Genomic DNA, 69,401 nt, shown 5'->3' on the forward strand with positions numbered 1-69,401 from the left:
GAAGAATCTGAGCTGGCTACGTCCTTAAAGTATGCATCAAAAGTAATCTTTCAAACCTCTTCTTCAGGTCTCCATTGGCACCCCCAGAGGAAATAATTTCAAACTGTTCAGAGAGCAGCAATCCTGTTCTGGTCCTTGAAATCCTTCGAGCAACACACACCCACACACCAGCATTATTTTCTCACCTCCTCCGTATAAAAACAAAACAGAAACGTGAGAACAGTGGGCTGGAGATGGAGCTGCGGAAAGTGAAGTTGGAAGGATTAATTATGTAATACGCCCCCTCTCCCGCCCTTACCCACAGCAACACGAGTGAGGTAAACCCAATCCTCCCAGCTGACAACTCAGAACTAGAAAGTGCCCGGAGGAGTGAAAGCAAAATAAACGTGTGGGGAAGGTGGCGATGCACTCCTACAGAGGAAGATGTCATTAGGAAAAGGCTAAAAACAAGTTCAAATCACCTTTAGCCTCTTCCCTTCCCTCCCCAGCGAGACCTCTCCCTCCGCCTCTTCCCCTCTCCTCCCCCCAGCTCCTCCTCCCCCCTTTTCAGCAGGAGCTGCAGCCGGATTGGGACTGTATCCCTACAGTTCACGGCTCTCTGACGGAGCGTGGATCCTCCTGAAAAACTTCAAGTAAAACAGGAGCTGGGAGAACACACACACCAGAAGATATATTAAGAAAGCAGGTTTGCTACTTAACTCGGAGGAAAGAAGCTGGAGCAGACTTCTTCGGTTGCTCTCTAAGAGCCTTGCCGAGAGTCCTTGCAAAGAAAAGTGTTGCTGATTCAAAAGAAGAGGAGGGATGGGGAAGAGAAAAAAAATTGTGCATGTCTGTGTGAGAGGGAGACAACGCGTGTGTGCGTACGTGTGAATGCGTGCTTGTGTGTGAGAGGGTGTAGGCGACTGGTGGGTGGAGCTTGAAATTTTATTTTTTTTTTTTTTCCCTACGAAAGACACGTGAATGCAATTCCCCGTGAGGGGCACCAAGCTCTGCCCAAGAGCAGAAGGGGTAGGGAGAGGGAAAGGGAGAAGAGAAGGAAGGGAAGAGGAGAGGGAAGGGAAAAGGAGAGGGAAGGAGAGAGGGGGGAGGAGGGAGGGAGAAGGAGAAGGAGGAGGAGAAGGGATTTCTATTTCAGAAGACATTCATAGAAAGAGGGTGGCAATTCTGTGACCATCTTTAAAGGAAGTGTCCTGGGACATAGAGAGAAAGAAAGAAGCCCAAAGAAGGAAAATAAAGGGCTATGATTTCCTTGTCCTGTTGCTTTGTCTCTGGCTCCCTCTGCCTCTGGAAGAGTAGCCACAGGACACAAAGATGCCCAGCTGGTCACTGCACGCCCAAGTTCAGCTTAGCTGGTGCTTCTCTCCTGTTTAGCCTGACTGCTTTCTCTGAAGGGGAGGACTCATAGCCCGACAGCCTTTTAGTTTAACCTGAAGAGTGTGTGCCGCCTCTCTCTGCCCACCCCAAGAACTCGCTGGAGGTGGAGGAGAGGGGAGAAAGAGGAGGACTTGAAAGTGCCTGAGGAGCTCCCGATGCTAAGAGGAGACAAACATTCCTGTGGACGACGCAGAAAAGACAAAGCTGACTGATTTATTGCTGTTTTCCATATTTTTTTTTTTTTATCTCCCTGTCCTTTGGCGCACACCAGTGTTTGGAGATCTTTGAAAACACAAACCAAAACACCAGCCCCGAAGCCCCAACCCCTTGGCTAGCTCTTATGGGAATGAAACACTCCTCCCGCTGCCTGCTCCTAAGGAGGAAAATGGCGGAGAACGCTGCCGACAGCACCGAGGTGAGTACGGATGCGAGCCGGAGCCGGCGCCGCGCTCCCCCAGAGCCGAGCACTGATCCCTGGGCACAAGCAGCAGGAAGTGCAGAACAACTTTCCCGGCCGCTCCGGCCAGCTCCTGCCTGCCGTGCTGCTGTGGTTTCCTGCATTCGCCCCCGCTCTCCCCCCCACTTCCCTCTCCTCCCCACTTCCCTCTCCTCCGGATCCCTCCGTTCCCCGTAGGCACAGAAGTTTGCCCGGGCCGAGCCCTCCAGGCGCTGGGGGCTGCCCGGGGCCGGCGCTCCGCGGCCGCTTCCCGGGAAGTTGGGTGTCCGTGCGGAGCGGAGGCTCCGCGGGGTGTCGGCTCGGGGGGCAGCGGGGGGCGGACGCCGGGAATTCGGGTGTTGGACGCGCCGAAAAGGGACGGACCGTCTCTTGCGGCAGCACCTTGGCCAGCTCCCCGTGCTTTCCGCCGGCAGCCTTGGCTGGGATCGTTTCGAGCCACTTTAGGGGCATCCGTGTCTCTGCAGCATCCTGGATATTAGCAGAGCGGAGCTGCCCGAGGTGGGGGCTGTCCGGCTGGCCTGGGCAGTGCCGAAAATAGCTTTGCACTGCCTTCGGGCCGGGAGGGTACCCTGCGAGGGCTCAGGTTTTCTGCAAGAAATCCACCCCCTCCCGCCGCTCCCCCACCCGTTACCTTCTGCTTCCTCAACATTGGGGTTGAGCAGCCCCTGTTTACTTGTCTGGGGCTGTCTTGACCTCACTGAGACTTCTCAGGGGATACAGCAGTGTGCGAAGTCTCAGGTCTGGAAAAGCAGAAGGATGCAGGATGCAGTCCCAGCATCTCTGCGAGCATGTGAGAAGGAGACAGGCGAAAGTGTGAGCGTGTGCCAAACTCGCTGTTTCTATTAATAGACTGTGCCTAGCACTCTGACTGAACACTTAACACATGCTTTAGCAAGATGCAGCACAGTCATGTACAGACCCCATGGACACTGCACCCCAAACAACTTCACAGCTTTGCCCTTGCAGGGGCAGCACTGAACCTTCTCCCCAGTTACCCCGCAGAGGGAATAAAGAGCAAAACCTACTGTGAACACATGACCATTCCATTCTTTATTATTTCCACATCTCAGCCTAATGTCTCCTTCTTTCAGTTAGTCCTCCCAGTAGGTGTCCTGCTCGCTCATGAATTCCATCCACATTTCTCTTCACAATAGTGTTCCCTCTGCTTGACCTTCATATATCTGCCTCCTTTGCCATGCCAGGTGAAGAGCCAAATTTTCTTAAATGAATGTGATGTAAGCACTAAATCAAAGAACATGCCTGCTACTGCGCTACAACCCCATAGAGTACTGCTTGCAGAAGAGGCATCTATAAATAGCAAGAAGTCTGGCTGCACATCTGTAAACTGTCGTAGTCCTGACAGCACATATTGCATTATAGGTCCCAGGATCCCAGGACAGGATTGCAACAAGAAATGTACAAGCACAGACAGTTCCTTTCAAAGCCATTTTTGTCAATGGAAATTGCTTTTAGACAGGGAAAATAGGTGAAAAGAGCTCTTTACAGATTCCTCTTCTATTTCATTCACACTTAGCACATTTTTATTGTTTAATCATGTTTTCCTGCTTGTGCAATACTGCACACACTGCAATGTCATTTTATGGAGAAGGATTTTTTTAACAAAAACAGATTCTTTCCAGTGCTGCATACAGGTTAGGAGAATATTAGAATGCTGTGCTTCGTCTCCTCAGAGTATCCATCAGTGACAGACTTGTGAAATGAGAGTGAAAATATTGCAGATTAGGCATATCCTGCTCCACTTCTGCCTTCAGAAAATCAGAAGGGATACATTTGTAACTCCTGCCTAGATATTTTTTATTTTATTAATGTTCATCTTTCTGATATGGTCTGAGAGAAGTTGTCTGCCTGCATATGTGCAGAGGTAGAAGTGCACCAAGCAAAATATGCCAAGACCCGTGAAGCTCTTTTACTCGTCAAACATCTATATTTAGCAAAGCCATATGATACCAGTTTGACCTTCAAACCTTATTTCTCTAACTTTCTCCTGAAGTTAACAAGTATGTTTGACAGAAGGAACACAGGACAAAATATCTCACTTTTGGACTTAGCACAGTGTCAGAGAAAGTCAGGAATTGGTATAAATTTGCTTCATTTGAAACAAACGGGGTACCAGTAATACTAATTATTTGATATTAAATTTCTGAAGAATTTTGACGTCACAGTCATATAGGCATGATATAAACAAAATCAGCAGTAATGAGAAATGAAGAATTAAAACATTTAACAACTTGTCAGAATGCCCTACTACCAAATTATTCCAAAGACCTTCTGGTTCTTGCTTAGATTGATTTGACCCAATTTACTTGTGTTACGGCTTCATAGTTTATTTTTCATGTTGCAGGGTTGGTTTGTTTGTTTGTTTTAAATCTACCACAACTAAGAACATTTATCAAACTTTTGGTCAAATATGGCAAGTATACTCTTTCAGTTGTAGGGCAGTTTACAACAATACATTAAGTCAAGGAACATGGACACTGCATGAAAAACTTTTTATTCCCTTGACTACACTCTGTTGCCCATGCTACCTCTTCAGCTTAAAGAGCTTAAAGAAATGATGAGAACAGGCACAGACAAGGAAAAAACAAAGATACAGTAAGACAGCACTCACTGTTTCCTCAAGCAAAAATACAGAGTAGAAAAGCAATTGCTCACTAGAATTACTTTCCATTCAAGGAAGACACTTTGTGTTACCAGGAAACCTAGAGGAGTGTACTCCCATGGTTCCAGCTGTACAGACATTAACATCTCTGGTGTCCCAACAGCCTCATATTTTGATGCAGAACACGGTCAAATGAGTGCAAGTGTTGCCACAGGTGCTGTTGAGCCTTGGATCAGAATATCAGAACTATCAGAATGGTTTTGCAATTTATTTCATTGGTAACAGCCTGATATCAGTCTATTTGCCAGGGTTTATGTAGGACCAGTGGTTTGTTGTATGTGTTTGTAGTGTCCTGACAATACACCAGGTTTTGTATAAAAATAAAAGTCAAGGGGGAGAAAAACCCTAAGATTTTTCTATGTAGACCCTCAGTAAATGTCATGGGGTCCCACTAATAGGAAACTTGCCAGAATGGTTTCAGATCTGTGTCTGCAGCACACAAGGAAAAAAGATGCAGAAAATCTTTATTGCTCATGGCCATCACATGAATATTAAGAGATGTTCCACTGGAACAAAAGCTTGAGAATGTTTCCTCAAGATGCAAGAATGAACCTCTGTGTCTTTAGTCACGAAAGGAGGCTTGTCTAAATAAAACAGGACTGTTTGCATAAATAACAGATGTAGAATTGCATTCTCTGCAAATAATTAAAGACACTCTGACAGAAAACAAAGTAAAAGAGAAATTGTTCTTTGTAGAACATACACACAAAGGTTCTGCAAAAGTCATGGTGCTGACCTGCTGCAGATTTTGGGTTCTGGGTTTTTTAAATTTTGAATGCATTATTTGGAATCCTAATCAATAGTAGGCCTGATATCAGTGATGGAGAAAAAATCTGAAAGTGTGATTTCACAAGAAGTGTCCCTGACCATAACTTGTGAACCTGTGCCAGGTGAAGGGAACACAACCATAAAATCATAGAATAATTTGAGTTGGAAGGAAAATTTAAGGTCATCTAGTCCCCCCACTTGGCATGGGCAGGACGTCTTCAACTTGACCAGGTTGCTCAGAGCCCCATCCAAACTGGCACTGAATGTTTTCATGGATGGGGTGTTAATCACCTCTCTGGGCACCCTGTGCCAGTGCTTCACCATCCTCGTTGTAGAAATATTCTTCCTTATGTCTTGTCTATATATAAGTCTAGTCTAAATCGACCCTCTTTTAGTTTAAAACCATTATGCCTTGTCCTGTCACTACAGGTCCTGCTACAGAGTTTGTCCCCATCTTTCTTGTAGGCCTCCTTTAAAAACTGAGAAGGTGCAATAACCACAAAGTGCTGCAATAGCACAAAGTGCCAGGGTTTAGGTGAACATCCAAAAGATACCTACCTGTGACTGGCTAGTGTCTGACTGAAACAACCCTAGAACTTGAAACTGATCTAGTTTTGTACAACCTAATTGCTCAGTAACTTCATAAAAAGCTATTCTTGTGCTGAAGACTTCACAGTCTATAGAGAGAAAAGATTCTTGTCTCATTGCTAAGAATAGAGAGATCCCTTAATTTATTTATGGTAGCATAATGGAGTCCTGTCAGAATGACCTATTATGCAAACCTTGGGCTTTGGTTAGATTTGGGATAACATGCCTAATAGATGTTCTTCCCTAAACAGATGAATAAAATGGATTCAGGATTATGTGATCTGGGTCAGCAAAGGTAGCTGACTGTTCTGTTGTCAGAAGTGGAGAGGTTAAAGTGTTCTATCTGCATGAAATCCAGACATACCACTGCTGAGGGGGAAAAAAAGATAGAATCTATTGAAACCATGAGATTCTACTTGTGATTTATGAGTAGGAAGAGGGATTTCTCCTTAATAAGCGACCGAGGTAGAAATTAACAGAAGCAGAACAGGAGTGTGTGTAACAGAGAAAATTGGACTGAATTTATTCAGTAAAACAAAGTTTTGCTCCTGGTTATTGTGCTGGGTGATCTTGCAGATAGAATTAATTCTCTCAAAGCTTTTCCATTTATTCTGTTGGATTCTGTGGTTCATTAGTCAGAGGTGTTGTAGAAACTTCTTATTTGGTGTTACTAAATTGCTTAGACCAGCATATATGAATGAACATTAATGAGTGGGTGATGTTTACCCAAGAGAGAAATGGCACTGCTGTATGGGGTGCATCTTGGACTAACGGAAGTCACAAGAGGTCTGGCCTGGTGTCCCAGAGCCAGCTGAAGAGGCAGTTTGTAACACAAATTTCAGCCTTAATGAGTGGCCACATGCTTGTGTCACATAACTTTGAACGGGAAAATTTGTGTGTGTGTGCAAGTGGTGTGGGTGAGCTGCAGGGACCAGACCACTGGCTCATGATCCAGAGGTGTTGCTCTGCTGACAAGGCAGTCAGAAAGCTGACTCAGCATGTCAGGGCTTCACTGAGGGTGCAGCCAAATTCCCAAGGGCTATAGAGGCAGCTCTGAGTTAAAGCAGGGAATATTCCACCTCCAACACATTTTGGTTCTTTCCAATGCTCCTACGAGAACTGAGTTGCCCATGCTATTAGATTAGTACAAGGTACTAGTACAAGGTAGTTCTAACATAGTCATAGGGGCTTTTTTTGGTTTCTAGCCAATTCAAGAGTGGGGGAGCAGAAATATGGCTCTGAGCCACCTTCTACAACTTCAGCTGTGCAGAACATTAATTTAGCTCAGCTGAAGATAGAGCTAAATGCATTCCACTCCTTTCTCAAATTTAATAGTAAAAGTTCAAGGTATTGACCATGATATTTTGGCCCCATTGAAGAAATAGATTTTAGTTGGCATTAATAATAGAGATAGGATGAAGAAACACTTATGCTTAAGTAAAGAGTAACAGCAATCACTCAAAGCAGAGTTTCAAGATAAAGATGTCATGGTTCATCCTCTGCCAGCATAGGGTTGTTTTAGTGAGTAATGTTTTAGTGTCAAGAAGACGGGGGTTTTTAGAAAGGGTCTGGTTCATATTGGTGACATCGTGGGCCAAATGACATTGTGACCTTGTGCCAATGTTAAAAAACTATTTCCATACTAGTGAGCAGGCTTTAATGACACTTTTTCCCCCAACCTCAGTTTGTGAAAAGCACAAAATTCTTCGGAGAAGAGCACAAGATATTCTGTAGATGGTAAATTTTGTAATTGTTTATATCCATGCAAAAAGAGAGCTTAGCAAGACTGATTCACATGCCTTCCAGAGCTCTATCCTGGTTGTGAAAGATGAAGGCTTGTGCCTTTACTGGTAAAGAGAGAGCAGAGAAATACTTAAAGGCAAAAAAAGCATTTAACCTATTATTTTCATAAGATTTTGTCTCAGCCTTTCTGAGTTTGCAACAAAGTTCAGTCCCTTGAGGTGAGATAATGAACAGCTGAAGGGGGTGAATGATGAAACTTGTTGCTCCTACCTCTGATTCCACAGAGAATTCTGTGTACCTGCTGCCCTAATCACACTACCTTTGATTCTGTCTTTATTTTGATCTACAAGTTTTGGATAAAATTTTCCATAATGTTCTGTTTTCTTTGGGAGTAACCTCTAACTAACAGAAACAAACACTCGATCTCAAGGAAGCAAAGAGGAGATTACCAGTAAGTGGCTGAGTTGATGACCACAAGGGTGTCTTCCCCATGCCAGAGTGGAGCAATTGTTGATTAATCACAGCCTACCTGGCTCTTTGCTGTGTTCTTGAACAGGTCTGGCTGGCTTCATGAAATCTTTTGGCATGTTGTTTCTTTCAGGGTCTTGCATGGGAGCTGAGTTACTTCATGGAGACGGTGAGAGGATGGGCACTATTTAATTCTTACTGTTTCACTTCTAAGCTGAGATTAAACTTTTGGAGGGGCAGGTACTGATCTCTTCACTCTTGTGACCAGTGACAGGACTTGAAGGGACAGCATGAAGCTGAGTCAGGAAAGGCTTAGGCTGGATATCAGGAAAAGTTTTCTGCCCAAAGGGTGGTTGGGCACTGGGACAGGCTCTCCAGGGCAGTGGTCACAGCACCAAGCCCGACAGAGTTCAAGAAGTGTTTGAACAACACTCTTAGGCACACAGTGTGGTTTTTGGGGATGTCCCATCCAGGGCCAGGAGCTGGACTCAGTGATCCTCATGGGTCCCTTCCAACTCCGCTTCTTCTATGATGCTATGACTCTACAATTCTGTGATTGATTCTATGATTCCATGATTTAAGAGGTACAGTAAGGTCAAGGATGATAGCTTTACCTATTGCTTATATGCTAGATTTGCTAAGTCAGTTCTGAAAAATAAAGAACCCCAAAATTTTAAAAGGCATGTAAAATGCTGCCTTTTCCAAGATCTACATAATTACAAAGATGGAAACTCACTTTAAAAATCTGGAATAGAAAATCTATTTATCTTCGTTTTATTGCATCAACAATTCAGAGATTTAAAGACCAGAATTGGAAATAAGGCAGACTCATTTTTAGAAATACTCACTGCCAAGTTCACTTTTCTGAAAATTCTGTTAAGTGCAGAAATGAAAGATAATTTTCCTTTGTATTTTGAGTGTGAAGTGCTGGGTGAGCACAAATAAAATCTCAATGTTTTTCTTTCCAAAATGAACAGAATATTTTAGTAATAAAACATTTGAAGGGATATTAAGGTGAGAAAAATTGTTTAGCTGAAATTTTTGACAGAGAAACAGTAAAGGTGAAGGTGAATACCATTCCCCCTCAGTTAAAATATCCTGTCCTGCAGTACATGCTTTTGGAAGTTTGTGAGTATTGAGGACTGTACCTGGGTCCTTTCCTCACAGATTGAATTCTTGTTTAAAAAGAGGCATTACCACTTTTTCTAACCATTGCTCACAAAAAAAGAAGTTCCTTGAGCTCTTAAGCTTTTCCTTTTTTTTTTTTTTTTTTTTTTTTTTGAGTGGGAGCCCACCTTGGAAGAAGGACATGGAGGTGGGTATTTTCTAAGACACTGTTTGATACCACTGTCCTCCTCAGCTTTTCCTGGTGCCAAAATCTTCACCATAGTGCAGCTGGCAAGCTTCCCATTCAGCATTCTGTTTGGTCTAGAGCACACATTTCAGTTCCTAATGCTCTCCTTGTCCTGTCCCAAGGCACCAAGTATATCTGAGTTATTCTGCCACAGTTCCCCCAGGTCCCCCTTTTTAAAAGAAAAAGTAGCACTTCCATCTCTCGTGTCAGTAGGCTGAAAGTCATCATCTGCTGGCTGGGAAGCAGTAGTATGTCGTGGTCTCCAAGGTGTAGTGTTGCAGTGTTCCCTCAGTGGCCACAATGGGGTCATGTGTGGCCTCACAGTTCTCCTGTCCTGCTTGTCCTTTTTTGGCCAGACAGCTTATGGTTTATTGCTTCCAATAGGACCAGGAAGGCTCAGACCTGCTCTCAGAGCCCAGAGTAATATGTGACCTAGACAGGGCCTTCCAACAGCAATCCAGCAGTTCAAACTTATTTCTGCTTTGGACCTTAATTTCTCATTTAGATAGGAAGAGAGTTGTTGCCATATGTTTCAGTTTTTACTTGTGTCCATGTGCTATTCTTCAATCCACTGTGAAATTTGACCCCAGCTTGGGAGAAAGACCAGCTACTGATATTCTTTTCCTTAGTCACAAACAGTGAAGTAATTTACTCTTCCTGTAACTCATTCTGAACTACTTCTATTTGGGGACCAAAAATCTCATTATTATGCCCCATGGTAGACATTAACCTTTCTGAAGTACAGGATTTTTACTTTTTTATTTTACTCTGATGTGATTTACATTAGGATATATCAGGAGTAACACCTCTGAGTCCTATATAAATAGGGATCCCAGTGGTGTGGCAGAAACACAGACACGTTGATTTGAACAAACCTGTGTAGAGCATCTCATGCAACCTCACAGCCAGGGTGGAACAGTCACCAGCATTAGATCATGTTGGCCATTGCTGTCTCTGGCCAAGTCTTGAAAATCTGTGAGCACAGAGATTCCCAGAGCACAGAGGTTACCCAGAGAGGCAGAGATTCCACTGCCTCTCTGGGTAACTTCTTCCAGGGTTGCACCCTCAGCAGATCTCTCAGAGGACAAGTTTTTATTACTGTCCTATCTGAACCTCAGTAATTGCAGGTTGTGACCTTTTCACCTCATTATCTCATCTGCTGCTATTTAGAAGACTTCTTTTCCATATTCTTTGCAATTATCTTTCAAGTACTTGCAGGCTGCTATTAGATTGTCTCTTAAGTCTCCTCTTTCACAAATCAAGTTCAGCACACTGTAATCTCTTCTTACAGGTCATCTTCTCAGGCCCATGACCATTGCATTATATGGTATCTTGCTTACCTCTTTTTAACTAAAGGCTGTTCAGAAATTGTTATGAGAATGGAAAGGAAGAATATTTTCCTAAGTGAAAGAACATAGTAGAAGACTAACTGATTAATGCACATGGCCAAGTAGAGTCAGCAAAGTGTATTTTGCAGAAATCCCCTGTGACAGAGCCCAGCTGTATATCTGGCATGTTTTACTTCAGTATTTTGGGTCAGTAATTTCATATTTTCTCTAGAAAGAGAGGTCAAATCTAAAAAGTAGCACTGCTTCTTACCCGCAGTTTGCATCTTGTCTAAGTGTACATCTGGAACAGCTGTTTCAGGAGGAAATAAAATGAGATGGAGTTAACCACACCACAACATAGTTGTCTCCTTGGGAGGCACGGTGTTTTAAACCTAATTAGGATTAGCCCAATTTAGTAGGAGCAGGGGGTGCTCCACAGTTGCTAGGGATGCTTGCCTGTTGTTGAGCCTCAAAAAAAATGTTGGGGCCATCATTACCCTTTTGGTTTTGTTGGCTTTGGTGAAACCCAGTAAACCCTCTGCGAGACTGAAGCAGACCAAGGATGCAAAATAACAAAACTGAGATATAAAACAGTTATTGGACAGAGAGGACAAAGAAAGGGAACAGATTTTAGTGTGCAAGAAAGTATGTTGCAGACAGATATTTCAGCTGAATCCTTTTCAGCTCTGTGTAAGTTTGCTGATCTCTTAGATCATTTGGATTAGAGGAGGCAAATATAAAGTTACCCTAAAGTAAAAGCCCTGTTCTGGAAAATATTGAATTTATATAGTACTATATTTAGCCATGTAACAGAACGTTTTGCAAATTTACTGGAGGTCAAACTCTATAACGAAATTATTTTGTGAAGTTGGAAAAGAAAAGGCAGGAGAGACAAAAGGCAGTCAGGAAAGTGGGTGGGCAGGTGGATGGAGGGAAAAAAGAAGGAAGGGTGAAAACGAAATGGAAGGAGGGAGGGAGGAAGGAGGGAAGGGAGGAGGGAAGGGAGGGAGGGAAGGAGGGAGGAAGGAAGGAAGGAAGGAAGGAAGGAAGGAAGGAAGGAAGGAAGGAAGGAAGGGGGAAATAGAGTCAAAATACAGAGAAGCAACACAGGAACAGTAGAAATACTTAAATTCATTATAAAAAAGTCACAGAATCACTCTGTGGCTCCTTGGAGACTGTTCTTACCAGTAAAGGCCAAGGTGAAGAAAGCACTGAGTACCTTGGCCTTTTCCTCATCCATTGTCCCCAGGGCCCCTGCTCCATTTAGCCACAGGCCCACATTTTCCTTAGCCTCCCTTTTGGTGCCTGTGTACTTGCAGATCATTATTCCATTGTCAGGATTAACAAATGTCAGGATCAAGGAGCTGTAGGCAGAGGTAGCAGGAGGCCTTCAGAGGAGTGAATCAATTTACCCTTTTACAGCCCGTCAATAAGGAAATAGCAGGGGGGGTTGCAGTGGCCTGTAAGGTCTAATGCAAATCTCAATTTCTCTGTCAAAGTGAATAAGCCTAACATTCACTGCTCTTTGACAGATTAGTCAGTTATGAAATAAGAAGAGACAATATGTAGTTCTAGGCCTGTGATTCACCCCCACCAACCATGTAAAAAGAAAGAACATAACGTCGAAAAAAAACAAGGCTCTTTTAAATTAGTAATCAAGGTGTGTGTTTTAAAGCTTCCTTGAAATTCTCCATTAAAATTTGCCTTTATCAGCATTGTCTCACAAATGATTAATTGGTAATCTCACAAATAAGGGATTTACAATAGAGAGAGGCTCTGCCAGTGGAAACTTATCCCCAACTCTTACAGCTTTGCACACACACCTGAAACCCACCCCAGTCTCCACTCCAACGAGTAGAACCAGGACAACGTGCAATATTCCTCACTTGTCTCCATGTCAGGATTCTAAGCAGCAGCTCAGCTCCAGCTCACCTCATCTCACCTCACAGGCACATTGTCATCGCTGAACTTAACATATTACTGTAAAGATCATTTTCCTAGCTCGCTGCTTCAACTATATTACCTTCTATTAATATCTAAATTGCTGAATCTTTATGTTCTAGTAAATCCAAAAGCTGATTGCACTTTCCAGGGCTGTTCAAAGCACGTGTCCTGCTACCTATCTGAATTTCTTATTCAGCACCAAGAGATTAATTCAAGCCTCCAGTGCCAAACTGCATCTCACACTTCTTAGATTTTTCAAATGTACTTTAATGAATAATAATACTAGCACCATGACAGTGTGTATACTGCTTAATGAAGTATATTTTGCCTAACAAAATTGTAAAACTAGGCCAATGGGTTTATATTTCTGTTTTCTCCATATTTGACATTCAATTTTTGTCCTGCTTTTCTAAGAGACATTTTTCATCAGATAAACTTAATGGGAGGCAAGGATCTATTAGGATTTTAAGTAAAAAATGTGCTTGCACTTATTACTGTGAGATTTTCATGAAAATGTGAAACTATTCTCATAGCCTAAATAGTATTGTTTTATTGATGAAAAAAATCTCTATGCCATCTTTCTATCTTTTTAGGTCTGTTCCTTTCTCAACAGAAAACCAATAATGCTTCTCAGTGCTCATAAAATATTGTTGCTTTGCAAAAGGGAAGGCAAAAGTATTTGTGTTTGCAAGACCTATCTCCAGCTGGTGAAACTGAGTATTCTAACCGTGCCTACTAGAAAACAAAAGTATTCTCAGCTCAAGACAGGTTTACCCTCATGTAAATCCATCAGTTTCAGCAGAATTATTTTTTATTTATACAGATTCAAAACCAGATCATATCTGTATATAAAATTGTATTTAAAAGGATGAATCACCAGTGGTTTTGCTCAAGAAGAGAGTTTTCATTATTCTGTTTCATGATTGTATAGAAATGTTAGGTGCATACTTTTTTGAATTGCTTTCTTAACCATATTTAAAAGATGGGTGTAAGATACCAAAAGCTTATTTGATCATTAACACAAAGCTACAAAAGCCTGATTTATATCAACGTGGTTATTAATTGCTGCTTTTGAAATACACAGTGTAGATACCTTTTTAACAGGTGTGGTTCAGAACCCACTGTAGTTAACATAAATCACTGAAGATCTCTGAACATTTCAGTGAATGTTTGATTAATAATGCAAGAAAGGCTGAACAGACTGGTTTGCTCATGTGTGTCAGTAGCACTCAGCATGATTATTTATTGTAGAATCAAGTCCATATCAGCAGGGTATTTAAAAACACTCCTCATCTACCTGTATAATATGGAGCAAGAGTAATTCTGCTGAAACTAGAGGTATTACCTTTGTTCTGCATGTTAGATACATATCCATTTTCTTAAATGACTGCTGAAAACACATTGAAGTCAATTATGGCATTTGCAGCTCTCCTGGGAAAAAATGTATTACCAAGGCTGGAACTGACAGGTTTTTAATCTCAGTCTCTTCCAATGAAATTTTTTGTAGGTAAACTAACACCAAATAACACTTAATGGCCAAATATGAGGAAGTGTAGTTCATTAAGCTAAATTTACAGCATGGTTAGGAACATATATGTTGTCCTTGCTATAAATGGGACTAGTCTCACAAATACACACCATTGCCTTTGTAGTCTGCAGAAAGATTAGTATTTCTTTGTCCATTACTAAGCAGACTGTCATGGTTTAACCCCAGTTGGCAACTGAGGACCATGCAGCTGCTCCTTCACTCCTTTTCTTCCCCAGGGAGATAGGGAGGAAAATCAGGAGGAAAAAAAAAAAAAAAAAAAGGAAGCAAAACTCCTCAGCAAAAACTGAGTTTAATAATTGAAAGAATGTAAAATACAATAATAACAACAGTGGTATTAATACTACTACTAGTACTACTTAATAATAATAATAATAATAATAATAATAATAATAATAATAATAATAATAATAAAAAATGGAGAGGGAGAGACAAACAAGTGATGCACAATATAGTTTCTCACCACAGACTGATGCCCAGCCCATCCCTGAGCAGCAGTCATCAGCTCCCAGCCATCTCACCCCACTGTATGCACTGAGCTGATGTTCAATGGAATATCCCTTCAGCCACCTGGGGTCAGCTGTCCTGGCCATGCTTCCTCCCACTTTCTTTTGCACCTGCTCACTGACAGGGCATGAGACACTGAAAATCCTTGGCTTAGAGCAAGCAACAACCAAAACATCAGTATGGTTCGCACACTAAACCCAAAACACAGCACTGTGCCAGCTACTAAGAAAAGGTACTCTGTCCCAGCTGAAATCAGGAGGAAGACTTACAAGTAGCTTTCCTTTACATGAGCATTTTAAACCTCAGATTTAAATTTAATTAGCTGCTTTAACTTGGTTATAAAATACCATCACCATTAGAAAAAACATTGATATCCAGTGTAGTTCCAGAATCTGATAATTAATGAACTGAATAAGATACTCAGTCACACAACAGTTTCTTCTCTGACACTATTCCAAACCAAGAAAGTTACTCCCCTCCCCATCTTAGAACTGAAATGCAAACGTAATACATAACCCTGAGTGAGCAGGACTGTGCTACTTAATAATTCAATAACTGCCTTGACATTGTGATCATTTGTCATTTCAGCCACGCAGTTCCTTAAAGACACATTAAGATACTTGCTTACAAAATACTTTAGCAGGTATATGTGTCTGCATACATATACTTGCAATGTTTCATACTTACATAAAATTCACACTGGATATTGTGTCATGACTTCCATTTCTTTGTGCACCTGTGTTAGTCTTATTAAAACTGTGTCAAAGACACAACTATGCCTATGTGGGCTCAGACATAGTGAAGTGATAAATCCTGGTTGAAGTCTTATACCACATCAAGTGTTTATATACATATGTGTACACATATACATTTCTGTGTTGATAGAGACACTCTGTGTTTAAAAAGGCAGTTTTATGAGAAAGTCATAGCTTTTTATTCCTTTACATCCTTTGTATTCACTATGTTCCTCTGTATGGGTGTTGTGACAAAATTCAGTTTAGATGTGGAGAATCACAGGAAGATGAACCCTTCAACTTCAAGTTCAAAACCAACCTCATATTTTAGACATAGTTCCACCTGAGCTGAAGTAAGCTTAAATTCGACTAACCTGGTGAGCTGTTAGTAATACAAGCCCCCAGTGTACAAAGGCAGCATTTAAATATATTTGTCTCTTTGAGTTTAGATCACTTCCGAGCATTCACACCTTTGACTCAGCAATTAAATATAGTTGGTCTTGTTTTCTTAAATACATCTCATAGCTCATAGAGATGACCTGGATGCTGGGCTCCCTTACCTGCCCCACAGGGACTCCCACTGCCAGCTGTGCCCCGTGACAGGATCAGAAGCAATGGGCACAAACTGAAACACCGGAGGTTCCATCTTCAAATCAGGGAATACTGTTTTACTGCAAGGATGACTGAGCACTGACACAGATTGCCCAGGTTGATTGTGGAGTCTCTTTCCTTGGAGATAATCAAAAGCCATCTGGATACACGTGGGCAACTGGCCTGAGGTGGTTCTGCTTGAACACAGGGGCTGGACCAGACGACCTCCAGAGGTCCCTTCCAACCTCAGATGCTCCGTGGTTCTGTGAAATCAAACACAACATTTAAATAAAATTGGAAATCTAAGTGGTTTATATGTCTGTTTCACACATCACATTTGTCTTCTTTGCTGATATTTTAAAATCTGGTAAATTTAGGAATCTATAACAGAGGAGCACAGCCTCTGTTTTTTCTGAAACATGCAATCCTGTGAAATGCTGAGTATGTTCACATCTCTATTCACTGTGGTGTTTTTTACACCTGATGAACTGAGGTCTCAATAAAATGAAAAGGACCAATGATTTATTGAAGTCACTGGATTGTACAGACTGTACAGAACAAAAGAAGTCAAGTCAATTAACTTAATGTGCTAGGCAACAATTCTATATTTAGCTTTTTTCACTTTGCATTGGTCTTAGTTTTTTGACTGCTGGATATGACTTTGCTATCTGTGACATCAACTTAAAATCAAACTTTTTCTTAATCATCTGCTTTTAGTGTGAAATCCTAGGTTGAATAGAGGTAGTATTATTTATTTGAGATTTCCTAAGGAGTTAGGGAAGATGCTGTTGTCAGTTCCCATTGTTCTTCCTTCATCTTTTAACTATTTAGAACTTTCTCTGTGGCATGGTCTTCAAAAGAAACATTACTGTTTTGAGGGATACAATTTATGTGTCTTGCTGTTGGTGACAGAACCTTGAATTCCTCTGACTTGCAACATGCTTCAGAGTTCTGCTGAAAATCACTGCATTGTCAGTAAGAGGAAAAAAATAAAATCTGGTGTTTTTATGTGGTGCAGAAAGATTTGATCTCCAGGGATTCAGTGGCTTAAAAAAAAAGCAAACAAACAAACAAAAAAAACCCAAAAAAAGAAAACCTCAATAAATTAAAAAAAAAACAAAAACAAAAACAAAAACCCAAACCAAAACAAAAAAAACTCCCCAAATATTTTTGCAAGCCTTTTTTAGGAGATCTTCTTGATAACAGTAATTTGTTTCCCAAGGTATTTTGAGAAATATGTACAACTCATTGGATAGAGTCCTAACGTTCTCTATCATTGAACAATGAATCTTTATTATTTTCTGTTGTTAGTTTACTTTGAATAGATCAGTTAGGATCTGGAATCTGCTCACATAAATTCAAATGCTTTAATAAGGTATCTGAGCTGCTGGAATGCTTGTCCTGTCTAAACAGCAGAGACAAACACCTCTGAATGGCTACTCTGCCCATCTCAAACCATACTTTAAATAAACCTTTTTCGTTCTATTGATCCTAGACAGAGCCTAGAGCAGTTTGGCAGGCAAACTTCAGTTATATTAACAGACCAAACACAGTGGCTTTTGATTTGTATGACAGTACTGAGAGCATACTCCCCTGATTTATATGTCTATGAAAAATCCTATTGTTTGTCTGTATTCTTTTACATTTTCAAAATCTTCTCTTTGTCAGAAAGCTCTCCCTCCCCATTAATTCTGAATGTGCAGCCAGTTCAGAAGTGAGAGCTGATGCTTCTTCTCCTCCTCTATCCCACTCAGCTGTCAATCATTCCATGAACAGAAGAAATATTTAAAGAAACAGGATCCCATGAAGCTTGATATGTTCCAAAAAGGAAAAAAAAAAAAAAAGCTCTCCATGTCAATAAAACCTTGAGTCACATTGAATTGAAACACTATTTTTACTTCTGTTATTTCTCTGTTCTTTTTTTCCAGTTTCTGAGTTAATTTTCAAATAAGCAGCAAGTGAAACTTTCAGCCTTATCCTTTAACTCCAAGTTATCTTAAGCAATTTGCAGCTTTTTAAGTTTTTTTTTTTTTTTTTTAATATATTTCAGGGGTTTTTAGGGCAGTACAACAGCACATCAAAAGGCAAGAAAATCTGAAGGTTTGTTCTGCCATCAGAACACAGATAGGTTTGGTGCAACAAAGAATTTGCATTGCTGTACATCATGCTGTGCCCATGCTGTGGCTAAAGAACAATAATGCCAAACTTATATGCGGAAAGGTGATAAGACTGGCTAAAAAAAGACACGGAATCTGCGTCAATGTGTTACTTTTATAGGCCTTTCTGTACCCAGAAACTCTTACTCGGTCTTTTCAAGGTTTCTTCACAACTGTGAATAGTAAAAACCTTTCTGATATCCACTCTCTGAGCTTTTCAGGTTAAGAAAAGTTGCATGAATCAGTGGAGTTCACGGGTCAGAAGCATTTTAATCAGAAAACATCAGTCTTCACCCTCACCAAGCTATTTACACAGCATCAACAGAAGACTAATTTGAACTGAAGCCCAGTTATCCAGATCTTGCTACTGTCAGTTACATTTTCTGCTCTTGTTGTTGCTGGTAATTTCCTCTTTGCTCTACAGCTTTCCTAAGTGCAGCCACTTCTCCAGTCTGTAGTGATTCTACACCATTCATTTCTGTTGCTTCTCTATTACTGCCTAAGCAAAGGGAAGGGTGAACCACTCACACATGCACAAGGACGTCTCGTTACCCAGCTGCTCCTGTGGATGCTCTTGGCAGAGCCAGATCTTTCCACACAACAAGAAACAGTCAGAGCCCAGGCAGAATGTCAACAGAAAAGCGTGGAAGGGCGTGTGGCCACTACAGAAAGGGGGGAGCAGGATGCAGACTGTCCTGGCACGCCTGAGACGTGCAGGAAGGACCCAACTCCAGCTGACCCCGTGCCATGCAGGCGGCATTTGCTTGTTGCAAAAGAGGCACTGCCAACTGTCAGGACAGGCACAGGTTGTGTTTTGTGGACAAAGCATTGTGCTTTGTGTCCATAAGTCAGGCAAGGATTTCCGTGCTGTCTTAGCCAAGCGTGTACCCACTCTCATCTCAAAATAACATATGCTGCCTTATGAATCAGCATCAAGAGAAGTGCTGAGGCACAAAGGGAAAGTGCTGCCAATCCCTTTTGAAAATGGCAGCAACAAGAAAAGGAAGGCAAATTGTAGCAGCAAAAGCCAGGGTGGAAGCAGCCCCTTGGTGAACAGAAATGGAGGTGGCTCAGGGTGGGTTGTTTGCTATATTTTAACTAACCTGCAACCAGTCAGTGTAAAATTCATACATTCTCACTCCTGGAGGGAGAAGAGAAGATGTACTCTTCTTTGTAAATCTCAAGGACAACTGTCTTATCCAACTTCAAGTGCCCGAGAGAGAACCGAGTCAGAATTTTCCTCCTTTCATAGACTTAACTGTGTTTGTGAGGCCAAAAAGCTACTGGCTGAGTTTTAGCAGCTGGGGATCCTGAGCACAAGCTAAAATGGCTTTCTCCCAGTTTTCTCCCCAGTGATTTAACTACAGCTGGACCCTTTACATCTGATTAAAAAAATAAAGCTTTGAATGTCATCACAAGAGTTGTATTCTAATGACTACAAATGAATATAGCAATTGCCAAGAGGCAGCAGAGTACAATATGCTTTTGATCAGTTTCTTCTAGAAATTCCTGCCTGGAAGATACAATGTTAAATACCAAATGTCTTATTAATGTTTCTTTTGAAAACAGGTGACATTACATGGGATTTCTGATTTAGCAGGGGTGTAAAAAATACACTGAAAATTGAATATAAACAAAAGTTTAACTTAGAAAAATATAAGTACTGCAGTTGTAGTTAAATGATAATGCAAATATGTTTTTGCAATATGTCCATGGTCATGACACTGGGTGTCCCCAGTTACTGGGGAGGATAATGTGAGTTGAAGGCAGCCCAACCCCATTGCTCCACTGAAATTATCCTGTTAGTTTTTCAACTTTTATACTTTATGTTGGGTCATGTCAGCACTGTCCCCTTTGCAACTAACTTTGGCTAACTCAGGGAGATGTTCCTTTTCTTTTAATGAACTCAGGGAGAAACATTTAAACTATCAGTTGATTCACTTAAAATCAGCTACTTTGCAACAGCTGTGGGCAGCTGCATTATTCCCTGAATTTCACAGGCACTTCATCCTTGCCCATCATCTTCAGTGAGCCATCATAAGTGGTGATTCAGAGAGCCACATTCCACCTCTAGAGGTTTCATCCGTCACAAAAAGATGCAAAATTCTGATAACCCACAGTAAGAAATGGTTGTTTCCTTCAAGGTCGCACAGTAAGATGGACTTAAGACCAACACAGAGGACAAAAAATCCTGCCAGGTGATGAAGAGAAAGTCTGTGCTATAACATATTAAGATCCAGTGAGCTACAGCTCCAAAGGAAGTGGCAGGGTGTCAGTGCTCAGTGCAGGGAAATGTTATTTTTTGCCAGTTGACAAATGGAAGTGACAAATGTGGGACTTCTATTCGGTGTTGGTGCTTGTGTGCTGGTAGCTCTGCAGCAGCACTGAACTGTAAGTCGCTGTGCTGGTTTTCTCTGGCACTTCAGCTCAGGGACTGCCATTTCTCAGTCTTGTTCTTCTTTCTGTCCTCACTTATCCTGCAGGTCCCGGACACTTCTTAGGCAGAGACCACCTCTAGAGCTGAAGTGTATCTGAAACTATGCTGGGTGTAGATCAGAAGCTTGGCTAGGTCATGGCTAGGCTTGTCTAGATCAATTGGATATTTTTCCTCCTCCGTACTAAGGCTCAGTAAAGCCTACAGAATATATTATCTTCCTGAAGAACTTCCTATAGAGCTTCCTGTGTGGCAGTTCTTCCTGCTAGAACTTCCTATACAGCTGAAACTCAGTGAGAGGGGAAGAAAAGACTGGTATATCAGCTGCAAAGTGACTTTCAGAGATCAGTGCCTTAGAAATTTGCTAAGCAGAGGAGGGCTTCCATTTAATTTTCTGCTAATTTAAGAAAATAATTTGTACAGATAGAATACTCTGGTTATTTTTGTTAATAATTAGCCTCTAAAAATAGTGGAGTCCTACTTTTTCATGTGAAGTTCAGCTTACTGCCTGATACTGAGAAAAGGCCTAAAAATAACTGGTTTTATACTTGATTAGCACTTTCTTGTGCTTTGTCACTAGAGAGTCAGTCGAAATTATGCTGGGGAGGGGAAGAGGCCAGTCAGTGATACAGCTACTTTCCCTACAAGAAAGGCACTGTGAGCATTGATAATGGAGGCTCTGACTCCCCTGACCTCTCCTCAGCAGATTTTCATGCACTTGCCAGGGGGATGTAAAGTAGCTTAAAAGTACCAAGTCCTTTTTGTTTCCTTTCCGTTCATTTCTACTGCCTTGCCTGTCAGCAAGGCAGGCACTTTTGGAGCAGCGATGATAGTAAGAAAATCACAATGGAAAGTTCACACTTCTCTGGCTTTGTATCTTCATAACTCTTTATGCAATGATCTGCAACAAACTCTTCCTCTTCACTGCATTCAACTTTGATATTTTCAGTGCAGGCTTCTATAACTTCTGTTGCTATTTCTACAACAAGCTGCGCCTTGTGATGCGAGGCGTTTTAAAGTAATCTGGCACATGAATATCTCTCTTCACTTGAAAATCAATAAAAACCTTCAGTCACATTTACATTTCTGTGTACTGCTTCCAGATAACAGGAGCATGTCTTCCCTGCATTCTAGCTGATCACAAGGTGAAAACAACTGCTAGGGTTTCATGCCTCCGAAGATGTCCTTGTCCTTATTTCTTTTTTTTTCTTGTCACAAAAAGAGCTGACTTGCCTAGCCATTCTTAAAATAGAACTAATTACCATCTGTTAACAGGCCCCTAATGCTCTGACTGTAGATCCTTATGCACCATTCATGGTTTTGCAGCCATGATGATAAATTGTCTGCAATTCAGAATTCATGTGGAATTACATCAAGCTTACCTGAGTGACCCAGCACACATTATGGAGACTTCTTCTGCAGAGCCTTGCACTCTGAATGTTGGACCCCACAGAGAAACGCAAGGGCAGCTTTTTAATCAATTTACACTGTGAGTTATACCATAAAAGATAAGTATTCAGGCAATGCTGATGAGTCCTCTCACACAGCATGCAGAAGGACAGGGAAATGAGAAACCTAGATCCTCCTTCCAGCTAGCCCAAGTTGATGCAAAGGCAGCCCTCAAAAACTGAGCCCCACATTACAGGAGGAAAAGGAGCTGAGTCGTGACTTGCTAAATAATGATATAGGCTTTGAGCTACTCCCAGGGAAACATAGCATGGAATGATTTCTTCGTTCTGTGTGATTGCATAGCGCCAGATCTACCCAAGCAGCAGGCAACATGACTCACCAGCAGCCCTGAACTTTGTTCATGTGCACACAAGAAGAACCACTTACCCTTGTTCCAGCTACTCCCTCACAGCACCCAGCCACCCTAGAAACGGTGCTGGATTCACAGGTCTTGGTGACTCCTCTCAGCCACACATAAAACTGAGTGTGTTTCCATCCTGCCTGAAAAAAATGAGACAAGGCTGCTGCAGTTTGACTACTTGTATTGCAGAAGGGAAGGGAAAGACTTCACAACTGCAGTTCTAAGCCAGTGCTGTTTGAGCAATATAACACTTCTGCAGCCTTTTCTCTCTGCCATGCCAAACCCGAAAAGGTCTTGGAAACAGCTGGGGGTACTTCAGTCCCTGAACAGCCCCCCATAGCTGTGTGATACTTGTTGATGGCATAGAAGTGCTTGCCCAGTCAGGCCAGGTGGGACATTAAATATCAATATCAGTGCAATTAGTAAGCATATAACATTAACAATTATCACTACCAAATATAGAGGTGACTCTGCAATGAATGCCCAGGAATGAAAGTGATATGGGTTATTTTTAGATTTTTTCCCGTTTGGGACCGATATTTTAAAATCATCTGGAAGACCTGATGCATTTTATTAATGCAGAGATATTTCTTTCCCTTGTGTAACTCCCTGAAAAGCAAATCAGAAATAAAATGACATTAAATTTGGAAAAGCTCTTTATTTCCCAGAGGCTGTAGCCTACTTCAAATGGAAAATACTGTTATCAGCTTTTCCTCTTTCCAGTTTCAACAACAGATAGGCAGTAGTCTTACCTCAAACCTTTCCTCTGAACAACCACAAAAAATGAGCCTCTAATAGCTCTGTCAGAACAACAGGCTGTTTCCCCTTCTTATATCTGTGCATCTTGATTTCTTTTGTTCCAGACAGTTTTGGATGTAGCACTTTAAAGGCAAGAGATCTGTCGAAACTCCCAAAACCCAGACATCTCAGAAGGAAAATCTGTTCCAGGAGAACATACAACATAGTTTATACCTACTCCTTGTTTTTTTCTGGATAATTGAATGCAAGAGTGTTCCATGGTGATCAGTCAATTTAAGTGCTCCCTGGCCTTTACTGGCTATTTTAGGTGCTCTTCAAATTTTGATAGAAGTGATGACAATGGTGTAACATATGGTTGTCAATAACAATCCTAACTCTCACAGTTGACCTCAGTTCTAAATTTAAAATTCCTGTGGTGATATCAGAATTTCACAGTCAACATTGATAGGCTTGGGACCACACATTAGTGCACCTTCCTGTTTTTCACTGCCAAGTTAACTTCTACCAACTGAATAAAGAATTAAATTAAATTAAATTAAATTAAATTCTCATCTTCTTTAGTCACAAAAGGAGAGACTTAAAATTACGTCAAAGTGGGAAGGATTTTTTTTTTTTGTTTGTTTTATTTGCCTTTCATGAATCCTTGAAAAGGGTCAGGATGCTCCACAGAGGGCAGGGACTTGCAGTGTTAACAAGTCAGACATAGCTGTAAATCTGTATAAAGCCAGAAGCTTCAATCTGCAAGAGACACTGGCTTTGTGAAGCTGCTGGTGTGTGGCTCTCTGGTCCACACACCAGAGTAAACTTTTCAGACTGGATTCTGGAACAGGAGAAAGGCTGCTGTAGCTCAAACCAACCAAAAATCTCATACATCTTAGCAAGGCACTATATTCAGAAGAGCTCTGTTACAAAACATGTTTTTCCTAGGAGCCCTGATGTATGGTACTGAGTCAGGAAAAAGAAGTCTGGAGTGTCTCTCAGAAACACCTAGCCCTGGTGGTCTAGCCTGTATTTCTCAGCCTGCCAGATTTCCTTATAGGTATCAATCTTGTGTCAAAATAACCAGTATGTTTGAATATATTCACTTCTTCCGGATTACAGTGAAAAATTGAAAGAAAACCACAGGACATCTAGCCACAGATCATCACAGCTTTCTGTATTTATTCTATAGTTCTCCTTTATTTAAATCTTCAGCTTTCAGATTCTTGACTTACGTGGCAGAGACCATTAAACTACAACAAATCCGTATGCCGCGAGTGTGGAGGCAACAGCACGGTTATACATGGAGATCCGTTTCCAGATTATTGATAGCAGTTAGATTGGTCTCTACCCTATGAAAAGAAGAATGATTTAGCCATCTGCCAACTGTAGTTTGCTTTTGGTATTATCCACCAGAGGACAAGGCTTCTAAAACGCGATTCCCTGCTGAGCTGAAGCTGTGAATCCCTGGCTGTGAGAGAAGCGGGTCTGAGACTTCAGCCAGCGCTTGAGAACTTCCTCACTGTGCAATTTGCCTCACTCCTAATGAGGCTCAAGGGGCTCCAAACAAACAGATGGACAGCAGAGTCTACTGACAGACCATCTGCTCAACACCACAGAGTACAGGTGAAAACACAAGGCATTTCTCCAGCTGTTCGTTGTAGCGGGGATCTTGCAAACCAAGAAGGTGTTGCTGTTATTAAATCTAAAATAATAATAGGCTAAATGCCAAATGCCAAAGATAATCAAAATGCAACCTTCTCCTAAAGAAAGATGCCTCTCAACACTTTTAAAGTAATGCTTTGCTATCCTTCCACAAGGTGCTTTGCAAAGAATAAATTTCAGTTAATACTAATACATTTCTCTCATATTTTCCTTTCATTCTGTGCTGAACTAGACTTTTCATGCCCTGCATGGGACATTCTACTCTACATGCATTGCAAAATCTCCATCTTTATGAAAAGTAACACATGTTCAATTGAATATCAACATCTGTAACTTGTTGCTGGTTTTTTCCCCCAATGGCACTGTGCACTAAGCAGACTGGATGAAGAGCGTTTTAATTGCATGCACACAGAACGGTCTAGAACTGCTCACACATTTATAAATAATGCAAATACTTAATGTCATTCCTGTCCTTAAATTTTGTCATTTCCTGTAATCTCAGTTCTGTTCTGTTACTTAGCTAGAAAGTTTAGAAGGTTTAGAAGGTAGCTTTAGAAGGTTTTCATTCCTAAGTGACATCCTCATCGTCTTACAGTGTGCATGCTTTAATCTCATGAAAGCAGGCTGTTCTTATTGTGTGTACAAAACTATCAACCAAAATTTATAACCTACCTCATAATTTGCTCAGGTTTATAAAACTTGCCACCTGTATCTCCTGCACAGTGCACATCTAACTATTTCTTAATATCATAGAATAATTTGTGTGGAAAGGACCTCTGGAGGCCATCTAGTTCAGTACCCTGCTCAGATAAAAGATAGCTTTAAAGGCAGGTAAGGAATATTCTCCAGCTGAGTTCTACAATCTACACTACTGGTGACCCAACAGACCATTCATTTCAGTGCTTAAACTTTATTAGGAAGAAGAATTATTCCTGCATACCCAGGAATATTGGAAACTGGAAATTGGGTTGCTTATTTTGTGACCTGTCACTAAGAAAATTCTGGCTTTACCCAACAGACAGTCCACATTAAAAATCTTGACAGTATGAAGTACCCTGGATCAGATCCATGAAGGTATCACAGCACCTATTTTGCATTTACATATCTAAATTTCTTTTTAGCTTCTGCACAATAAATAACAACTTTGCAAACATTGTGATCTTTACATTCCTTTTTGCTACTTGGTGCTATTTCTGCTGCAGCCTAAGTGTGCTGACCACACCTTTATCATACTGATGACCAGCTTCCATCTTTTCCTTTGACTTTTGGAGGTTTTGGGCATCTAAGGTATAATCTAGTTCCTTGTGCAACTGATCAGTCTCAGTTGTTCTGGACAGAAGCTTAATTCTAAAGCACCAGTGTTTTCACAGTATTTTTCTATCACCTTACTTAGGGGTATTATGTCACAGCTGTAATACACTCTAAGCTATGTTTGTCTGTATAAAGGACAGTGAATTTCCTGCTGATAACAAATGGACTGGTTTGTCTGCGACAGGTTGATCTGGCATTCCAAATAATCCATGTCGAAAGTTCAGAGCAGTGCCTCACTTTGAAGTGGCTGAACAAGGGGAAGCCTCAAAGCAAGCAATTTTAAGAATCACTTCTCTCTCCCAGGTTTCTTACAGAGTCTGTCTGACTAGATTCAGTTTTAGAGTTTAGATAGATTTGCATTTGTATTGAACTCATAGTTATGTGCAACTTAAAACAGACTGAGCCTGACTTTAATCAAGCAGAAAGTATATCTATAGCTGCTGAAGAATTGGCAATTTCACACCGATTTTTAGACAATGTAAAGCTTCCACTAGGTAAATGTTCTTTACTGAACAGTTCTGAAATTAGTTCTGAAAGCATGTACCTAATACATATATATATATATATATATCCTTGTTCCCAAATAGCTACATCTCTCTGCAGTTGATGTTGGAACTCCCTGATTTCTTGCCATTTTGCATTCCTTGTGAACTTCCCATCCTAAGCATGGAAAGGTTTTCCCATGTGTAGAGGAGCTAAAAAAGCCTGGTTTCCTGCAACTATGTGCTCTTTATGCCCCCAGCTCTTAATTTAGTTCTGAGCAATGCTTGGTCTTCTTTGTACACCTTCATTACTGCTCATCCAGTCCAGAGGCTACACACTGCACATGTGGCAACAGCCAGGTGGCTTAATAGACCTAGAGCAGGTAGAAAGCATGACATCTGAAATCTAGCTGCTTCAATTTCAGTGGATCATCAGATCCCTTCTACCTAATTACTGGTTTTCAATAAATGTATCAAAATATAATTGTATTTGATATTTCCATACTTCTGTCAAATCAGACTGGCTTGGATAAGCTCAGAAGATATTAATGGGAGGCATAGGCAAGATACTGTAAGAGCTTCATTTCCTCAGAAAATCAGGCTAAAACTTCTCTGATAATGGATTAGATTCTTTGCCCTATTCAAAGATCACTTAAGATAAGCCTTGGACAAAGACTTCAAAACAATAAAAGATAAAGGAGGTTTTAACTTGCATGATGACTGCCAAGAAGTTTTTGTTGAAGCCTAAATTTTGGCAGGAGGATAGCAAATACCTCTTATATTTGGCCGTGCTTTTATATCTGCAGCAGGAAGAAGCTGTATTGTTGGAATTGCTATGGTGGTTGCATACCAGTTGATAATCTCTTGCACTCCAGAAGTCTTGATTATTAAATTCAGACCAATTAAAATGGTGTTAGGCACATTCTATTCTAGTAGTTCTGACATAGAAAGCTATCTGGCTCAAAGAATAAGTAAAATCGACATTTAGATATGATAAAACCTCTTGTTGAAAAGGAAAATGATGCTGAAATTGAATAAGTTAAAACTGTAATTCCAGTTTTAATTAGTTTCTTGAGGAAAAGTTCAGCACTTCCCAGCAGAAGGTACAGTTAACCACTTCAATGTCATAAAAATGCCATAAATAACTAAGAATTTGTCAAGAATGAAATACTGCAGCTTGAACAACAGTTTTGCAAGGATTGGAATTTTAACCTCCAGCCTGATGTCTCCATAGTAATATCAAGAAAGGAGAATTGAAATTGAAGTTTATTTTTACTCTGCACACCACAGCTTTTGTCACAAACCTCCTAGAAAATGAATTGTGCATATTTCACCATCTTGTCTCTCTGTAGAGAGATGGATATATCTAAAAGGCTCAAATTTTCAAAAATAGCTCATGATTTTGAATACCCCGTTCTCTTTTGTATTTTGGGAATTGTACACCCAGACAGCCTTGTTGGTCCATGTAGGATTAGGTCCAGTTTTCAGAGAACTTCAACAGTACCTACTGATGCACACGGGCAACTCTATAGGTCTCAAAGTCACACAGAGGTGTCACTGAGGTGCCTGTATATGTTTCAGAAACCTACATCAGGATGTTGAGTTGTGGGATTTTGAGAAAGAATGAGGTTTACGAATCTTGTCTTTTGCAGGAATTCAAAGCTTTTAAAGAAACCAGTCCTGTGCTAGTATAGTTGATCACCTGCAGTGTACCACCCCTGGCCACAAAGAGGAAATAATTTTTATTTGATTTTTAAAAGTAGGAAAGTATTTCCCTATTTTAATTTGATTTAAATGTTGAAATGGTACACAAAGGTAGGCCTTCAGTCACAAAGCAGTGATAGACTGCTTCTCAGATCCTTCAGATCCCCCACCTCCACCTTCAGTACCACATGGGAGATGGAAAAATAGAGGGCTGCATGTTCAGCACAGTGAAGAAAGAATTCTGAAGCAGCTGCTTCCATTCTCAGACTTCATCTGCATTAGCAGCAAGCCAGTGTTCTGGAATTGTGTGCAGCTGGCCAGAATCCATACATGGGCTCTGCAGAGAGAGTTTTTTAGATTCTTTACACTGATGTGAGGTTTGCCCCCAGCCCAGATGCTTTGCCTTTTCAGGTGTTATTCAAAAGATGAGTTGTTCTTCATGTAGGCTATATATATGTGCTAAGCTTGCAAATCACATCAAGGGTTCTTTTCAGTTCTGGAAAGAATATAGGAAGTTGTCTTTCCTTGATAGTTTTTGTCTTAAAAGCATGTTTTCTCCTGAAGCAATTACACCATATCCCTAAAAACATAGTTTTTTCTAGTTTACAACTCAGAGCTGTACACCAGAAGACTTTGTTGTTTCTGATCCAAATAATAGCTTTCATTGCAATTCTTTATTCTGTAGCTCTCCACTGTTTTCCCCAGATATTTGTTGTCATAGGGCATAAGTCTCTCTCAAGTGAAATTTTTCATGGAGTCTATGGCAACTTATTGGCAAAGTGATTTCCTGAGCCCCACTTACAAAATTATTCTTATAATTGTGGCATTGTTTTGGAATTCCAGAATTACAGTGCTACACACAGAAATTTCAGCAGGAGGTATTACAGACACTGCAAAATGTACACCATTTGAATCCGGGAGGTCTGCCTTGTGTTAGTATGCCTGAAACAGAAATGAGGCAGCTGGTTTGAGGTCCCTGTGACAGAGTGCTGCTGGCTGAGAAGCTCACCACCCCCATGCAGTTTTCTACTGCCCCTGCTGCAGGAGGCTGTGGTACCCACAACACGGGATGGACCTGTTGGCATTCAGAGCCGAATGTTGTCAAACAGCCACCATCAACACATTTTTCCACAGGCTGCTTGGCTACAAACTAAGCCAGCTGAGGAGCAGATAGGCTTCTACTTCTTCTGCTGGGTGGGATATGTTCTTCCTGGCAGAGATGTAGATTCACAGCTGAGAGCAGTAAGTCTTCAGGTAGTTTGGATAAATCTGAGAAGTACTGCAAGTCAAAGGTGCAATACTGCCTCAGTAGCTTAATAAAAAGTTATCTTGCCACCCCTTGGCCATAGCATAATTCAGCTGCAGACTAAGAAACAGTTATGTTAATTCTTTTACAGGAAAGAAATTAATTCAGACAACTTTGGTAGCCTAAGTTGTTAGGTTTAATTTCATTGAGTATCTTTAGTCAGAATAACCTCATTCTCATAATCCTGCCTAGACCCTTCCATGCAGCCAGGAGCAGAATTGATACTGCCTGAGATCCAGACAAGATATTCGCCTTCAAGACCAGTCTCTTTTCCTGTAGCAAATGCTCTCTGTTGTACAGCAAACCACATTTAAATTTGTAGTTTGACAGCAACAGAAATGCTAGAAGCCCCCATGTTTCCTTTACAAAAGCTGATATAACTTCTCTCCATTACTTATCTTTTGAGCAATTGCCTGTGATGCACTGTCCTGTGTCTGGAGACCTTCTTACCTAAGACAAGAACAGAATTCAACAACTGTTTTATTTTGTAATTTATATAAACTTATGTATTTTGCTTGTAAAATGATGCAGAGGGTAAGATTTAGGAGGAAAGTGTAGGACCTTACAGATTTCATACTATAATAAAACAGAATTTCAAACACCTACAGTTTAAGTCTTTGTAATCCAGCAGACAAATTCAGAAAGGACTGCTGAGAAAGGTAACTGCAAAAATTACATAGGTACGTGCCAATGGAGAAAAAAGTTGAGATATAACCTCAAGTATGTAATTAAAAGTAGCACGATTATATTTGAAAGAGTTGAATATTAAGAGAAACACTTTGACAGATTAAATTGTCAGTGTTACTGCTTGCAATGAACAGGCAATGAAGCAATGTCTTAAGAGAAATTACTTGGTTGCAGATGGACATTTTTGAAACCAGACCAAACAGAAATACAAATACCAGTTGGGAGCAAGTGTATTCTGCATGGGAGGTGAACTAGGTGAGGTGAACAGGGTGAGGTGATAAAGTTAAAAATGTAAGAAATAGAAAAGACTTATAAATAAAGCACTTCTGTATCTTTGGGGATGAAAAATGTTACAGGATCATAAACCAATGGTATTTACTTTTTTAACAGATGGACCAAAGAAGCCATCAAAAGATGACACACAGAAATCTACAAAATGTGGGGGCTTTTTTCTTCTTCCTCTTTTTTTTCCTTTTTTTTTTTTTTCTCTTTAAATTGAAGCAAACTGAACTAGGCTAATTGATGCTATTCAGAGACAGTACAGGGGATTGACACCTCACAGTACCGAGCTATAGAAGGCAGCATGAACTTCATGAAAGTAGAGAGGAGAGGCTCAGGCAACTCTGGTCCCCACTGGGAAACAACTGAGTCATAAAAAACCCCAAAAGTACAAAAGGATATGATATATTTTAAGTAGGATTGACCTTAATATATGAAGTTGTTGACCCATACTTTGCAGGTGACTTAGTGCATAGGTGAAGCTGTAGGATATTGCGCAGTTTTTCTCAGTTTTCAGCATTTTGCTTCATAATAAGGATTCAGAATGCAGATACACATATGGGCCAGACCAGGGTCTGTTTTACCTCATATTTGAAAACATTCTGTCTTCTGTCTTATGTGCTACAGGTATCAAATGTGAACCAAGGGGGTGTGAGAATTCTGTGTCTATCAGAATGCTGGTGTTGGAGATGCAGTACTCAATAAAAAACTAAGTGCTGGGGGCCGTGGTGTGTTGGAAGCACATAACTCCTTCATCTCCCAAGAGGAAACTGCATTAAGACACCATACATGTCACACATATCCCTATAGTGCTTCCTGGACATGCTGAGAGGCTTTCAGATAGCATCAGGGACTTTCAGATATCGTGAGCCTTCTCAGACCTAGGTCATCAATATAGACAGGGTACCTTACCTGTTAATTAAGAATCAGTTGTGAATCCTGCCCTTCTTGGCAATACTGTGTCTGGAATCCTTTTTGTATGAGCTCTTCCTTGCAGGGGAACTATGTACTTATTGCCACCTTCCTCTCACCAAGCTGTGGCAGTTTGACAGAATAGGACATTAATGGAAAAAAAGTAGCACTTTACTGCTTTGTGTCAATGTTTGCAGTAACCTACTTCAGCCAACACCAGTAATTTACCATTATTCTGCACTAGTTTAAGTATCTGCAGAGAAACATCAAGGAAAAATCCATTAAGGAAATTTTGCAGGACATCAAATACGTTAAAGATCCAGGAACAGAAGGAGACCTAAATTTCACTTACGATACACCAGGTGCCTTTGGACTTGTTATCTACTAGATAGTTACAATAATAGCACTAACAATAATATCACTATGCTAGACATAGAGAGAAATATTTTATTTTAACCATGCCTCTTAACAATATTCCATGTTCTCCTAGGTTTGCACCATTCCATCCCAGCCTCCTCAGCCTGCTGTTGTTCCAAAGCCAGTTCAGTCTGTCATCCATGTTCCATTGCAACCCAGCTGTCCGGGCCGAGGCAAGATGGCAAAGCTCATCAATCCAGAAGAGATGACATCCAGGGATTATTACTTTGATTCCTATGCTCACTTTGGAATTCATGAGGTAACCTTTATTTTTGTTTCAGCAATTGTTAAATAACTAACAATATAATAATAATAATTCTCATTATTTCTTTTTTTACTTACTTACTTCTCTGTATCCCACTTGCTCATGATTATATTCCTCTGCCTTTCCTCAGACAATTGTGTAGTCTGGTTAAGTGCCAAAGATATCCCCCACTTCCCCAGAGACTTGCACCCAAAACATATGTCCCACTTAGATTTTTATTGTAGCTGTCTGTGCAGAGGTGAATTTCACAAGTACATCAATGCAGTGCATTTATGAGCGCTGCAAACCAGCCCAGCCACAACCATGGGCACTCCCTTACTGCCAAGCTGGGGATTTTGTTCTCTTGAGGGTTTGAGCACAGACATCAGCAGAACAGCTGCTCAGCTGACATGAGGAGCCAAACAGTTTCCTGGCTCCTGGCATGTTACTTGAATGCACAGGTTGCATTGATGGGAACATTAAGCCAAATTGCCTCCATTAAATACACTCCTGGAAAGAATTTGAAATACTTGATGGACATTTTACTATCACAATGTTGAGACTGTAGACGAGTTCTAAAGAAGTCACTGATACCTTGCCCTGCTGATATTTTTCTGACACAAGAGGATGAGATCTTTAGGAGCAGGATGCAAAAAAGCAAATGTGAAATGACTCAGTGCACTCCTCACAAACAGCATAACAAACAATATTGCCATTACTCTAGTAATTGGTTGTGGGGTGCAAACATAAAAGATTTCTATCTGCCAATAACATCTTGCCATTGTAGAATTCAGAAATTCAGTCCAAGAATGGAAGACGATAGAGAAACAATTGAATGGGAAGGAGACCTAGGAGAAATTTTGAAGACACATCAGAGACCTTAAATCAAATGGAGCTCCTGATGGAAGGATACAGTCGTGTAGGTCTCGGGGAGTGCAGAGAGCTTCTTGCTGAGGCTGGGAAGTTTCCTCCTTGCCTGCAGGAGATGTGCACTGTAAAGTATCTGTGTCCACAAGTAAAGGAGCTGCTAGAGGAGGATGGCAGACTTTGAAGCATCAGGGGCATGAGGAAGAGACTGACTGGATCTTCTCTGAGAGCATGAAGGTACAAAGCCTAAAACCCCAACTGTAGTGAAGGGAGAGGCAGTCAGAGTCTGTACTTACCAGGTGTGGAAGTGGGGACTCCTCTGATGGTGAAGGCTGGAAACTTGTGCCTTCTGGGAACAGGAGGGAGGCTCTTGACCCACCTCAAGATCTCTGGCTACAGAATAGGGTCAGTGTCTTCATTGTAGCTGAGGGACAGAAGTTCTGTCCAAGAAACCTCCAGAACCAGATTCTGAGCCAGACAGAGGCACTGGGAGCAAGTGACAAGTGATAGCTGCCAAAGGCCCTCCCCTGCAGGGCACAGAGGCCCCCATCTGCTGACAAGACCTTCTGCCAAGGCATTTGGATCTGGGGCATTGTGGAGAGGCTGCTGGCATTTGTCCATCCTCCCTTAGACCAGCCCTCAGAGCCTGCTGCTGTTCTACATGAGCACCAGTGAGACCTGGAGCATAGCAAGTGTCACCGGGCAGCTCTCAGGATGATCACCAACAGCAAGGTGTGCCAGGCAGATTTTGGCCTCAATTTCGACAGCACAAACAAGGACTTGAGGAGAAGTGTTGCCACAGGTCCACAATTGCTTGTGCAGCTTGTCAATGACAAGTTCTTTGTTTTTATACCTATGGGACCCTCTTTGAGGATTGAGGTCTGTTAGGAAGAGATGGAATCCATCTGAAAAAACAGGCTAAAAGGCATCAGTTTTGACAGCTGGGGAGATACCACTCGTGACTGGCCTCCAGACGGACTTTGTGATGCTCATTACAACATTTTTGGAGCAGCAGTTCAGTCAGTTCTCAGCCCACTGCGCTGACCATTCATGCAGTCCATAGTTCATGCATTTTTCAATGAGGATGTTATGGGAAAAAATCTTGAAAATTTTGCAAAAAATCAAGATAAAAACCATTCTCTTCCTCATTCCTCTTCCTTCATCCACAAAGCCCATTACTCCACCATAGAAAGATACCAAGTGCTCAGTCATCTCCAAATCCATGCTGAACATTCCCTGTCACCTTCTTGTTCTTAACATGTGTGGAAATAGTTTCCATGAGTTTGTGCTCACAGTGGTGATGGACTGATACCAAACCATGTTTTATGATAAAAGTAGCCTTTTGTTCATCTACAGTTACTGAGCACACATAGTGTCCTGCCAAGACAGGTAAGTAAGCAGCTGATATGTGTAACAATCCAGTTCATGACTGCCTCAGATTGCTGGGCAGTGAATGGATCCTTTTCATCCTGAAATTGAAAAACTCATTTGTCTTCTTGTTCAAACTATGAAATTATGCAACAGTATAAACAAACCTTCAGCCTTCTAGACATAACAGAAGCATTTTCAGAAAACTAAAGTCTGTGTTGAATGGTCTACACTTCTCTTAAAAATGGCACCTGGGTCTTGAGCTGAGTCCTCTTTCTTGGTGTAGTTTGACTGATGGAGGTACAAGAGAAAGCAAGGTATCTATGGAATTAAATGCATGTACTGCTGCTATCAGTGCATCAAAAATCAGCACCTAACAATTACATCTCAAAATAGTGAGATGGTATTCTAGGTGATATATTAATATCTTCTGGAAATTGATCAGATAAATGAGTGGAAAGAGCAGTGAGGGAGGACTTACAATACAGAATTTCTAAGCTCTGCTATGGGCTTCTGCCTCACATGGGCAAGGCTGTCAAGCCTTCTGTTGTATAATGTCTTCTGGAGCCATTTCTTTTCTGTTCAAAGAGGAACCTCAGAAGGTCCCTCCACTGAGACTCTGGGTTGTGCATGATTTAGGAGGAAAGGAATGTTTGGATTTCTGTATGGCTTCTGTCTATTCCCAAAGCAGTGCTGTGGTTAGATTACACTCTGCTTGTTGATTGTAACAGTGAAGTAATAGCAGAATAAAATCATACAAGGGACATCATGCTGCTTCTTAATAATTCAGCTGTAAGTAGCTGGCATTTTACAGTTGCTTTGATGTGTGCACCCCAAAGTACTCGAGAAGCCCTTCATGTTGTGTGTTAATAATGCTTAAATGACAGCAAAGGAATGCATTCAACAGCAGTGTGGAAGGCATATAAGCATTTCAAATAGTGACACAATCCTTTTATTTTCATCACAGGAAATGTTAAAAGATGAAGTACGCACATTAACCTATAGAAACTCAATGTATCACAATAAACATGTTTTTAAAGATAAGATTGTCCTCGATGTTGGAAGTGGCACGGGAATCCTCTCCATGTTTGCTGCAAAGGCAGGAGCCAAGAAGGTATATGGGGTAAGAAGACTTTCTCTCACATTTTGAATTTGTTTGTGCATTTTGCCTGACAATTTGGCTTCGTGATTTACCTTTTCTTACTTGTCTTGGTTTGAAATTCTGCTCTCCAAGCTCATCTATGGCTTGGTTTATAATGACTTCAGTGCAGTTCTGTTATATTCTATGACTTGCACTACTGCACCTTTTCCAAAGGGGGATGTAAGTATCTTTTCATATGTGGAACCTTTGGTGTTCTAGTACATATTCACATTTCTTCTTGGCTGAAAAAAAATGTTAAAGAGACTCACTCCTACTCAGAGGGGTTAAGGGAACTATCTTGCTTTTTAAATTTTCAGGGTCTGCAACTTTGTAGTCTTGGAAACACATTTCCTTAATACACTTTTCCCTGCAAATTACAACTCAGCAAATTGTGCAAGAAAGCGTGTGAATGTTTTCTGTGCCAACAATAACACTTTTCAGAGGCAGAAGGAAATTATTACCTTAAATACATTGAACTTTAGGAGCATGAATGTGCTGTTCTCTACAGAGAAGTCATTACGAAGAGCATAGATTTGCTTACTAAGTATATTCAAACTTATTTGTACTGACTCTAAGATGACAGATGCAGTTTCTTTTTGCTTCGGACTTCTGTTTGCCCTGAAGACACAATGCAACACAGAAAAGGGGAAATAGATCTTATTTCTCAGTGTACTTCAGCAAAATTGTTTACTAAAACTTAATTGGGTACATCTGTGCATTTGTGGACACTGATGTCACTAAGCATCCAAACTGTGTGTCTTTATTACTGGTAATGATATATGAAATGTTATTTCAATTCTCAGGCTTATATTTTCAAAATCCAGTGTAACTTCTGAATATCTCATTTGAATATCAGACTGGAGCATGAAACTATACATAGCTGAAATCAAAAGGTGCTGGAAAAAGTTTTGGAGTTTAAGCCTGAGATAGGCAGCTGGAAGGTATATTCTTGTAAACAAAGTATTACTTATTAATATGATTTATTACCTCAAAGCTTCAGGGAGGATAAACCAGCAGCTTTCTGTGATGCAGGTCTCAGGGAAAGATGTTGCAGTGCTCTAGAAGTATAAGCATATACAAAATGATGGTGATGTGCTCCCACCTTCCCATCTCTCAGATCCCTGGCCATATGGTCTTCCTCCCTCCCTTGTGCTGGCACTGGTGCTTATCTGATTCTACAGTGAGCCAGCTCACTGGCAGACAATTCACCAAGTAAAAGAAAAGTAAACACTTTTCCATGTTTGTTGTTGTTGTGAGAGTTTTTTTGTGTTTGGGTTTTGGTTTTTTTTTTTCCCTTTGGACTTCTTTAGAGTTCAGGCTTTACCTCAGGACTTTATAAAGCTGAGTGGCACACCAGTGCCAGCTCACCGATGGACTGTTCATCACTGAAGCTGGTGGGTGTGCTATCCATGGAACTTAGCTCTCAGAGGAACTCCCTTAGGTGTGAAACTCTTCTGCTACAGCCAAAGAATTTCAACTTTCTTGTCAGATGAGCTGTCTCACCGTGAACCCTGTACACAGCAAGCTGCAGAGTGGATTTGTGTTGGACAAGCAGACATTTCAGACCTAGCAGCAGCAATCTTATAGTCAAATTGAGACTTTACGGTCATATTTGCAATTGGAAACTGTGAGTGTTCCATTTAAAAAGCAAACATTTGCCATCAGTTATTACATAGAGCTGAGATGTTCCAGTTTCTTCTCTACCGTTAAATGTGATTTTTCAAATAGCATGATGTGGGAACTGTTGACAAATGCAGAGTGTTGGTTTTTTGACTACAGAAATCACTCTCCTCTTACTCACACTTTCTCTCTTTGGATTCAAATTCATCCACTACTCTGTCTGGTTCTTCTTATCCCTTCTTACTCACTGTTGGTACTTATTCCTTGCCCCTACCAAAGCTAACAGCTGGAATTATCTTTGGGTCTTCAAGAGATGTAAATCATGGAATCATTAACTTACGGCCATATCAAGTTGGCCAAGGACATGTCCAGTCCAATTTGCAAAATCGCCGAGTATAGAAACTCTAAATACTCTCTCAGCACCTATTCCAGACCTACAATCAGCAGGAATTTCCCTTGCCACGGCTTATGATTACTGACTTTTGTCTTGTCCTTGTGCATTTCAGAAGAGTTTGACTTTAATTTCTTTGCAAGTCCTTTTGGGATACTTTTAGATTGCTATTGGACTGGAGGGGATCTCTTCTACACCTGAACAGAACCAGCCCCCTCATTTTCTCTTCTTTCTTCACCTGCTCTGAGTCCTAACCCTTGGGGGAGGGTACCAATGTGCCGTGCACTGATGTTCATCTGACGGGAGAGCTGTTGTAAGAAATGCAGAGATAGAATTGGCACATAGCTCTTGGTGCTTGGGAGGGGTCAGTGAGGGACACAAAAATACATAAAATATCCCTTGAAGCCTTGTTTCATCTGCTGCATTTAGTAATACAAAATTCAGGACAGTCACTGCGGTGGAACTATCTGAATTTCTTGCTATTTTCAGACAAACAAGACAGTGCAGGAAAGAAGGAGTTAAACAGACACAGAAAATGAAGGCTGATGTTAGATGTCAGCTGCTTTGTATAAAAGGTGGTGATGAGGACACAGCCCAGGGGAAATCTGGGGATCTTGTGACTGTTTCAGGAAGAGACCACAGTAAATGAGGAGACATTTGCAGCAGTAGAGTGAAGACTGAGAAGTAAAATGAAAGCAGAGGTGAATACACACGCACGGAACCCGACACAGCTGAAGCAATTCAAGGGTCCATGCTGGGACCACTGCTGTTTAAGGTCTTCATTAAGGACAAGAGATAGTGGGATTGAGTTCACCCTCAGCAAGTTTGCAGATGACACAAAAGTGCTTTGTGCAGCTGATGTACTTGAGGGAAAATGGGCCACACAGAGCAGTCTTGTCAGGCTTGAGGAGTGGGCCTGTGTGAACCTCGTGATTTTCAGCATGGCCAGGAACAGGATCCTTCACTTGAATCAGGGCAATCCTTTGAAGAGCTCTTCAAGCCCAAACCAATCACACAAATAATTGTGTGATTATAAACTCAGGTACAGATTTACTTTATTGGAACGTGTGCTTTTCATAAAATCCAAATGCTTTGCAAAATAGGACAGATTTGAGCAGATACTGACTTGAAAGAAAACTCAGAAAAAAAATCTGACAACACCAATTTTTCCTCTATTTCTTCACCTGCAGAATTCAGTTTTCTTTTTTCTGAAATGGGTTGCTTTTTAAAATAAATTCAACCACAGTATAGAGTCCAAGTCAAAATACAGATGAACAGCTTTAACCACTCTAAAGCAATTTTTTTACTGAAATACATATTCCTTCATGAAACGTTTAAATGTTGGGTTGTTTTATTCTTTTGCTTTTTTTGTTTCTGAAGCTGATTTTTAGAAACTTGTCATTCATGAGAAAGAACTTTTTATTTCTTTGCACCTTGTTCTTTAGAAAGTTTGGAAAGCAACCTCCAAACACCTACCTACGCCTGCTTTATTTAAAAACCATCCAAAATGGGCAATGGAATTGAAAATACCAGACAGATGTGAGTAAAGACAGGGAAAGTGAGTATAAAGGCAGTAACTATAGACAGGACATACAGTCCATAGGGTTTAGAGTAAGGGAAGAACCTGGATGGAGCAAGAGGATGTCCCTCACCCCAGAGGATTTCTTCTTTGAACTCTCTGGACTGGCACTCAGGTGTTCCTTTCCACAAGCCAATTTTGGTTTATGCTCAGGCCATTGAGTCAGACATTTTAGGAATGGTTTACACCCACAGGCAAGCTAAGCAGAATCAATGTGCTCCCATGGGCACTGGGATTGATATTATGGCTGCTGTTATGTCTGTTTCATGCACAATATAAAAAGAATCAAGGATCTGTGTGTCCTTGCGTCCACTGTCCTGCCATCTGTGAGTGCTGTCTCAGAGGTCAAGCACAATTTAGCTTTTAGAGATTAAATGGGATTCACTGGCTATATAAACCACTTCATTAGAGATAATATAGTTCTATTTGACATTCCCATAGGGGAATTAGGGAGACAAGGATTACGGAAAGTAGTATGGTCCGTTTAATGCCAAATTTGGGAGAGGTAAATTAGGAACTGATTCAGTGACTACCAGCAACTTTGGCCCTCATGATTTTCAAGGGGCACAAAACCCAGAGGGATTCATGGAATGTAGTATTTTTCTAAAAGATATTAGAGGTCATTGCAAACGCTTTTATGCTAGTACACAGATTTTATCAAGTTTAAGGGCAAATTTAAAACTCTGGGGCACTCTGTAATTATTTTCCCAGAAAAAGCACAGAACTGGTCAGACAAAAAGCCATGCAGATCTGGATGTTCTTTTAAATAGAAAATTTCAGTCCTTTCTTATGTGTTAAATGCCTGCATTCTTTAGGAATAGCAGATTTGCTAAAGAATATAGATTTTTCACATAGAAAACAGTTACTTTTTGGCATAGACCAGTATTGGCACATTTGAATTTTAATATTATTCACAAAGTTTGAATGTATTTTGTTTAAAAATATATATGGAAATGTAGCATCATCCTAATTGATTCCATTCAGCAGATTTTTGTGGGGGAGGAGGCAATATTCTAAAGTATCAGGAATAAATTAAATATAATTAATAATGTACATTTTGTAGGTAGAGCCTCTTTTTTCACATTTCAGCAATTTTAAAAGCAATCTTTTCTACAGGAGCTGGTTTAACTCAGACACAGACTGCGATTTAAATATTCAAATATCATTGTGATCCTCCCCACAGGTTTGATTTACTCTTTATCAATGGTTACATGCTTTGTAGAGTCTTTGCTGCCTTCAGTAGATAGTTTTCATTCACACAGCCGAGCTCTCTAACAGATAAATTCCTCTTTATCTTGCTTTTCTTTTTTTCTTTTTTTTCCTAGATTGAATGCTCAAGTATATCTGACTACTCAGAAAAAATTATCAAGGCCAACCACTTGGACAACAGTAAGACATATATAATTTTCTTTTTCAGGAAAAAGAGAAGATAACAGTTTTGCTTGTTCTGATTAATTTATGTTGTGTGTTTTCCATGTAAATGGTAGTTTTGCAGAATTTACTTATGTAAATACAAAACTAAACATCTCTTTCTAGGCACTACAACAATTCCTCACAGGAATTACTGTCAATTCTGTATTTATCAGAGACAAAAAAGGAACTAGAACTGATCAATGGGAAGTTTAGTTTAGCAAAGCAGAAGGAAGACCCTATATTAGAACTGAACTTATCAAATTAATTGTGCCATTAGAATTCCACCTTCTGTCTTAGACAGAACAGAAATACAAACACACATACTGACATTCAAATTGAAATGAGGTTTAAAGCAAAAATTTTTCACCAAGTTTTCTGACTCCTCACTTTAAGAAAATACTTTTTTCAAAACCTTATCAAAACACAAACAAAACTGTTCGAATCCTAAAATAAAAATATCATATAAAACTTCTTTTTTGCTGGAATAGAAAGCTGATGAAATTTCCAAGTATGTGGAAACTCTAAATTAAAAAAAAAAAAAAAAAAAAAAAAAAAAAAAAAACAAAAACAAAAAAAAAAAAAAAAAAACAAACAAAAAAAAACCCAACAAAAACTAGGAGTACCCCCAAGCTACTGAAAACCCTTAGCACAAAATAATCCCCAGTAAGTTCTATTTCTTGTCTTCCATCCTCCTCCAAATCACAGCACTCAAGATATCTTTGTAACAACCTAAAAAGTCAGTCTTTTTTTAACTGAGGCCGTGAGACAGGTCCTGTTTAAAAGTGTTTTTCTGTGAAGAGCTTGCCTTTGCTGCAGAGCAGGTCACGGCTGGGCTGTACCAAGCGCCCGCGCTTTCAGCAGTGGCCGCGCTGATGCTCTGCCCGCACAGGCGCAGGAGTGGCTTTCTGTGCTGCTTCAGATCTGCTCTGATTTTTATTGCTGTCACTGGCAGTTTGTGACTAACCCCGAGCTCTCTGCGAGGAATATTTATTGTACATCACAGGCATTCAAGTGTTGTGGTGTGAAACAGTGCTGACGTGGGATACCAGGGGCCAGCCAGTGCATGCAACACTTGGCTCAGGAAAAGAAGGAAGCAAAGGAGCAAAAGGAAGCAAAGAAAATACTCGTTCCACAGTAGGGACAAGGCACTAAAGCAGTGAGGTGTGACCTCTGTGGTTGTCCTTAACCTTGGATGCAGAGGCTGTGTGTTCCCAGCATGGCTTTCATCGGCTGGAGACACAAATAGCGCACCGCAAATCAATTTGCGTTTGGATTTCCAGCAGCAGGAGTTGTGTGTGAAGGGACCATTGTCAGAATAAATTAGAAGGTTCCAGTGTTCTCCAGAGGGTGCAGAATGTTTATGTCTCTGCTTTTTCCTCCTGTTTCTACAAGGAGAAAATACTGAGAAACTGTGGGCAGGAGCAGAACCCCCTCCCTTTGGGAGGAGACTTGGCAGGCGAGGCTCAGCAGTCTGCCTGACTGCAGTTTGGTCTGCAAACTGCACACCTGAACCAACATTTAGTCCTTCACATTCCACACTGATCCACATTCACTTCTATTTTAATGCAGCCAGGTACTGAGCCAAAGGATCTTGTTGCTCATGGAAATTTTCCTTTCCCCCCCCCCCCCCCCCCAAATGTTTTGAGCAAGGCAGAGTCAGCGAAAGAGGCTGAACAAGGGAAAACCCACTGCTTCCAGAACAGTGACATGCAATACCTCTGGGGACAGCATGAACTGTCCCCACATGATGCCTTAGGAAGTGAAGGTAGGTGGGAGGAACCAGTGCTGCTGTTGCTGCTTATACTGTGACTGTTCTGGCTGTAAACAGGGGGCTTCACAGTCAGGTGCGTCACTCTGGCAGCTGTCAGCAGTGCTGAAATTCACTCCGAAAGAATTGGGACAGTGGAAGTTCTTGAGAGAAAAGAGAACTGAGAGAACTCATGGCTGGAGCTTGTAGACATGAAGTCTTCAGTGTACAGTATAACAGGAGATGAACTGTTGAATTACTAACTGTGAAAAAAATTAGTTTAAATAATGGCAAAGAGAACTCTGCTCTTTTCCAGTCAGGTTGCTCTTATCAGCTGATACTTTGTGGTACCAGTCTGAGTCAGAGTGTTCCCAATTTCTTAGGGGGCCAGTCTGGACTAAAAATTTGCTATGCAAATAAAGTGGCCAAATCTGGTTAGAGTAATACTAGTGCTGCATGTATTTGGGAAAGACAAAACCTCCTTTTCCCTGGGCTGAGTTCTAAAAATCACTCAACCCACACTTCCACACTCAGCCAGCTAATCTAGTTCTAGGTAAATTAAATTAAATTACCTTCCTTTTTCTGAAACTGAATGTTGACCATCAATAAAAACCAATATCATTAAAAATTACCATTAATGAAGAGTAGTGGAGTAATCTTATCAATTAGTAATGGAAAGTAGAATATTCACCTTATTCCTAAATTTCTAGTTACCTTTTCAAGGAAGAATCCAGAACCATGGCACTCTATCCACTGCAACAAACAATATAAACATGAGAGAAACACATGCTGAAAATAATTTAGCACAAGCTGAAAATGCATTTGTAAATAGGATTTATTTTTTCAAAGCAGGAATGATTGGTGACTTGTGTAGTAGTCCTAAAACAAAATTATCTGTTACAATTGAACTAAATATGGCCCAACATTCTAACATTAGTGTGTAAACCTGCAGGGATTTTTAAATGCTTCTAAGTGGGTTCTTTGCTAGATCTTTCAATGATTTAGAAATCTGTCAAATTCCAAAGGGCATTTTAGAATGAGATCATGCAGGTAACCAGGTAAGACCTGTTTTTCTGTTATTTTTAGAGATGGTGGGGTTTTTTGTTTGGCTTTTGGGTTGGTATTTTTTCCTTTTATACTGTTACTAAAAATGCTATTTATTGTACGTACTCTGCATAGTTTTTAAAAAGCGTGAAGTGCGTTGAGTCACGTGGAGTCATGCCTTATGGACAGGCACTCAAGAAGAGAATCAGATTGAAAAGGTCAGCCTGACATTCACCAGTAAGGATCTTAGTCGGGTCGTTTATTATGTGAAATGTATTTCTTTGGATTCTCTTTTCAGTAATCACAATATTTAAAGGTAAAGTGGAAGAAGTTGAATTACCTGTGGATCAAGTAGACATCATCATCAGCGAGTGGATGGGTTACTGTCTGTTCTATGAGTCAATGTTAAACACAGTCATCTTCGCACGAGACAAGTGGCTGGTAGGTGCTCTGCACGTCGTGCTCCTTGCTGGAGCAGTCTCCCTTTATTTTCTGACCACAAGCTTTCCCTTCCCTACTGTCGCCATAACGAGACACAGTCGCATCTCCAAGTGCCATTTCTGAGGCTTTAACGAGGAGATAACAAAGGGAACCTCAGTGAAAGAGCTTTGCTTTTGATTAAGTGCTGGCCGGCCAAGTTTGCCTAGACACTGTCTAATGACATTGCCGCAGGCTGCGAGGTTAAAGCTGGTGTGCAAATCTGAAGGAAAACAATAAAGGCATGCAAGGGGTGCTTGTCTGGTTTTTGTATGTGCAGTTCAAAATGTGATGTCTTTGTCAGGTGAATAGATTACGAGATCCATTTCCCCACAATTCATCAACAGAAACCTGGAGGGCTAATGTTTCCAGACCGAGCTGCTTTGTACGTGGTAGCAATTGAAGACAGACAGTACAAGGACTTCAAAATTCACTGTGAGTAAGCACCTGCCAGTAACACTTTTCTGTGGTTATTTCCCTAAAATCTTTCATTTCCAGTAGCCTACTGTGACCCCTTTGCAGGCCAGAATTCCAGTATGGATGTGAGCTCTGAGAAAATGTTGGTCTGCTGATAAATTCAGGAAATTTGACATAATTTAAAGTGCACAAAGGAGAGATGCATGTATAAATTGATGAAGACTTTGTCTAGAGTTATATTAATACCTCTAGCTATATTTAAAATGTGGATTAAAGGAGATTTAGTTTTGTTGTTGTTTTGATAAATATATAATCCATCATAACAGCCTCAAAACCTAGTAATATTCTTTTGCCATTCAGGTCTTTATTTTTGTTTTTAACATAACAAAAACATAAAAGCAGTAAGATGCAAATTAATTGTACATGTGAAGAAATAAACCTAGAAAAAAATTATATCTTCATGATGGCCTGTCAAAAAGAAAAAACCCCACACCATGTGTAGCTTTTTAAAAACATTTTATGTGAGAATTTTTCAATTAAAAATAAGGATCAGAAATTTAAATTTTACTTATGTGTTAAAAAAGAGTTCTAATTTGGTTTTTTTTAATACTTCATAGATGCATAAAATTGACATTTCCTTTGCTTTTAAAATGTTGGGAGAGTTTCTTTGAAGTATCATTAAATAACTGGTGCTGTTTGTGACATCTACAAGTGATCTAGTCCAGGCTCCTGCTGTGATCAAATGAACAAGTTTTACATTATTTTATTCTTCTTTTCCTTTCAACATTTTTAAATTTTATTTATTTTTCAGAGCTGGGCAGTTTCACTTAAAGGTATTTTCCACTATGAAAAAAAAAGAACCACAAAATCCCTAAGCAAATTTATTAACCAAAGATACATGTGAAAATTTGGGTTAAATTAGTGGCTTCAGACAACCTTTAAATAAAAATGCCTAACTCCTCATTCCTTGACTCTCACCTCCTCCCAAAAAAGAAGGCTTGGTGTTTCTGTAATCAAATTCAGTGCTAATACACAGAACTGCCAGTTGGTCAAAATTGCTGTTCTGGGTCAAAAGCGAGCCCAGTGCAGTGGGGTGGTGACAAGAAGTCTCTGTAGGTGCCAGGAAGGATTATATCTCCCCTTCAAGCACAGCCTAGATTTTCTCCTCGACTATGTGATGACCTTGACAGTTAAACTCCTTACAAAATGTACAGATTCAAATGGATGTATGAGGCATCCATTGTGTAAAGGAATCAGAGCCATTTTGGGCTAAAATCTTTCATTTTGCTTTTGAACTCCTTCATTTCTAGACCTTAAGTCTTTTTCTTTTCTCACAGACAATATATCTGTTTTCAAATTGTTTCATTTTGAGCCATTTGAAAAAACGTACAAAGTAATTTTTTCCTCTTCTAAAATGTTGTTTTCCTCTAAGACACTTTATTTTCTGATTTCACCTCTGATTTCTCTTCCCCCCCCTTACCTTTACCTCTGTCGTCAGTTATTTCCGTCTCACAATCTGCACCACCATCTTGTCTCTCCTTTCCATTTATAAATCCTTGATAGTGTTTCCTTACATTTCAATTTTTCGTCTTTTTCTCCCTTAAGGAGGATAGAGCCTTGCCTTCATATGAGATGTGGGCCTCAGCATTTAAAGGGCATTCAAGAACCATTATATTGATAAAGAAATAATGCAATATGAGGTTTCTAAAAAAATCCAACTTCTGATTTTTCTAACTGAAGATTAATGCCACAGAGTACTACTACCATCAATTACTCTGATTTACTGCAAAATATAAAACATATAATTTTATTTTTTACGTCCCGTGACAGCTCTCTGCCTAAGACAGATTGGCCCATATATTTCAAAGGTATCCCATGTGGGCTGAGGTGCAGTAAATTATGGAGGTCCCAATAATAAATAAAAAAATTAATAAGTTGCTTCTTCAGGGCTTTCTAGTTAATCTTTTCTGAGTAATCACATGAAAATATATTACTTTTTAAAATATAATCTGAAGTTCTCACATGCTCATGATGCCTGAAACAAAAGTTTCAGCTCCCCTGAAATGTTGAGAAAGTCACAAACCAATAAAGAGTTAGTAAAGAGATATCAAAGAACCACTCATGTCCATGTTTTTCCAGTTTAGGAATATGTAGATTTTTATATCACGTGACATTTTCCATCATATTCCTCTGGAAACCATAGCTCAAATGCTATGCTCTGAAAAAATGAGACATTTCAAACATGCTCACAAATGTGTTTATCTGTTTACTTTGGTTTTTGTTCAAGACATTTATGTAAACACTCATGGTATTTAGTTTAGATTTTGAGATGAAGCACTGAATGGACCTCGATTTACATGCTCCGAAAGACTAAGATTTCACTTGTTTGAAGGTTCTTGTTTTCACTTTGCTAAGCAAACTTAAAAGCAAAGCCATTGTACTTCTCCATTTTTCAATGTTTTCATTTTGTGCAAAAAATCCTCAACATGATAAGAAGCATCTTTTGGAACAATCAGAAGAACAATTCAAATGCAGAGGATTGGCATGACTTCTAAATCTTTTAAAAATGAACTTTTGCTTTTCTGTCATGATGTATGCACAGATTAAAACTTGGAGTCCCAACTATTGAAACACACCTGCAATCCCACTCCTGCCAGTAATTCACTTGCTGAAACTAAAACTACTTAAATAATCAAAAGAGCATATAAACTGCCAATTGAGTGGCAATCTATGAGAAAAAAAAACCAAACAACCCAACAACAAAAAACCCCCAACACTCAGCCTGACATCAGATGATTTTGGACAACAATCACAAGCGTCTAAAGCCACAAAAATCATTGACAAATCTCATATAAACCAGTTTTGGACACCAAAAAATAAGGGTCATTTGTTCAAAGATGTACATTGAGCACTTATTTTGCCACAATTGCATTATCTGTAAAATAGCAATGACATAGACAGCTGGGGCAGGGAGCAAAAAGCTGAAGAGGACATCTGCAAAATTTAAAGGACATCTGAAAGGGGATGGTAGAAATTCTTTCAAAAGAAAAATGCTTAGAGAAGTAGAAAATATTTTCTATTATTGCTGCTAACCTTGACAAATCCATTTGCACCGACAGGGTGGGAGAATGTGTACGGCTTTGACATGACCTGTATTAGGGATGTGGCCATGAAGGAGCCCTTGGTGGACATAGTAGATCCAAAGCAAGTGGTGACCAACGCCTGCTTAATAAAGGTTTGGTAATTCTGAATATACCTCATTGTGACTGTTTACACCTAACTGCAGGGTTCTTTTGAGACCTGCTGCTTGTGTTTTGCTGCTGTCTTTGCATGCTTTGAAGCAGCTGCGGAAGCCATCATTGCAGAATGCTGCAACACTATGAAGGAAAACTGTGCAGTTTTAGATTAACCAGATCTTGCATGTTTCACATGCTCAATACTGTCACATGACCTGAGCATGAACATTGATACCTTGATTTCTTATGGAATTCCCAAAAGCAAAATGTTCCTTGTGTCTCATCTGGTTACATCTGCAGGCTGTATCTCAAGATTCTTACAAATTTTACATGTGCAAATACTGGATGAAGACAGACATGGTATATTTAGATATCAATTTGAATTGCCCTGCCTTTTAGTAAATAGAGGTTGGAAATTACTGATTGAGTGCTGCTGAGGAGAAGGGGTAAATTATTCTGTTTGCAGTAAAAAAGTCTGAAACATCAGTTCTGAATTGATGATGACATAATTAACTGCAGAACATGCGATCAGAATTTGAACTCAATTTATTTCTCTAACTTCCTAATTCTCAGCCTTATAAAGAATTCTCTCTCAGCCCCAACACCTGCACCCAGAGTTTAACTGGTACCCTGCTCTGTGTGAAACAGAAAGGTACTAAACCCTGTTCACAAGGTCATGTTAACAATGAAGGAACTGTCTGCAGGAACATTTGAAAGCTCTAAAATTCCCTTCATGTGAAGGAATCCTCATGTGGGACAACTGTCCTGAACAAGGCTCTCTGCATCAATAGTAGTGGTAGTACCAGGTCCATGAATCCAAGAGCTCATTTATCCCAAAGAATCAGTTCTGTCTTTCCCCTTTCACTTTTTGCCAGTGAAAAACACAGCATTAAATATTCCCATATGCAAAAGGGAAAGCCATGCCTCCAGTCTGGAAAACCTTTACTGAAAGCAGCAAAAAGGAACAGAAGCAGAGACTCTGCATGAGCACATATGCATGCACAGTCCATCTGCATTGAGGGGAACACAAGATGGCTGTGCCTGAAAACAGCCTCAACCAGAGCAATTTAAAATTGCAGCACACACAAAAGAAGCAGCTATTTAGACTCCATGAAATATGTCCAGAGAGAAAGAGATCAGGGAGCAAAATGGATTGGCTGATGTGGAATAAAAAGCTGCACGCTCTTAATTGAAGTGCAAATCCAACGCTTTATTTAGAAGGTCTTTGAAAGTAATTTGGTTTAAGATGACAGACAACAGTTTTCAAAGTGTTTCTATTCAGGTTTTATATTTAGTTTTGACATCTTTTGTCCATAAACTGGATGGTGCTGTACCATGTAGAGGCACCATGAGAGCAAAGCAGGTAATAAGTACACAAGCACAAACCACTCTCCATTCCAGAATCAGTCACTAATCTCACAAACTGATCACTAAGCAAAGAGAAAACTGTCAATGAAAAGCATGAAGGAGGGAGATTTATGTTCAAGATAGCAATATGAAAGCAAGAAAAACAGACTCTGTCATTACATATTTTTAAATTTAATTTACTTTTGCACATGGTTTATTTATATAAAATGTGTTTCTTTCCTCCTGGAAATATTTGTGAATTCAGAGAATAATATTAGCCTAAGAAAACATTTGAGAATAAACAAAGCCATAATGTTTAATTATTCAAATGTTTTATTACAGCACTTTTGGATAGCACAGCTTGTTCATATTAGATTCACAGAGGGATTTTTAGGGTTGTATTCAACCCAAAGCCAGCTAATTTAGGGTGCCTACCAGATGAGTCTGGGTTCTCTCTACATTAGTCAGTAGATGGACCAGCAACTAGAAACATTCCTCAGAGACCAGTCAGAGTCTTGGGCTTCTGCAGTTATTTCAATTCCCAATTTAGCTGCTCTGAATGGTTCTACAAAATCAGCAAAATAAGACATCAACTGTGCATGCTGTGTAGCCATGGCACTTATCTGACATGCTGGAGACTTGAGTAAAATTTCCTCATTTTGACTCCTCAGAAACTGGATATAACCCAAGTCCTGAATGCTTTAAGGAACTTTAGGCACTGGACCACAGGTGCACTAGGGGTGGTGCATGCAGGGAATGCAGCATCCTCTCTGCTGTGAGAGCCATTCTCTTTTGCATGATCTCTTAAATACACCTGAGGGACACAGGAATTTTCCTGCCAAATACGAGTACTGTGTTTAACTTCCACAGCAAATCAGCCAGGGAGAGTAGTGAGAACAAAGCATCTTCAAACCACCAGAATCAATGAGTGAACTCAGGAATAAATGTACAGGTGTCCTGCTGGGGGCCTACTGCTTTCAGGAACACTGCCCAAAAATATGGAAAAGTTTGTTTCATACTTAGTAAAACAGTTGTGTTTTCTTCTCTCATCAAAAAACAAAAAAACAAACAAACAAATGAAAGAACTCCACCAAACCTGGACATCCACTGAGATTTGCATGTTTAGCTTATTTCCATGCTCACAAAGTCCTAGCTGAGTAATCTGTCTGGGAAGGAGATCAGGGAAGAGGTATCATGGCACTCTAGAAGCAACCTTAACTCCAATTTCTATCATTTGTCTCCTGTGCAGTTAGCTGTAATGAGTGTTGCCATTTTATATAAGAATATATGGTTGCCAGAGTACAATTCAAGGAGATCACCAAAACCAGACTTGGCCATTCTCAGAATTATATTAATGGATAAAAAACCACCCCACTTCTGTCTCCTACTTTGCGTTGTAAAAAAGCTATGTTTCTGTCCTTAAAAAAAGGACTGAAAAACTGACCAATGGTTTATTCAGGATATCTGTTTAATATTTTTGAGAAATTTCTACTGACTTCTCTAATGAAAATATTTCCTAGTTATTTTGATTCCACTTTACCCTGCACAGCCAACACAGCTCAGAGAGAGGGAGCTAGCTCCCTTTTATGTGTCTCACCACTAGACTTAAGTCCCAATTTCCCCACAGTGAGATCACTAAAAAGACACCAAAAATTACAGAAGTCTGCAGCTATCACCCACCAGTCCAGTTTAGCTTGGCAAAGCAAATTTTGCAGGCTGCTATGGAACTCTGCCAGGAGACCTCAGAAGTTCTCTTTCTTACCATGCTTTTTTCTTATCCTCTTTTGAGGGGGAAAAACAAAAAATCATTTTAAGGTTATCAGAGCTTTAAATGACCAGTTATATGCATAGGTCACATAGGATAAACACTAGTGCCTCAGGGTGTCGTTGCAATGCAGTAGAATCATTTTCATTATGGTTAAGTCGTTCTTGAACAATAATGTTAACCAGACAAGCCAAAGCTATGGCTTGCTTAAATCAGCTCCATAAGTCTTCCAAGTCTCAGAAACACACATGTGGTCATGCAAAGACCTCAGTAACTGAAATATGGCTGCATCTTTCTAAGTCTCTTTTTGCAGTCCTACATTAGATTACAGAAGGCAATTTCTACAAGAGCCCTCTGATGTGCCCTAAAAGAAGCTAAAATCTAGAGCCCTCTGATGGGCAGTCTAGACCCTGCTCTCCATTCTTGCAGTGCAAATCTTAAGAAATGCTGGTGAGGTCATTTCCTGACAATTCCTGACTTCAGCTGGTAGAGAAAATTTGGATTTCTGCCTCCAAAAATTCTGTTTCCCTGTACACATGAGAAATAAGGGTACCAGAGCAATGAGAATGAGCTATGAAAGTACCACAAAGTGCACAGGAAACACTTCCTACAGAATTAGAATAGTACTTCAGACTTACCATCCTCCCTATCATCACTACAACTTTTGGAAACAACCTAGATGAAAGCAGTACCTAGCTGGGAAAATCAGACCCATCCGAAAAACACAGTTTAAGCCTTGAACAGTGAGATTTAAATATTGATAGAAATAAGCAATCCTGAAGACTACAACATCCCTTCCAACTACTCCAATCAAGCCATAGTACAATTGACATAATTTGTTTCTGTCTTGTTCAAGAGCAAGATCCCTGTGCTCACTGTTTGGAATCAGTTACCTGATACAGGACTAGAAAGCATCACCATCAAGAAGCAGGCCCCTCTTGTGCCTCAAATGTTTTGACTGCTTGACACTATCAAATCACTTTCCTTTCCAGAGATGGAAAAACAATAAATTCATTTTTATTAAAAATCCAACTCTGGCATCTTTCCTCATGCTGACAGTCCCTGATGATAAAAGGTCTTTGAACTGGACCTACATCTCCATTTCAACATCTACCTGTATTTATCAGAGCACCTTTTTTACCCTGATTTTCCCCAGCTCCTACAGCCCCCCGCCACCATTCCCAAGAACACAGTGAGTGTCCTCTCTCTCAGCTTAGTCAGATAACTGCCTCATCTGCTCATGATTTGGTATATTAGAATATGCCACTGATTTCTTACAGTCTTAAAAGGCTGCCAGTCATCTTTGTGTCTGATCATTAAACAAAATACTAAAGTACCTCATTTAACACTTACCTGAGAGTCACAGACATCTGCATGTAAATGGCATTTCTTTCTCCTCAAAACAGGAAGTAGATATTTATACAGTGAAGACTGAAGAATTGGAATTTACTTCTGCATTCTGCCTCCAAATTCAACGCAATGATTACATTCATGCCTTGGTCACCTATTTTAATATTGAATTTACAAAGTGCCACAAGAAGATGGGATTTTCTACAGGTAATCTGTATTTCTTTTAATTTAATTTCTGTTGCTATCTGTCTATCAGTGCTGCTGATTAGATGGTACAGGAAGGTTTAATGTACCACCACATTTGAATTTCAGTGATAAAAACGATTGTAATTTTGGGGGATGTGAGCAGGATGGGGAAAGCACAACTGCTTATAGGAATTCTGTGGAAACAGAGGCAGAATTTCACAATGGATATCAATCTTAGAGCTCAGCAGGAATTACGACCTGTGAATTTATGTCCCTCACCATCTATATCTAAATCCTGTGTCAAGTTTCTCAGATTAGACAGAGAATTATCAGCTCAGAGAGAAATAGCAGCTCTGCATCTTAGTTTTCCCCAAATCCAAAACACAACAAAGCTTGCCCCAGAGCCTAAAAACAAAACTACCATTTTTTCCAAGCTATAAAAACACACATACTGATTATGTGAGTTGTCTCTAACAACCCAGATGTGAAACTCTAACTTGCCTTGGTGAACAGATATTTAAAGGAATAACTCCATTCCCTTAAGGCATTGTTTACCAGACTGAATAAACCAGAGAGTCTTGCAATAAATGCAAAAACCTCATCCTGTAGACAGCCTTTGTGTGGACAGGAGGGTGAAGTGTTTCTCTGCCTCTGTTCAGTTTATCATGGTATGGTAGGTGCAGAATCACTCCATAAAAAGGTTGTTTGGCCATCTGCTGCTGAAGGTCACCACTGTCTAGAAAACTGGTAAAGATTCTCACCTGGTGTCTGTTGGCAAAGCTGCACTGAATTCAGTAACATTCACCAGTTTGTAGGACATGTCAAAACACTGCTTCATTGATATGTATTTTTATTAATTATGAATAAGTGTTTAATTTGGGGTGGACTTGGAGACCTGGGCCTGAATTACACACACCCCCTCTTTTTGGGGCACAAGTTTCCAGTTATGTCAGGTTTTTCTAGGGAATGTGGCCCTGAACAGGGGCATGTGCACAACTACGTGGGTGTGTACAAGGCAGCAGTTATGATTTAGAATATAAATTCTATTTTGTTTTGGTCTAACATGTTTTCATGGTACGCAGCCATGTCCAAATAGTAAACAGTCTGCATCAGAACTACTACAAGAAGATATCTCATTTAACAATTGGGATTAACAGTCATTAAAACTGTCTGGACACATAGACAGAAATTATCTGGTAAAATGCTTTTCCTTTCGACGATACAAATTTTCCAGCACAGTTTCTGAAAAAAGTTGGTTTTTATCAGTCTTCTCATTCTAGAATTTTAGAAGAGGGTTAAAAATTCATGTCCTTCCAGTTTTTTTAAAAAGCATCAGCATTTCCCCAGTCACAATTTTCAAAGCCAAGTAATTTTTTTGAAACACTGATGTTGAAAGGAAATAAAACCACTATTTTATTAAAGTGTTAATAATGATACCATACAGTGACCTCATGTGACTGGAGGATACAAATAGAAGAAAAAGAAATCTATCAGAAGCTTTTCCTGCCAAGTTAGGAAGTCTTTGAGCTCCTACAGCTATTCTGAGGTTCCTAGATGCTCTTGACTGCAAGAATGGTAGGAACAAAAAAGTGACCAAGTTCATTAGGCACTGCTCAAAGATTGAAATTTAAATCAGAAATAGAACTAAAGAAGTAAATTAAAAGCCTGAAATAGCAAAGGGTCATCAAAGTGATTCTGCTAAGACTAGAAATTAATTTAGACCAGTTTCCATCTCTGGCAAATTTCCCAAAATGCCTTTTAATAGTCCCAGAAGAGATCAAGGTGCAAATGCCCTTTCATCCACTGTATCCTGGAAATTTAAAAATTTGCTTGTTTGGGATCACTAGTCAAATGTTTCATCTGCAACACTGTGATTAATAATTTTTAATGGATCTTTCCTTCATGCTTTTGTATCATTGTTTTCTGAACTAATTTAGATTTCTGAAATTCAAAGCACTTGGTGGTAAAGATTTTCCCAATTTGAACATGTGTGGGTTGAAAGAAAAGCATAAAAATGTACCTATCTTGCCCTGTAACCCCTTTTGTGGAATCTTTCTTGCTGGGTGTGATTCACATCTGACATATTCCAGTAAAATTTGGAAACAACTCACAGACAGCCAACACAATTGTGTTCTAAAGCATATTTGTTAATATAGTACATAAAGTATTCTATGAAAAAAAAAAAGGATTTTTCCCAATTGTTTCCAAGTCATAATTTCGTTTGCAAGGCATTTAAGAAATTTCAATAAGTGATACCCATATATATACAATTTTAGCACCTGATGCTCCTTATACTCACTGGAAGCAAACTGTCTTCTACTTGGAGGACTATTTAACTGTGAGAAGAGGAGAAGAAATCTATGGGACTATATCCATGAAACCAAATGCAAAAAATGTGGTAAGTCAGCATCCCTGATCCTAATTCCAGCTCTACTGACCACAAACTATGATCAGCAATAAAGAAAATGCATAGGAGTAAAACAATGAGCGTGCTAAAGGCATTCATGCTGATTAGCAAGAGCTCCAGTCACAGCCTCACCGAAGCTGATGACAGCAATGGTGAAGCAGTGCTAATCTTACAGAAGTCAGCCTGCAAGCAGGCTAGCAGGGCAAGGGAGGAAGGATTCAAATACAGCACTGAGTCAGCTGCCCTCTGCAATCAGCTTTACTCTCATTCTGTGACACAAGCAGGCAAGGGGTTGTTCACAGTGTCACTGAAATCAGTGGAAAGATCCCTTCTGCCAGCGCAGGATGATCAAGAGTAAGTACTTCAGTTCCACATCTATGGGCACTGAGTGATTTGCCACTCAGTGCTCAAGGACACCCCAACAGGAAATTAAGTAACACGTTTCAGAGGAATGCTTGTATCAACTCACTGATCGAATGTACCTGAGTACTCAGGTACTCAGGAACTAATTGAGTGGGAAAAAAAATTAAAAATTAAAAATTGTGCTTTTCCATAGAAAATACAGATGCTTTATTTAAGACTAAAGCTAAAGCATGATGGGTATCACACTACCATGACTGCTGAAAACTTCCTCAGTTTCTCTGCTATGGGCTGAATCCCCCTAGTGTTCTTTTAACTGGTAAGGAGACTGTGAGATACGGTCTGATAGACAACCCATGGCTGGGTAGAACAAGTCATGAGAATTATGGCTTCTGGGAGAAACACTGGACCACTTTCTGCCAAAACTCTTCAGCAGTATCTCTTCATTTTCTATTACAGTAAACAGCAGTTAACCTGTTATCCATCTACACAGTTGTTGAAATTGTTGAAAAATTGCATTTGTTAGCTGCAACGAATCTTAACATTTCATTGTCTTCCCTTTTTTCATTGCTTTTCCATTTTTATACCAAACACAGATTGGATATGGTAGTGTTGATACAGAGGGAGAAATAAACACAAAATAAACTTGGCATTAAAACAAACACATTCACCCCTGAGGCTGCTTGCTGCAAGAGGAACATAATCTGTTTTCCCACCCTTATGTTGTCCTAGAGGGACTGGAATATTTTCTTTTGGTTTAAATGTATCAATTTTCAGTGAGGGGAAAAATGAATAAAATATCTCAAATTTGTTCACACAGCAGTCAGCACCTGAATGCAGATTTAGGTGCTAAAATAAATGTGCTCTTGATAGTTGTCATAAGACAGAGAGACCACCTCGGTTCAAAAGGATTTGCTAGTGCTTGTTCTTCTGAAACATGAAGTTTTTCAAAAGCTTGCATAGACACCGCTTCCTTCTGTAGGGCTGTGTAGTGCCTCTTCCCTACAAACCTGTCATTATAAGATAAAAAATGACTGTACAACAGGAAGTTGACTAGATCTGTTCTTGAACAGCCCCTAGTGGGAAAGTCCTTTAGCCTAAATTAAGAGCATCTCAGTGGGGGATACCCCATAAAAATTTTGATAGGATATATATGATAGCATTTCAGAAGCTTCTCGAAACAGGAAGTAACCAGGAAATTAAATCCACCTCAGGAAGAGTACAGAAATATGACCTAAGCTCAGATTGTATGATGAATGCTATTAAACGTCTTACAGCCTGCTTTCTCAGTGTTAACACCATTTAAACCCAGAATAAGTTAGAAACCACCACAGGAATCTCTTGATTCTGCTGGTCCTTTCAACCCAAGCAATGAAACCTGGTTTAGTGCACTAAACTTTTGGTCTTACTTACATGTTGCATTTAAATCTTTTTACAGCGTGACCTGGATTTCACAGTAGACTTGGATTTTAAAGGACAGCTATGTGAAATGTCAGTATCTAATGACTACAAAATGCGTTAGCAAGAAACCTCTCAGAGAGATGAAAAGAAGAATTTTATCGAGTCTTGAACTGCTGAGCTTCAAGCTAGGAACAACTGTTCACAAGATTATTATATTAAATACTAGAATGTTTACTCTGATGGAGGGTGGTAACCTGATCTTTCTTGCAGATAGTACAGGGGGCTGGGATCCCACTGTGAATGTACAGTATACAGAACTGTAGCTTTTGTTAAACATAGAAAAAAAAAATAAGCAACAGTCTTGAGTGTTCTGGTTAACTTTAGGATGGCAGAAGATGCATATACAAATTGTATTACTTACTGTGAATTTCTGGTTCTTCCAAGCTTTGCATGTTAAAGATGATTAGGGCAGTTTTCTCACTATGAAAGACTACTACAGCACATTACTGTGATAGTATTACTGGACTTATATTCAATATAAATGAATATATATATTGTACATGAGGAAAAAAAAGTCATTTCATAATAGGAATTTGTTTTGTGATTATTCAATTCTCATTACGCAGTTATGGAAAGATAATGATGTTACCTCTGGCGCTACTCTAGGCAGTGATATATTCCATTAACTGTCCAATGTTATAGCTTTGGTAAATATTCCATGCAAAGTGTAGATAAGAGCTGGGCATTTACAGGAAGTTCAACAACTATATTTTTGAATGTCCTCTGAAAATGTGGACCATTTGTTTTGAAATTCACCTTCACAACTGGATGTCTGTCAGAGCTTTAAAAAACATTAGCTTTTTATCCTTGAAAATATTCTGTGGTGAATTTTTATAGCTGGATTTTGCATGAGACTTTCAGAAATCAGACACCTAGTATTTAAATGTGATGAATGCAAAGTCTCTGAAATGGTGGATAATTCATGCTTCTTGGCCATGCCATATTTCAGTTCTTTGCAAAATTCTTAATACAAAATAATTTTTAAAAAATAGGAATTAGTGTTACCTTTTGGTGATGTTTTAGATAAGTTTTAAATTGCAAATACTATTCTCAAGAGTGCAGTAATTTGCAGGAGCAAGTTAATGTCTTTAAAAAAAATGTCAATGGCTTCTCATATTACTAAGATGTCTTTAGCTTTCCTGTCCCCTTGAGCCCCTTGTTTTTCGTACAAAATCTCCTGCTTATTGTTAAAATATTAAGTGCTTATAATTCCTCATATGTATGTATCGTGTCTTTTTACTATATGAATGTGGGCCATTTAATCACATGTAATTCATCAACAACTGCATCACCAGTCCTATCGACACATTTTCCAGTCTGTCTGGCATTAGGCACTAAATCATGTTCTATCTTGTACTGGATAAGATTGACTAGTTTTTTTGCCTAAAAATATTTTTAATCACCTGCAAATAAAGCATACTTGAAGATGTATTTTGCCAGTATTTGTCAACTTCTCGCTTTTTAGAAACCTGTTTCTATTGATTTTTCCTCCACAGAAACTGTACAGTGCCTCCATTTTCTTATGGTCTAAAGAATATGATCTGGGGATTTTATCAAATGGTATTTATGTAGAGTGGAATTAAACTGTAATTCAGCAGTAAAAGATACTGTTTGCAATTTAGTTCATCATTGTTTTTTTAAAGCTTCTTTCATATTTTTGGATTGAGGATGAACAACTTACCTTACCATATCGAGTTTATCTGTCAAATATTGCTGTCATTTTCAGGGAATGAGTTCAGCTACTCTTTCAGTAGTGGACTGAGAAAAAAAGCATCTAAAAGTCCTTTTCTAGTAACACTTCTGTGATTCTAGGAATTTAAGGTAAGGAAATCAACCATAGTTTTTCTCAGGCCCTCCATTTATATAAAAATCCACTCAAACAATGTTTTCATCTTCTTCTTTGCCACTAATCACTGAGATGACTATTACTGAAAGAGGAAAGACTCTTACTTTGTTTGCCTAAATCGTACTTTGAAAGCATTTCAAACCATCCACTTCTCTAGCCCACAACATGAATATTTGATAACTTTAATATTAAAAGAATAACAAAGAAGGGGGGAAAAAGTCTCATATCTTATTTAATAAAAAAAAAAAAAAAAAAAAAGGACAAACAAAAAAAGAAAAAGAGAAAAAAAGAAAAAAAAATATTCCCAAGTGTCTTTTCTGAGAATGTGTCATTTTTGCCTGACAAAAACCACTGGTCAAGAAGCAGCAAAAAAAACCCCACTTGATCAGAACAGCTCATTAACCAATTTGAAAAGTATTTAAGAACTGCTGTACATCGATTGCCCTTTCTGCCTCATCTTTCAACTGCTGACAGTGAAGTGTTGGTCTCTCTTCAATAGTGGCCACCTTGCCTTGGTACTTGAAGTGCCCATTCACTTCAGTGTTGCAGGATTACGTCCTGACTGATACTGTTAATGGCACAGTTCTGAGGTGGTCACCACACCTCAGGCACATTCCATCCTGGAAAATTAGCTTGTGCTGTTATTCACACTAAAAAAAAAAAAGAAAGTATTTGTCCATCATATAAAGAACTGAGAGTGCCTACTGGAGTGCTGAGTGCCTTCAAATCACAGGCCATTAAAGCTGTTACCTACCAACAAGGTTTTGAAAGCCTTGGTGAGCTGGGCACACATAGCATTGGTAGGTCAGCAACAGTGAAACAGGTATGCAGAGACCTTGTAGGTCAGGTGCAACGAGATAAAAGGCTTTCCTCAGCAATCCAAGTCCAGGTAACTACCACAGTCTGAGCCTCATTTTCTCAAGGCTTTAATAAGAAGGTTTCTCATGGACTCCAGGACTGAACCCAAGCCACTGATTTTCAAAGCTTTGCATTGAAATACAGTGACAAAATGACGGCTGAGAGCTGAAACAGACACGTATTTAAAAGATTTAATTCCCTTCCCACAGACAGGAAAAGAAGATCATGAGCTGAGGACAGAGCATGAGAAAGAAACAGAAAACCAGTATTTACACAAAAGACTGTCCCTGATGAGTAACACAGCACTGGAGAAAAGAGAAAGCAGGTCACTTCTGCCGTGACTCTGATCTTAAGGCAGAAGTATTAAAGAGCTTCTCAGAGATTGTTCTGTCACTTGAAACAAAAAGAAGCATTCAAAAAAAGCTCCATGCTGAGCATGCCTCTAAAAGACACAGCGGGCAATTCACACTTGCAGGATTAAGGAAGTAGTCCCTAGTGCTAGGGGGGTCACTGTATTCCCAAGGTTCTCTAAAGAACAGCATAGTATGTCTCTACTCTCATAACAGCTTCTTATTCCCAGCACCAATTAACCCTTGCCAGATGTCAATAGTTTCAGGCTGGGGTTTTGCAGGGGTTGTTCTGGGAACCTTTCTATGTGTAAAATTAGGGGTTTACAGCCTTTCAATATTGTCTTAGACTTCTCATAAGAGTTGAAACTGTCCAAAATGGGAACAAGAATATTACACAAATATTACCCAAGGTGGTAATATTTACCCAGTAATACCACAGTGCTAATTTGAAGAACCTTCTCAGAGATCATTTCTAACAGGATTTGTTTCAAAATTAATATTAATTCAGAAATTAATTTAACACATACAGATTTGATTACAGATAACTTCATTCACTTAGAAGGTAAGTTTATGAAGTATACATGGTATTCTGTGTATATAAGTCCCTGCTTTAGGAAGATTAGAAAGTACAGGGCTGACCTGCTGGAAAGCAGCTCTTCAGAGAAGGACTTGGGGATGCTGGTGGACAACAAGCTGTCCATGACTCAGAGATGTGTCCTTGAGGCCAAGATGGTCAATGGTATCCTGGGGTGCCTTAGGAAGAACACTGTCAGCAGGTTGAAGGAGGTGATCTTGCCCCTCTACTCAGTCCTGGTGAGGTGAATCTGGAGTGCTGCGTCCAGCTCTGGGCTTCACAGTCCAAGAGAGACATGGAGCTCCTGGAGCAGGTCCAGCAGAGGGGAATGTGGATGACTGGGGGACAGGAGCATCTCTCTTAGGAGGAAAGGCTGAGGGAGCTGTGCCAGTTCAGGCTCAAGAAGAGAAGACTGAGAGGGGACCTTTTCAATGTCTGTAAGCACCTTAAGGGGGAGTGCCAAGAGAACGAGTCCATATTCTTCTCAGTGGTGCCAACCAATAGCACAAGAAGCAAAGGGAAGAAACTGATGCACAGGAAGTTCCACATGAACCTGTCACTTGGTTTGCTCAGCCTAGAGGAGACTGAAGGGGGACCTCTTTGTGGTCTTTAACATCCTCACAGGGAGAAGCAACGGGGAAATTACTGACCTTTGCATCCTTGTAGCCAGCAGCAGGACTCAAGGAAACAGCATGAATCTGAGTCAGGGGAGGTTTAGGTTAGATATCAGGAAAAGGTTTTTCACTCAGAAGGTGGCTGAGCACTGGAATAGGCTCTCCAGGGAAGTGGTCACAGCACCAAGCCTGACAGAGTTCAAGAAGTGTTTGGACAACACTCTCAGGCAAATGGTATGACTCTTGGGGCTGTGCTGTGCAGGGCCAATAGCTGGACTCAATGGTCCTTATGGGTCCCTTCCACTTCAGGATATTCTATGATTTCATGAGGAAGAACTTTACTGTGTGGGGGACCAAGCACTGGAACAGATTGGCCAAAGAGGTTCTGGAAAATCCTTCCCTGGAAATATTTAAAAACCACTTGGAAACTAATCCTGAGTAATGGATTCTAAGGGACCCTGCTTGAGCAGGGGGTTAGACTACCTGACCTCCAGTGGTCCTTTCCAAAACTAACCATTCAGGAATTCTTTGATTTCCAAGAACAAAGACTCCCCCCAGCCTCTCTGGGCAGCTGTTCCAGTGTTGTGATAATCTCACAGGGACACTTAATGTTCAACTGGAATTTCTCTTGTTTTAACCCAGGACTGTTGGTTTTCGTTATTTTACTATTTTCCCCCGAGAAAAGGCTGCCTCTCTTTTCACTGTAACTCTCCATTAGGTACAGGAAGATACAATTAGTTCTCACCTTAGTCCCTTCATGGTAACTCCCCTCTTCCCTACACAATCCATGATTGCATCCTAGCCTGATACAAATTACACCTCCTATCCACCTGTAATCCCTCCTCCTCCATTTTTCCTCCTAACAGTCTATACTGTTGCTGTTGCACAGTGCTTAACAAATGCCTCTAAGGGTTTTGCAACAAATGTAATGCCAAGGATCACTATTTAAAAGAGAACTTCAGTTTTCTTACTGTGCTGTGTTGGTGCCATGGAGGACACATTTTATGAGCAATTGCAATTGGCTTAAAAGGTCTAAGTTTATTTCAGTGTGTGCATCTGCCTAATTGGAATACAAGTAAGCCAGGTGATTTCTATTTCAATAGGCATGAAGCATTCACAGATTAGTTCCAGCTGGAAAAGGGGGAGGTTTTTACCTTGCTTTGAAACATTTCTTTCAACATTTCTCAGAGATCATCTTAGATCTTAATCTGGTAAGCACATGTGGGAGTCATATAGAAGACAAATCCTTTAGATGGCATCTAAACTTTCTAGAAATGTGAAACTGTGAATTAATTACACTCTCATTACAATTAAATGTGAATTAACAGCACCTACAAATCTTTTTAAAAAGCAACTAAAGAAATAAACCTGATGCTTCGGATCTGATACAAGAATATGTTTAGAGTAAAGAGAACATGAATCATCAGCTAGAGATTTCCCAGAAAACTGGTGTTTCTGCAGAGTATGATGACTGGGGTGAGCCAGGGCAGTAGTACGCCTACAGGGAACAAGAATGTTCCCTGAAAATAGCTGCTGCTTCTTGGGATAGGCACAAAAAAGGTAAAATATGTGTTCTACACAGTCAAGACAGAGAAAGAAGCAGACCACTGCTCACAGATGACTGCTAAAGCAGACCACCTGTCTCTTAGACAAAAAAAAAAAAAATCTTCTAGGATCCAGACACAACTGACAGGAAAGAAAAAGATTTTTATGACCTCAAAATTTTTGAAATCTCTGCTGTTCTCTTTGCATGTCTTTCAGGCTTTATAGGTACCAATACAATTTCCCTTACTCCCTTCCCTTTATCTTTTCTTTGTGTGTTTGATATTTTTCTCATTTTTGAGTGGAAACCAACAATGGAGATTTGTGATGATGCAAACAACATGAAGACAGTATTTTTTGAGAAAGCTTGGGGAGGTACTATAGTGTGATTATGAAATGGAAAGAAACCATGTTACCTTTGAAATAACAATTGCAGCACAAAATCAGTCTTATTTCCTCAAACATCACACAGGTTTGGGCTACAATCCAAGTCATTCCTCTGAATCATCAAGTGTGGTCTTTTAGAAGCACAGCAATCAGCAAGATCAAGCCTGAGCTGACCCCTAAGTCTTCATGTGGAAAACAGAATGTCCTCTTTTGCAGCTCGATTCTGTGCTTTTGTGTCCAGCCATTTCCCATTTATGTAAATGAACCATCAGCACTTCCAGTACAACACAGCCCTAGAACCAGAAATGGACCCCTGTGTTAAGGTCACAACAGAATTTAATCACAAACCAATTTGCCCTACCATTTTGATGCAGGAATAAGAACGGGCAGCCCAGAAAGGGGTGTGTAACTCATTAACAGTGACTTGCAATGCCTATCAGTGAGCAGAAGCACTTTATCACCATTGTGGCATATTTTTCACATTTATTGGCATGAAAAATCAATGTCATTAGCTAATGAGATATGATTAAAGCAAATATAATTGCTATTATCACCACCAAGGGAGTATCTCAGGAAAAAAAAAGCTCATAATTTTGCTCGCTTTCCTATGGGGTGAGTGTAGATAGCAAGAAATGTAAGTGCTGTGTGAAGCTGAAGCAGCAGCGTGTGATGGATAACATTTGTATGTCAAGTAGCCAACAACAAAACAAAACATGTGATGACAATGCATTTTGAGCTATGAATTGAGGGAATGGAAGCAGCAGAATTCAAAAAGTGAAGGTATCGTTTACCAGTAAAGATGTGGAGGTAACTGAGAAAATAACTTAAAAAAATTATTGGAAAACATTCAGAAGACTGGGTAAATTGTCCTGACACAACCCTAGTGGGTAGTGAACAAAAGCAGTGAAGACAATAAGGTCTAACATTTTCCGGGAGAAATTTCCATTTGAATTCTGTTGCTAAATAATACCATTAAGTAGGAATTTTGTTAATCAGCAGGATGTCTACTCTCCATCTGGGCAAATTCCTAGACCCTTGCAACCTAATGTTCGTGGGTCCAAATGCAAAATTCACATTTGCTTGCCAGAACATTGATACTGGGTTATGTTCTTCCCATTCTTGTTCCTTCAACAGTACTGGCATAATATGCTGCTTCTTCTCCTTCATCTTGAGAAGTTTCCAGCTTGTACTTCAGTGATATATAGGATTCCCTTTGTGGAATCTGCTTATAAACCAAAACCAGACCTTTCTCGAACATTTCTACTAAGCTGTCCCCCTTTCTTGCTTGCCTGTGTGTCATGTATCCTTCTTCCTACAGTCCACTCATGTAAATGCCCGTGACAGTGAGGATTACTCTAGTTGGCCTGGAGATATTGCCAGTCCCACAAGACTTGGAACATTTATAGACAGCTAGAATTTTAGAAGACACTGTGATTTACCGATCTCTTGTGAAAACATCCAGCCCCATTGCTGAAGCAAGACAAGCTGGAACAGGTTGCCTAGGACCACTTACAGTTAGGTTTGGAGTATCTTCAAGGATGGACACTCCACAACTTCTCTGGGAAAACTAGTCCAGTGTTTGAGAACTTCCACAGGAAAAAAGAAAAGATAATTTCTTGTGTTCAGATGGAATTTCATGTGTTTTAATTTGTGCCTGTAGCCTCTTCTACAGTCACTGGGTACTCCAGAGAAGAGTCTGGCTCTCTTCATTCCCAAAGTTCATCAAGTATTTATATTTACTGATAAGATCCCTCTTGAGCTTTCTCTTCTTTAAGCCCCCTGGGCCCAGTCATGCAGCTGGTTTTCAGAGCATTTTCCTGTCCAACTGTCTAACACTTTGTCATCTTGTCAGTGAGGATGTTATGGGAGAGTGTCAAAAGCCCTACTAAAGCTGAGTTAAACAACATCCATTAATCTCTTCTCATCCATCAAGCTAGACATCTCACTGTGGAAACTATCAGCTTCATTATGCACAATTTCCCCATTGTCATTCCATGCTGATTATTCCTGATCACCACCTTGTCCTTTGTGTATCTCAGAATGGTTTCCAGGACTAGTTGTCCATCACCTTCCCAGGGATTGTAAGGCTCATTGCTGTCTGAACCCTTCTTGTCCTTCTGGAAGACAGGACAGACATTTCCTTTCTTAAGAGATGTCTTGCACCATAGAGTGCTTTCATAACACCCTTAAATGCTCTGTTGCAGATGTTGTGGTGATCTTAAATTAACTGCTGCACTTTAATATTGCTACACAAAGAAAACACTCAAAATAGTCTGCTTAACTGAAATGGTATTTGTTTGGGGATTTTTCCATCTGTACCACCAAAACGTAAGTTGTAAGGAAACCTTGGAGGTTTCTAGTCCAAGCAGTGTCCTCAAAGCTGTGTCAGATCACTGTGGCTTTGTACAAAAACTGTTCTGAAAACTTCCAGAAATGGGGACTTTATAAATTATCTGCAAATTGGATACAAATCCCTTTCACAATAAACCATGCCTAGCTTATTTAGCATTACATTTTGAAACCAGCCAGAAGTTAATTTTTAACCATTTGATAGATGTCTGTAATTGTGTATGACTTAACTTTCTTGACCAATGGCACCCTCCAGAAAGCTGTGTATACCATGTTTGCACAGCTGCATTGTCTGCACAGCAATGACAGAAAGGTACATTTAGCTTCTGTTCTACACAAGAATCATGTCCGCGAGGAACAAATATTCAACAAAAAATTCACTATTTAATCATCTGAGCAGCACTCAATTGCTGTGCAGCATTCCCTGCATGGGACAAACCAAGAGCAAGGGCTTCACACATTTTACCTGAGTTTAGTAATTCCTTGCACAACCTCCCCTGGGGCTTCTAATGACACAAATTATTTCAGTGTAAAAGGTGACTCTACAGAGGATTACAAATAAAAGTCCTTATAGCACACCCATAGAAAGTTTCACTCCTATCATTCATTTGTCTTTCTGACAGAAATGTCATTTAATGCAAATCAGTTTCTCTGTCAGAATAATACTTAAAGAAGTCCTGTCACTGAGAAATTGCATTAGTGATTTATGCCTCATTTCAGAGGGATGAGCAACAGCCTTATTACAGCTTCATAATATAAATCCATACAATACAGGGTTGCTATGACAACTGATGAGCCTTAATAGCCTAGATTCAAAGGACCTTGCTCAAAGCTGTCAAGTAGTGCAGTTCAATGCAGTTCAGTCATTTGCACCTGTAAGAACTTGGGAGAAGGCCATGCAGAAACTGAGCGTTCACTCAGGCTCTCAGGGGAGACATCTGAGCTTTGCAGCTGAGAGCCTTCCTTACCTCTGAGCTATGCACTGCCAGTCCTGAGGCTTTCCAGCCCCCAGCACAGGTATCCAAACTGGTGTTTGGCTGCAGCAATACCGAGCTCCCCAGGCTGCCTGAGAAATAAGGTTCACATCCAGTTCCATTTATTAATATTGAAAGATGAGGTTAAAAAGAGGTAAGACAATTAAACACCTTCTTGGTACTGAAAATGGGCTGCCCACCCCTCTAGACTTCTTTTCTCAAAACTGTGATCTTAGCTGTGTTTTCCGCCCATATCCTCCCACTAACTGTGGTATTTGTCAGATTTTGCTGGGCTAGTTCAGCTCACTAATGCAGGAGAGAATTCTGTCTTTTTCTTTTCTCTATTATTTTTTTCCTTGAGATTCTGCCAAGGCCTAAAATGGCTTGTTGCAGGGTTCTAACAACTTGTAAAAGGTAAAATGGAGGAGTCATGATTGGCAGGAATGGAGAGTTGCAAACCTACCCAGTGGTCTACCCTCTGAAAACAGCAGCACCTGAGCTTCAACAGCAGCTATACAGTCACAGGAATATTCACATTCCCAATTCATAGGCTTGATTTACTCTGAAAAGGTAAGATTTAAGTGTAGTGCTGCAGCAGCTCTGAATCCTGCAAACAGGCAGGATGATGTTCCAAAGCTGATAATACTCACTTTAGAACAAGGTCATTAAGAAGACAGAAAAAAAAAAAAAAAAAAAAAATTAAGCAGGATACAGTGACACAAGACCTAAAAAAGCATATTATGTATGCTCTGAGCACGGCTCTCACAACGTGAGGCAAAGATGGCACAAGATAAAACATCAGGCACAACACAGTATGTCACAGAGAGATGGTAGCTGTGGCTGCTACTCTTCACTGCTGCCAAAACCTGAGCTAAGTATGTACTGCAAAGGAGCCGATGCATACACAACACACTAATGTCATCAGCCACACAAAACACAGCAGGGTCTTTACTGTTCATTACCCAGACACACAAACAGCACCTCAAGTAATGGGAGTGCTTGAGTAAGATTCAGAGCCACATTATGTGTTACTTGAATGTCTCAGTTCCACAGGATTCCCTACTTCCTTCCTGTTCAACCCATGAAAACCAGACATTTCCAGTGAGAAAGCTCCTCAGAATCTGTTTTTTTTCATGTAATGATTCTTGTGCTCAGGAGAAGCATGTGGCAGAAAAGACACTGACAACTGCAGAAGCTAAACACAGCTGTCCAGTATAGATGGACTTGTTTGAAACACTTCCCTCTTCAGTGTTTGAAAGGAAATAAGCAATGCTTATCTGACTAATCCAATGTCCTTCAAATTCTAGTACATTTGGAAGGATTCAGTGCCACTGCATACAATATTTCAGGTTAGTAATAGAAATGAACTTTTATACATGCCCTGTGAAGTTAACCTACTGGGATTTTTTTTCCCCTTAAGAAGCCTATTTTCATCAGACAATAACCAGGTGCCCTTTACTAGCTTCACATTAAAAGAACTTTAGATGTTTTACGTGTAAACAGGCCAAAGTGCCCAACTCTCTCCTTTTTCCAGAAGTGTGAGTGCTATTGCAAATCCTGTAATTTCAATAATCAAAAAAGACCCATTATTTCAACAGCTGTGGATGAATTCAGGAAGTTGCTACTGATGAGCTTTATGAGCATGTTTCTGCTTTCTAAAACAAGCTTCCACTTGTGCAGATGATAAAGTGGATTTATTCCAAAATGATCTCACATGGTAGAAAATTCTGCCAATATACGGATGTTGCAAACAAAAATGGTCCCAAGTTGGGAAATTTTACTTGAGTTAATTTACTACCAAAGTACACAAATCTTTTATTGATGATTGAGGTTCTGGGGAAAGAAAAAGAATGTAAACCATTAGACAAATGTATCCATGTACATTTTTTCTCTCCTCTGCTCCTGAGTTTCAGCTTCCTTTTTTTTTTTTCACTATGAGGTCAACTCTGTCTGTCAGAATTTGCCCAGGGAGCTAACAGGCAGCACAGGAAGTTGTGGGGCTGTGTGTAATGCTTTGTACCACACCAAGTAATATGGTTTCAGCCATTCAATCTCAATGCTCCCAGTTGTCCTGGGCTTTGGGATGCCAGTTGTCCTGTTCCTCATTTGTCCCTGCTCCAGTATGGGGTGTGACCACTGAGTGCAGTTCTTTCAGAGGAAAACTTGCTTCAGTGTAGTCTGTTCCTCACATATTCCTTGTGTGTGGAGCATTCCCATTTTAACAGCTGCAGATCACTCCTCAGATCTGGTATGTAAGGAGGTGCTGTACGCTTCCCTCAGGGAGGTTATACTGTGCAATGATTTTTTCCACTCTTGCTCCATTCACATCTGGGCAGGCTGGAATCTGTTTTGACTGGCACACCGTGATTCAGGGATGTCCAGTTCCAAAGGGTTAGGATCACTCTGTTATATCCATGCCAACGGACTTTATATTGTGCATATCCAAATATCTGTCAGTACTGGGTACCTGACCAGGCAGAGATAAATTTCTCCCAATGGAGAATTGAAATGGAAAAATCGAGAAAAAACAGAAAAGAGGAAAAGGAAGCTTCACTTCTGTTAAGCCAGTATTAACTTTCTGAAGAGCTGAGAAAAGCACCAGTCTGATGGCCAGCTGGACAGCAGAATCAGTCCAGGAGTAGAGCCTTGTAGCATGTTCTTCACACCTGTCTTCAGTGAGCATGAGTCTGCCAGTAACTGCTGTTTGTTCAGGTGTGCCAAGAGGTGAATAAGCCCTGACCTGAGGTTTAGATAACCAAACAGACCATGAGAAACCCTCACAAGCAACCCTAAACACTGCAAATAACAGAGTGAGAACTGAAAGTTGTTACAGAGAGCACTGTAAGCCACACCAGGACCTTCCAGGTGGATAAGGGGGAGTTACACAGTAACTTCACAAATAATTGGAGGGGAATAGTTGGGACTCTTCTGGGAGTGGAAACTTCAAGGCCAGCAGCACCTCAGTAACCATATCAAAAACAGCACATAAAGTCAAGGTGACTTAGGAAATGGTAGGAGAAATATGTATGTGGGTACAGATGCAGAAAACCTGGGACTAAGAGGAAAAAGGCAACTAGGAACAAGTTGTTCCTTCGGGATATAAAGGACAGAGAAACGGAGGGGTCGGAGTAGGTGGAAGAAGAATAAGCATGGGAAAAAATCAAGAGAAGGTAGAATAAAAGGGACCAGTTCTATGCAGATAAGCTGCTGGTCAGAATTTATCTCAATAAGCCTTGTGCCCCATAGCTGCAGGACATCCAGTCCTTTCATTAAACCTGATTTTCTGCTTGATCCTGGGGAGAGGTGTAGGGCAGGGTGGGAGAAAGAGAGCACTGCAAGTCACAGGAGTTGTGTACACGCACGTTTTCATCAGTGAACTTCAGTCTTGATCTGTTGGAAAGGAAGAGGAGGATTAGGTTATCTGTGTTCATATTGATAGGAATGCTGCTTGTGTATATGTGGGTGACAAGCAGTGAAGACATCAGTCTCTGTGTGGTCTGTGTG

General features: G+C 40.1%; 1 protein-coding gene across 1 annotated transcript; it reads left to right on the top strand.

Annotated features, from left to right (window-relative positions):
* The first annotated feature begins 1,699 nt into the window (after nt 1-1,699).
* PRMT8 (protein arginine methyltransferase 8) lies at nt 1,700-56,464 on the top strand. The gene is made up of 10 exons (XM_041414128.1): nt 1,700-1,789; nt 32,057-32,242; nt 35,430-35,585; nt 40,519-40,582; nt 43,696-43,838; nt 44,222-44,309; nt 47,411-47,526; nt 52,046-52,196; nt 54,452-54,573; nt 56,381-56,464. Exons 1-10 carry the CDS (start codon nt 1,715-1,717, stop codon nt 56,462-56,464), a joined length of 1,185 nt encoding a protein of 394 aa, XP_041270062.1. The 5' UTR covers nt 1,700-1,714.
* Nucleotides 56,465-69,401: the final 12,937 nt, after the last annotated feature.

The sequence above is a fragment of the Onychostruthus taczanowskii genome, unplaced genomic scaffold (assembly GCF_017590055.1).
Source record: "Onychostruthus taczanowskii isolate IOZ18803 unplaced genomic scaffold, ASM1759005v1 scaffold44, whole genome shotgun sequence".
Taxonomy (NCBI): Eukaryota; Metazoa; Chordata; class Aves; order Passeriformes; family Passeridae; genus Onychostruthus; species Onychostruthus taczanowskii.

Excerpts from the sequence above, each read along its gene's own strand:
- PRMT8 (XM_041414128.1), top strand. The coding sequence starts at position 1,715 with ATGGGAATGAAACACTCCTCCCGCTGCCTGCTCCTAAGGAGGAAAATG. Across the intron at positions 43,839-44,221 it reads TCGCACGAGACAAGTGGCTG|AAACCTGGAGGGCTAATGTT; the intron begins GTAGGTGCTCTG and ends ATTCATCAACAG. Across the intron at positions 47,527-52,045 it reads CCAACGCCTGCTTAATAAAG|GAAGTAGATATTTATACAGT; the intron begins GTTTGGTAATTC and ends TCCTCAAAACAG.